At 41.5% G+C, this 71,658-nt stretch overlaps 2 protein-coding genes across 4 annotated transcripts in view; both read left to right on the top strand.

Moving 5' to 3' along the window:
* The first annotated feature begins 14,696 nt into the window (after positions 1-14,696).
* Positions 14,697-56,326, top strand: LOC115375118 (cAMP-specific 3',5'-cyclic phosphodiesterase 4B-like). Of its 2 annotated transcripts, XM_030074445.1 has the most exons (16): positions 14,697-14,738; positions 21,816-22,063; positions 28,223-28,414; positions 28,518-28,554; positions 29,330-29,400; positions 30,236-30,285; positions 40,316-40,428; positions 48,176-48,269; positions 50,889-51,127; positions 51,325-51,423; positions 51,889-52,053; positions 52,957-53,056; positions 53,273-53,427; positions 53,575-53,697; positions 53,784-53,966; positions 54,548-56,326. In XM_030074445.1, the coding sequence occupies exons 1-16, from the start codon at positions 14,697-14,699 to the stop codon at positions 54,923-54,925; spliced, it is 2,289 nt and encodes a 762-aa protein (XP_029930305.1). In that variant the 3' UTR covers positions 54,926-56,326. The 2 variants fall into 2 exon arrangements, with proteins under 2 accessions (XP_029930305.1, XP_029930306.1); XM_030074446.1 differs by lacking the exons at positions 14,697-14,738; positions 21,816-22,063; positions 28,223-28,414; ... (2 more) ...; positions 30,236-30,285; positions 40,316-40,428 and adding an exon at positions 47,107-47,567.
* A 7,381-nt stretch (positions 56,327-63,707) lies between these two features.
* The window catches only part of fzr1b (fizzy/cell division cycle 20 related 1b), an 8,509-nt gene continuing 558 nt past the window's right edge, over positions 63,708-71,658 (top strand). The window contains exons 1-14 of one of the 2 annotated variants that reach the window (XM_030074971.1): positions 63,708-63,872; positions 64,250-64,435; positions 65,349-65,450; positions 65,589-65,652; positions 65,758-65,885; positions 66,937-67,019; positions 67,133-67,316; positions 67,596-67,661; positions 68,167-68,269; positions 68,627-68,808; positions 69,084-69,317; positions 70,559-70,663; positions 71,109-71,201; positions 71,621-71,658. The exon at positions 71,621-71,658 is cut by the window's right edge and continues 558 nt beyond it. In XM_030074971.1, coding sequence (XP_029930831.1) covers positions 64,358-64,435; positions 65,349-65,450; positions 65,589-65,652; positions 65,758-65,885; positions 66,937-67,019; positions 67,133-67,316; positions 67,596-67,661; positions 68,167-68,269; positions 68,627-68,808; positions 69,084-69,317; positions 70,559-70,663; positions 71,109-71,201; positions 71,621-71,658 — 1,460 coding nt within the window. In that variant the 5' untranslated portion in view covers positions 63,708-63,872; positions 64,250-64,357. Of the gene's footprint in view, positions 63,877-64,249; positions 64,436-65,348; positions 65,451-65,588; positions 65,653-65,757; positions 65,886-66,936; positions 67,020-67,132; positions 67,317-67,595; positions 67,662-68,166; positions 68,270-68,626; positions 68,809-69,083; positions 69,318-70,558; positions 70,664-71,108; positions 71,202-71,620 lie in introns of both variants that reach the window. The other variant, XM_030074970.1, reaches the window with a different exon arrangement.

Genomic DNA, 71,658 nt, shown 5'->3' with positions numbered 1-71,658 from the left:
CATCTTCCCTTTTTGGACTCTAGGTTTTAAAGCAGACTGTTTCTAGAAACATACTGAAGCCATCAGAGGCACTTCTCTCTCCTGAAGTAGACTGATGAAGTGAATCGAGATAAAATCATTATCCTTGATTACTTATTAAATCTATACTAATTACAAATGAGGGGATGTAGATATCCTGTAGAAAAGCAGACTGGTTCCAGATGGATCACTGAGCTTTGAGACAACTGAGATGTGGCTTTTGCAAAGGGGGTCTGCAACTCAATATCAGGAGGATGCCAATAACAATTTGCATATGCTTATTATGAAATATATGGTATCTGACCTTTCAGCACACAGTGAATGTGAGAAAGAGGATAGGTAATCCCACATGAACAAGGTGATGGAGGAGGGTCTGCCAGTAGGCTCCATAAACCGAGTGAGGTGTGTCATCGCCTCAATCAATCAGTGTCCATTTGGAAATGAGGTCTAAGTCAAATGAGGCTGGACAAGACTGGTGGAAAGCAGCCATCATGTTGTCAGAGTGATGGTGTGATTGATGCTCTCCAGACAGATGGATGGAGTTACAGCTATTATTCTACACTGCATGAAAAATCACCATAATATTCCTATAAGGACTCTGTGGTCCTCAATAGTGACACTGCTGTGACATTTTTGCACTGTGTTTCTTATGATGCTTGGGGAGACTAGGGATGGTGGTAACACTATTGGTTTTAGCAACTATAATTCATTAGTTGTTTATGCTGGATATCTCACCTCTATTTGCTGTATTTGTCTACCCTTGATGGTCCATTAAACATACCATTCAGTGACCCATTATGCAAAGTAATGTCAAATGCAAATACACTGGAACAGTACAATCTATTCTGCTACCGGGGCGAGTCATAACACTAATGAGGGATGGATATAAAATGAGAAGATTCGCTCAAAAAAGGCTCATACTGTGGGAAATTAGACAATAATGTTAACAGAAAATGCTTGAATAATCTCTGTTTTCTCTGTTTAAATAAATGACTGCTAAATTAAAATCTGTCCTCTAAAAACATATTTATTTTGTTCAGTGTCACATGTTTAAACTTAAGATCTATTGTTTCATTTTCATTTTATTTGCTGATTTAAAGGAAAGGGTTTAGTTTGCTGTAAAATCCCCAGTGTTGCACAAAGTAAACTTCTCCAGTAAGCAAGAGGGAAGTTGGTGTGTACCGTATATGATCACATCCCCATAGTGCATTTCTCAGAGTGTTAGAACTGTGGAAGAAACCGATTCTTTGCTTTGTTTGGATTTGCTATGAGAATAGCACTTTATCTTAAGTCTCAAGGGATGTATATTACAGTATTTTAACAGCAGATAATGAACAGTATGAAGCTCAGGACAGTGTCACAACTTGTGTACCATTTACATGCATATTCTTTAGCCAGGCCTAAACAACATATTTCATCGGTTTGCGCATATTCCTCGGTCTGAATTCCTGATACAAGTGAATATAGCATACAAGTTGCACACAAGCACAGAGGTCATAGCATTTGTAATCGAGGACAAATTGTACCCTCAGGCTACCACTTGGTCAGTACTTTTTCCATTCTGCTACACAGCTAACCCATGTGACAGCCATCCCTGTTCCCCCCTACTCCCATAGTATTCCTGCGTGTCTGTGGAGTTCTGTAGTGACTCTGCCGTGACCTTTATGGGGGTGGAATTTGAACCTCTCAATATACTGCTATGCCTTTTATATAATTTTTCAGCCTGTTGTATCTGTATTTTGTTGTAAAGTTTCTTATTCTATATATGTATGTCCTTAATGGAGGATTGCAGTAGCTATTTATTATAAGCAGGCTAATAACACGTTTTCCAAATTAATGATTATGGATAATATCCAAGTAACTCGCTTCATACAAGATATACAGTCGTGAGAACTGTTTATTCGGCCTGAAATCTCTCCAAATGTTGACTGAAATCATGCTGCACTGTGAATCATTCTTTTCTTCTTTTCTCCTTTGTAGTATATAACTCCCAGTGTTTTTCAAGGGAGTTGCATTCAGTTTCTTGATTGATTTGTCATTCTCACTGCACTTCATATGACTGTACAAACAGTCTGGAGTTGCTCTGGTGACAGTGAATATGTGACTGTGTTGGTTGACTCAAGATTTGTTAGAACTTCTAGTCCCAGGGAGATTTATTTTACAGTAATACATCAATTCCAAATCATTGATTTACCCCCCTTCCCCAGAATCACCATCTTTCACTACTTTTATAAGTTATTATCCTGGGAGCTATACATGATTGTTTTAGCGGATCAGAGCTTATACAGTGGGGCAGACTCTCCTCTCTTGTCAGCTGTAGCACAGTAATAAAATTTCACAAACCCATAGGAATGTCATTTTACACATCTGAAATTCATTCCCCCCCGAGCCCAGGCCAGATAGAGAGAAGTGTGAACAGCATTCCTGCAGTGTGTCTGGTCATGTGGTCTGACCTCAGCCAGCCATGGTCATTTCATTCTCATTCAATACAACCCGCCCTTACTGTGAAACAACAGGGGGCATACATCCAAGTTTTCTCTCTTGGCTGATGTTTGACTCTGATAAAATTTCTCACTGGCTGGCTGACTGAATTAATTCCTAACTGACCGGTTAGTGTCTATACTGTTGATCTGGCTGCTGTTTTCTAGTTGTTTGTTACTATAGATCATGTGGATATTTTATGATCAGTGTTTAGCTTCCAACTGTGAGAATGCATGCTGTGTCTGGATGAGGCATTTGTTTTTTTCACTGAATATTTATGAGACTAATGAAAAGTCAAATGGTGGTGAATGCAGGCAATATTGTGTGCACGCATGCGAGTATATGCGTGAGAACCACAGCAATCGTGCCGGTTTCCTACTGTGAAAAAAGGCCATACAGTAGCCATAACAAAGGACTACAAGAGCATGCATCTGCTGTACAATTCAGGCTGTACAAATCGTGAAACTTTTTCTCTGGGCCTCCAAAGGTACAACACAACTGCAAGCGACCAACAGTCGCCTGCTTTTAAATGCATGATCTTAAGAAAACTGGCAGCAGTACATAATCAAGCCAAGGTCTTTATGTTCTTGTTTTATTCTTGCCAGAAAGAAAGTAGGCTATCTACATCTACTTTTGTCGCTAAGAAACTGTTAAATTTTCATGGCTCTTTGTTGCTGACTGTGTCATGTAGTCAGAATTCTTCCTTTCAAAGTTGTCACTGAGTATTGTGTGGTGTTAACTGATGTATCAGAGGTACATTGTTTGTCTGTCAGTTCTTTTAGTGCAAACCTAATTGTATATTCATATGTCAGCTTTGTTTTCTGGTTACAAAATCTGTTTTGAGCTTAAAAGTTAATGCAAGTTATCTGAGAAAATGTGTGAATATGACCAGTGTCTGGCTATTTTAAAGTTGTGCTTTAAAGTTTAGCGTTCTTCTCTGTCCTTCACCCGGTGCATGCTGGGATATAGGCTTCAGTAGAACAGAATTAAGCCTTGAGCAGAAACAAGTGAGTAAGGACAATACATGACAATAGAAAAATGGGATTTAGATAACTGATTTTTACATTAAAAATTCATTTAATGTCAAAGTTTGTGCTTTATTGGGTTGTACTTTTTTTTTTTGAAAGTGATGTGTGTGGGATCCCCTCAAAAACGAGTTGCAACAGCTCAACGGGTTTATCCTGTGAATAAACTTTCTCAAATATATTACTGATCATTGAATGAAATAATATGTAATTTATGTATGTAATATGAAATTTGATTTGTTCACTATACATTCATGGACAATAAAAATAATTGTTAGTTGCAGCCTTAATGGGGAAGTGTTGGCAAGTGTTGCACCCTACAGATATTTTGTTGGGGTTCTTTGTCATAAGGTGCTTTCCAGCAGCTCTCACAGGATGACCAGCCAGCCTTAACACAACAGGCGAGACACCCTGTGGGAAAAGCTGGTGGTGGAAGTTATTGATTGAGTGAGTTCTGCCTTCGGAGTCCAAGCACCCTGAATCTCCCCAGGGTGCACATATAGGTCAAGGCTGCACTTTGATTCAGTTTTGCTTCAGTAAGCATTTGAAGGTTTTACAAGCATGTTGACATACTGGTTGTCAACTGGTGAGGCTCACCAAGGCGCCCCCCCCATGCCCTCGATCCCCAGGCCAGCCCAAGCTGTCTGTTATCTCCTTACTCTCCAAGTAATTTGTCATAATTCACCCTACAGGTGGATTTAATCATTGTGGCTGGCAACACAGTGTTTCATCTGCTGAATGGCTAAGTGATGAAGTGCTGGCATAGGCAGTGCTTCAATCACAATACCACAATGGACTTTAAATGGGCTGACCTGAATATGATTGGTTAATTAATGTCTGTGTGTGTGTGCGTGTGTGTGTGTGTGTGTGTGTGTGTGTGTATGTGTGTGTGAGAGAGAGAGAGAGAGAGGGAGAGAGAGAGAGAGAGAGAGAGAGAGAGAGAGAGAGAGAGAGAGAGAGAGAGAGAGAGAGAGAGAGAGAGAGAGAGAGAGAGAGAGAGAGTGAGTGAGTGTAGGGGATTTGAATTTGCCGGGATGGCATTCCCTGTTAGTTATTCTGCTTATTCAGCAGCAGTCAGATCTTCAATCAAACAGTGACTCACTCAGATGATAAATGTATCCTGTCCACCCAATTATTGGGCCTTTCTTTTGCTCTGAATGATGTGAAAGGTCTTTGTGTTGGTAGCAGCAGCACAGCACTAAAAGCTCTTGATGAATTAGCCTCTACCCACCTCCTTCTTCTAATTAGTGGAGAGGGATGGTGTGCAGCATTCGAGATGAATGCTTTGCTCATTAATATGACGAGCACACAGTGGTCAGCGGGATGAAAGAGGATGCTTCACATGTCATTGTTACACACATGGCGACACATGATTATAATGTCCTATTCATGTCCCTTTAAAGAGGGAAGTGCAAATAGACCATATTCATCCAGGTCATTATTATTCTTATTATTCTTATTATCCTTATTATTCTTACTACTGCTACTACTACTACTACTACTACTACTACTGCTGCTGCTGCTACTACTATTTTTATAATTGTTAGTGTGCTTAATTAGGCAGTTAAAAAGTGCATATAGGGAAGGAAGGTTGGGATATAAACCCAGTTTGTCACAGCTTTGAACACCAAGGCAGTTGCTCATCCCAGGTTAAAGTATTTTTAACAATCAGGAAAGAGAGAAATATGATAGGGCTGCTTGATATGGTAAAAAAAAACAAAACAAAACAAAACAAAAAAAACATAATGTGATTATTTTGACAGATGTTGCGATTGTGATAATATTTGCGATTCTAGTGTGAGTGATCATTTTTGCATTATAATTTTCAATTTAACTGGAAAAAAAACTTGAAGATAATGTGATTTTTTTTCCTGGGGCCTACAGCAAACCATCCCGTTTTTTAACATCTGGAGAATATGATTTGTATACTTGTAATGGTATACTGTCTCATGTAGCCTTTATCAAAAAATTGCACCTGCTGGGATTTGGATATTGCACTTATCTAGACAGTGATTTCGGTGTGATTTTGATTAAAATACCTATCTTACAGTAACACCCATTTGAGATTGCATGCAACCTACACACTACATGGCTATTTTCCCACGCCACACACGCAAGGTCAAACTGGGACCTCCAACCCCGAACCTCATGATCACCAAATTCATCAATTTTTAAATTTTCTTCGCAATCTTAAGAGAAGGTCTACTTTTCAGAGCTGTAATCTTTCTGTTAATTGTTCTTGCTAAATGCTGGGGTGCGTTTGACCGTATGACAGACCCCTCAATTAACCAAGAATAAAGCAAAGGAAATGGATACTTTAATTTCCCATGCATAAAATCAAATTTTCCAAAGACTTAATGCACCTCTAAGACTTGGTATCTGCATAAAATCAACTCTTAGCTATTAATTGTTTTATAATGAAATACTTTAATATCATATTCAAAGAGCAAATCAGCCCTAGATTCATGTTTTTGAGGTGTAAACATGGAAACAGTATATACAATATATATACATATATATATATATATATATATACATATATATATATATATATATATATATATATATACATTAACAGTGTTTAATGAGCCCTATATCTGCCTCTAGCTACATCTTAGTCAGAGATGCAAATGCTGGTATTCTGCCTTAGGTAATCTATGAAATCAGAAAATTGTTAATGCCCTCTAGTACATGTGGGTTAAATGTTCTCACAGAAATAGACTGTTATTTGCTCTCGCTCCTCTGCCCACTTTTTTTTTTTTTTGGCATCTTTCAGAATTTTTCAACTAAATAGAGACAGGCTTAAAGCAGTGTGTTTATGCACTCTTTAAATATTCACTACTACAGTAGTTTAAAAATTATGGACAAAAATAGTCAAAGGGTGGGAGATGCTGTTGAAATTTGTCTTTTGGCAAAAGTAGTGATTTCTTAGTTAAAATTTTGATCTTTTATCAGTAGACCAGTTACTACAATTTTTAAGCCAGGTTTTATATTAAGTGAACCTCCATTTTTTTTTTTATTTCACCTGTGATATCGGAGATACTTTGGTTGTGTTTAAAATTTTGACCTTCATCATAGCCCCATTAGACTATTCAGTTTAATTTCATAAGTGTTTGAACACAGTGTGAAAATGTGTCATCCCTCCATATATCAGCCAATTCAGACCAGTGTTGTTGCATTTTATTGTGTGTGTGTGTGTGTGTGTGTGTGTGTGGGAGTATTTTGATTGTGTTGTGTGTTTATAAGCACAAACTGTTTGTCTGTTCCTCTCTGCAGCATGGCCAACACGAGTAATTGTAGATGTAATTATTTCCAGTCCACAGACAGGATATGCACAAATAGTTTAGCGCATTTACATATCCTTTAATTGATTTTACATATGTGGCAGAGTCAGGAAATACAAGAATACCTGCGTGAGTGCGTGAAGTTCAGCAACTGATTTGTGCGCAGGACTTGCCCACACAAACACTGTGGGCAGGAGGAATAAGATTTGAGGCGATAACGGAGTACATGCCTCAAAACACTCTGACCTTTCCACCAAGTACGCAGTGAGTCATGTTTTGTTTTGTTGTTTGTCTTAGACAGATTAATTATTTTCATTTTTTCACAATTCCAACAATCCTCCATCTGGTCGTGTCTTGATTGCTGTCATTTACCCTGATATATGAATAAAATCAAGCTTGGATGGCTGCGGTTGGGATAAGAATTATAAGCCTCCAGCACAAAATCCTCTGTCGGTGAAAATCAGATGGCTAAAATCGACGAGCTGATGAAGTGAGCTGCACCGGGGAAGACGATAGAGCGTGCTGCTCAGAGCGTACAGCAGTCATTCAGTGGAAGCCAACCTATAACTCTTTAAAGTGCCGTGGAAACCTGCAGCTAGTCTGCCTCAGTCAGTATCACTGGCTGATAAGCAGTGTTTGTTTATTGATCCAGTAATAACACTACAGGGGCAGTTTCAAAGACATTTATTAAGTGCAGGGGTAGATTAAGAAGAATTTCTCATGCAGGAATATTGCTGTCCAAAGATAAGCCTACTCTACATGAATAAAAAACAGCTCTGCCTGCACGGCTTCATAGTTTTCATTTAAATCAAATTTCTCTGACTCTTTAATATCTATCCACCAATCTATCCATCTATCTGTAGAGATAAAGAGAGAGAGAAAAAATATATATGTATATGTATGTATTTGTAGTAGCTGTAGTAATATTGTAGTGGTATATGGTAGTAGGTAGGAAGTAATGGGTGACTACAAAGCTCAATATTTTTATAGCGTCCTTTGTGCAGGTGTGGTTTTCATCATGAGCATTAATAAATTGCTGTGTATTCTGAACATTCAGCTTACTTTTATTTTCAAACCTTGTTCCCATCCCCCTAGCAAACATGTCGTCTCTTAGAAATGCAGCTGAAGGTCAGCCAAACCACTGAGGACATTTCCTTGATCTAGGGTGAAAAAAAGCAAGGAAAAAAAAGTAAAGATGAGGCCTTTGTGTGATTGCCCCCCCAGGCTACAGAAGACGTGCCTGAGGCCCTGTGGCTTCAAACTTAGTTTTCTTTTAATCTTTTAAATCTTATTGTTACCACACCAATTTACTGTGCAGTACTCCTGCCATGTGCACTGGTTTGTAACCTAAGCTTTAGAAAATGATCTATCAAAATGAAGTTATTTTAGGAGAAGTAGCAGCATAGAAAACTTCTTTAAAATGAAACTTCATGAAATGCATGAACCTATTTTGCGTTATGCTAATGCCGAAGGGAGTGTAGTGCTAAATGGTGAAATTCCAGAGCAATAAATGCATTGATAACTTTTTTTTGTCTCTTTTCACAACTTTCAGTGCTTTTAATGTTGTAAATCTTGCTGTTTAAACATGATTTGCCATTTTGAATTATTTTCAAGTGGGACCTTGAGATTTGATTGATTCAACACAAAATTCCTTTTCAATTGTCTTATCTAGAGGAACAAAAGCGTGGCTATACTAACAGGTGAAAAGACTGCAGGCTACAATATCGTAGCGATATTTTTGAAACTGATAAAATGTGACTGCACAATCTTTATTTGTTCAAAGAAGAAAAAAAATACTCCCAAGGTTCTTGCTGATGATTTGACTTTGGAGCAAAGAAAGCCAATGCTTTATCAGGCATTCTGTAGACATGTCTCTGAAGCAATTTACAACAAAGGAAAGACTAGTTATTAGGTTTTTACCAGCATCCACAGTCGTGTATCATCATGGGAAAACTATGGACATGTGTTCAAATTGCTGTGCTCCCCAATTTAAGTGTGAGTGCAGAAGTGTGAGTAAAGCGAGACTCTTATTTTGTCAACCAGAATGTGCTACATTTCTGTATTTAGCTTTCATGCCCTCTGAACACCAGCACCTAATTTTCTATTTAATGCTCTTAATTTGATCTCAGAGACTGAGCATCTGAGGCGTACAGGGGATAAGTGTTTCACTGAGAGGATCACAGATGCTTAAGTTTAGGGGATTGGCTTAATGGACACAGTGTCTTCCTGTGATTTTTGTGTCTCAGCAATTTGTTCATTTTACCTAAGTAAAAAAAAATGCGGAGCAGTCACTCTGAATTTCACATCTCTGCTACATGTATGTGACCGGCGCGAAGCTGATTCACCACGGTTGTAGTGCGCAGATGGCCTTGAAAGCTTTCATTGTCAGGCCGGGAGTAATTGAACGTAATATTAACGCAGTTCAACACATGATGTCTTGGACTTCCTTTGTTGTGACACCACAAAGGCTGGTCTTGTGTGGGTGTCCAGTGACTTTAAATGGATGACAGCAACTGACTCACCCTCCACAGCTCTCCATTGTCCATGCAAGCCATGTGACATAGATTGACTTGTCAGACAGCCGTTTTTTTTCTGTCTTCCCCTGTTGGTCTAGTGATGTCACATCCAAGCAAGCGCTGTGTCTGGAAATGTAGCCTTGCTGACCTCGGGTACAAAATATATGCTGGTAGTGCAAACTGTCGTCGTCATGACAGTGTTGCAAGCCACTGTGCATTTCAGCTCAGCCCATTTGCATGTGGTACGCTGTAAGCAAGGGTATTAAGACTGTGTTGTAGAGCAAATGGATGAGGGCAGTTCAGTGCAATACATCACTGAGATATCCTCAACACACTGTATATCTGTTTTTCTTGGGGGAGAAAACAGTTTGGTTGAGGTGACCCAGTTAAACTACATCTGTAAAATTTTTGTTTCAACACTTTTCTCCCCCCAGTGCTCTAGAGACAGCATAAAGCACACACACACATGCACACACACCTTGGATAAACATACTGCTTCGTCCAGCCACTCAATCCCACGCTGCAGAGAAAGCAGATTCACAAAAGGAGTAAACCTTTTCAGTCTTGAGGGTTTTTTGATTGCACCCACATTTATTTAGGTGCAGCTAGGAAATGGGTGACTCAAGGCCAAGTGTGTGTCCATGCCCTTTGCATTGTGCTAGAATTGTAAATTAGACAAAAGAAGTGCCTTTTGGTGAGCTTTGTTCTCTAGCCGGGCATAAGGGTCCTTTCTGCTCAGCTGAATATCCCAGTCAAATCCTTGCAAACTGCATCTTAAGTGCTACCTTGTGGCCGTGCATACTACCCTGGTATTTCAGATTGTCCTGTTACTGTGGTTACCCGCTTCACGTCAACAGCCAATTACTGGTAGAGGTGGAAGTGGCCACCACGGGGACGACCTATTGCTGGGGTTGCAAAGATGAGAGGTCACTCGAGGCTTACTTCTCTACAATTTACCAAAGTGGTCTGCAATTTTAATTCAATGTCTTTTGCCCAGTGGTCTGTGTAGATTTTAGTTTTAAAGCCTGCTCAGATTCTCTCAAAGGCATATTCCTTCCCTTCATGTCATGAGTGCAACTGTTTTCAAAACAGTGATAATTAGAGAGAGCAAGACTAATTAGATTTGGAGATGAACAAGAGACCTCCTTGTTTAAATAAAGCCTAGATAAATAAATAAAATTAGAATATAGTTGTTTTGCCTCTTGCCCTATTTGGATGGGATTAGTTTTACATGGGGATGTCAAGTAATTTCATTTATCACACACATCCTCAGTGATTTTAGCCCCGTTCTAATAGGACTTATTTCATCCTGTTAACTGAATTGGAAGATTCTGTTCATCTGGATTTAGTTAAATAATCCCATGTGATACTGAGGGCATCTTGTTAAGAAAGAATCTCACCTTCAAAAGTGATGTTTGTCACTGATGCATCCCTTCACAACAGAAATGCTCGAGAATTGCTCAAAGTGTGGTAAAATATTGTCAAAAGGTGACCAAAACACTCCAAAAAAAATCTCATTTTAACAGTCATTTAGCCTCATTTTCAGTGTTAAAATGTTGTTTTTAAAACAAGTGAAAAAAGAGATTATGATTACAATGAGATAATTTTTTTTTTTCCTGTGCAGTTTCACTCAAGGTAGCCTACATGTATCAAGAGAATGACACTTACAAGTTAATTAGCGTAGAAAACAATTAGGATTATGTCATCCCACTGGCAGATTTTTTTAAATGTTAAGAAAAACAAGATTTTAAGACTGAATATGAGACTAAATAACATGTTAATATGGATAGTGTGTATAGCAAGTCTGTACTTGGGATATGGGCAAGATGCTTACATGCAGTATTACTAGCATCACTTTTAGACATTATATTATAAGGTAAGGGAAAATCATTTGTTTTTCAAAGTGTCATACACCAAACGGTGCCCAGCATGCATAGGCTTACAAGACACTACAGACATTACAGATATTTAACATAACTGTGGCATATCTGAGGCCCAGACTGTGTTTAACACTTAAAACATAAAACGCCCTCTCACACAGTATGCTGTTGTTTTGCATTTAAGACAAACTGAGCTCAATGCAACACTTTGTCTGTAAACAGGTACTGAAGTATGCATTCATCAGTCACAGAAAACAAGACATTCTGCATGCCTAAATAAATAATGCATGTTCTTTCACTGAACTTAACGACAAAACATAACATTCAGTTTTAGTGTACATTCCTTACATTGCCATGAGTGCATACTTTTTTTAGCAGCAGGGGTCCTAGTGAAGATCAAACCCCTTTCCCTGGCAGTGTTGAGCCATGCTATTTCCACTCAGCTAGACAGAACCACACCTGTACTGTTTTTCTACACACACACACATCAAGTGTATAATGTATAATATCAAGTGGAGTAACGCTATTAAAGAGTGACACAGTATTGATTCAGTGTCATAAGTGACCAACTTCATAAAGGAATAGGTTGAGTAGACTTTGAACTTAATATCTGAATATTTACTCAACAGTTAAATTGAATCGGGCGTGCACCCAGACTTTGAATTAGAGTTGAACAGACTTTCCTATTCAGATCAACATAGCAGGATGGTTGGAGCGGTGACTATTTTTTATGTGAATGGTTGCCATTGCCATGAACTGTGGCCATTGCACCAGGTTAACTTCCCTATCCCAGTTGGTGGTAACCATTAATTAATTACTACTTTCAGCAAGCAGCTACAGCGCAACATATATTCTCAGTTTTTGAGCGAGTGTGACACATTTTTCTGCCATATACATGCAGTGTCACTGTACCACTAACACACAAATGCTATTTTATTCTGAACTAACCAAGTGACCATGGCAAACAGTTCAATGTCTATTCTACTACATTCAGATTCTGTGGGTGTGTGTATCCTCGGTATTAACAGGGAGTCACAATGATGATTCATGGGTTGAGCTTCCAGCAGGGCATTCAGTCCACTTAATGATCCAGCGTTTGGAACTGTGATGTTGTTGTATTTCCTCATTGAATCAGTCAGCCCCTTGGAGATATCACAACTGTCACGAACTAACTTTTGAAGTACAGGAGTAAACAATTAGGGAGTGTGTGTCACCTGAATTCACAATAAGTGATGTTATTTTTGTCAGAATCTGGCAACTCCCTTGGCTGCTTGTTACAGAATATAACTGAGCAACACAGTTAGAGTTCATTGAATGTTTTGGCCAGAGTGGACACAGTGCTCAGTGTCTCAGATCATGGTGTCTGTGAGGGAACACTGACCTTTTTTGACCTTTCCTTTTCATGATTATCGATTGGAGTCCCAACTTCTAAACGTTTGAAACCATTGTAGAATCCCACCTATCACTGATGTTCTGACATGAGGTGACCTAACCTTTTTACACCTGGCTTCTAAACTTGTTTCGTAATGTAGTTTTTGGCTCACTGGTCCATTCATTCAGTGATTCATCCAGTGATAAATCTGAGTGGCTTGACCTTCATGGAAGTACAAGGAGCTTTCCCTTTTAGGGAAATTATTTGACAGAAATTTTCTCAATGGATCTTTTTTGTATGGGTATGCGTTTTGTTTTGCGTTGCTGTAATGGTATCTGCAGTATTCAATACTCTTAAGAAGAGGTGGGAATCACTGGGTAACTGGCAATATGATACCATACGATACTGCAATATATATTTTGCCCTGATAACATTGGTACCACAATACAGGTGACTCAGCAATATGTGATAATGTATCACAAAAGGAAGAATCACAATATATGGCATTATCCATTTATTGTTCCACTCCTAGTCTCAACCAGCAAATGATGCTATCTAGACATCAATACCGTGCATAAATGGCACACAATGCAGTAAAACCTCTCTGATGAGAAAAATGTCTTCAAACCTGTGAAACTCCTGAAATACTGCCATTTGTGAAGTTCACAGGCTCTGTGCCTTTGTTTTTTTAGGAGAGGAGCCTTTGCAGGATAAACGCCATTATACTCGCCATTCCTATGTGTTCTGGAAACAGCACACCTTTATTTTTAATTAAAGGAAGTGATCGGTTTGGTCCCATTTTGTTTGAAGTTGGCTACTATTTTTGAAAATATTAAAAGCATTTCTGACATTAAAAGATTGTCCTGTTTTCTTTTGTTGAATTCTATCATGGATGCATTCATGCAGCTTCATACATTATGGAGTAATTCCTGGTACAGACAGCTGGAGAGGCTTACGTTACAGATGCTTATAATACATTCTGGACGGAGAGATGGGGGTGCTGTGAGTGAAGAGGGGGCAGGCAAGAAGGGAAATCAATAGTGACATGGCATGCATTGATTGATCTCTGTCACACCGATTAGCCACCCATGCCTGCCTCTTGGTTGTTTTCCGTTAACTAAGGTCAATCTGTCACTAATGAGCGTACAGTTGTCGCATTCATAGCAGGCTGCTGGACAAGACCGGTCTATTTGAAAAGACCTTTAGGCACATGCATCATGGGTTTAATTGAAGAGATATCCACAGTGACCTCATCTTTTAACCCTGCCTTTAGTAACTTACAGGTCAGCGAGTGCATTCATAGCTTGGACCTTTTCAGCCGTGCCGGTCACATTGGTGGGTTTGTCATTACAAAGGAATGGAGCCTGGCCAAAATTTGTTCAGATCCACACATTATTTGAAATTCTAGTGCAGAATCCAATGTTTAAAGCATGTCCTGCTGAATTACAGAGAAACATGTATAAAATGATCACAAGACATCTAGGTATTTTCTATTTGATGTAACATGCGTCCATAAAAAAGTAGGATCTTGGGTTTGAATACGTCACACAATATAAGTGTGCTGTAGCTTCTATGAAGCCTTGCAAGCAGCAGATACAGAAATTTGTGAATTTGTCTTACAATTTGAAGATTTTTTTTTTCTTTTTCTAACTTTGAAGCTTCTTGACGGGGATGTTTAAGGGAAAATCAAGGGGTTAAGCTAAAATTTGACATAGAAGTTTTCTTTATAGGTAGTAAGTAGGTAATTTTCGGCATAAATTAACAAAATTTTGCAAATACCGTGTCATGTCAGCAGAACCTGCACAACCCCCTTAAAAACACCATCAAAAATGATAAAAAGAAGTGTGCTTACATGCCTCAAAATCCATTCTAACAAAAAATGACCTTATACCTTATGCCTTGCAGGAATATTTGAGAAAATTTGTAGGCAACACTATTCAGTAAAACAAATTTTGTATATTATAATCTTAACACTCTGCTCCTGTTCCAAACCCCCCCTCCCCTACCCGTCCCTTTTGTGCAGGCAGGCTGGTGAGGAGAAGCAGAAGAAGAGAGCTGCGTGTATGAAGAGAGGCGCCGCGAAAGAGAAGGAGACTGACTCTGGCTGAACATCACTCAGGATGAAGAAAAGCAGGAGTGCGCTGGGGGTTTCACCAGACGATGTAAGTATTGATTTTTCCCTCCATCCATCCATCCATCCATCCATGCATCCATCCATCGTTACACTGCCACTCATGGGGATTTGAGTGATTTCCAAGCTCCCTTTTTTACCCCCCACTATTCTTTGTCTGTCCTCTAAAGTTTATTCTCTAATTATCAGAATTATATTTTTCTCTGTAATATTCCGCTTCCCTCTGTTTCCTCCACCTCAACAGAAATACAGTGAGGTGTAGTGGGAATACATTGAGGCAGCGAGGTGTTGTGTGTGCGTTGTTCGGTGACTCATAAACAGATGACTGTACTGTACACAACAGACGGCTATCCGGCAGGACAGACTGCAGAGAGGGAGGTCTGTGTGTGCGCGTGTGTGTGTGTGTGTGTGTGTGTGTGTGTGTGTGTGTGTGTGTGTGTGTGTGTGTGTGTTTGTGCATGTGTGAGTGACGAGGGAGGCGGAGAGGGGGTGAATGAGAGTGTGTTACAGAGAGAATGTGAGAGTAGGTGTTGGAGTGGGGTCATTTGAGGGGAGAGGGAGAGAGAAAGATGGGGACTTCAGCGAGGGAAGAGGATGAGAGGTGTTAAAAGGCAGTTAGCAGGGTGAGATGATTAGAGAGTAGAGAGAAGAAAAACATGAATAAGAGGAGGAAGGAAGAGATCTGACAGAGAGGCCCATCTGTTTCTCCCGCAAGCCACCGGTGTTTATGACTGGACAGGCAGGCCAGATCATTTATACCGTGACATTATCCAGCAGGACCTCATCGGCCGAGCTCCATCCTGGCCGACTAAGCTGTCCTGCTGCTACTGGCCTCTACTTGCACTTGTTTTCCCCTCTGTTGATCTCTACATCATCAGACTTCTTAACTGTCTAGCTACCCCAGTGCACATATAAGAACATTTGTGGTAATGCCAACCATAAGTATGCTCATAAAACACAAACATACACATACACGGACACCAAAAATTCCAAATTGTGTCCTCTGAAGAAACACTGTTTTGTGAGCAATGGGCCACAGATTGCTAATTATGTTAGTAATAGTCAGAAGTGATTTTTACTTTCATGCCAGCAGTGCTTCTGTTGAGAGGGAACACATTTTTCAAAAGGTGGGCATGTCGTTTTGGTATGAAAACCCTCAATTGCATTGCACTTGCATGGCTAATTCCACCCAAATGGCATTACAAAAGATTTTGCCCAACAACTCCCATTGATGTGCTGTACTGTATATATCCCAAAGCTGCAGTGGACCACAAGGCACTGAGTAGCACCACATCTTAATAGTGCATATTTGTAATTTCTGCTATTTGTTGATTCGTGTATCTTGGTTCTAGTAGTTCATTTCCAAACAAATCTCCTTTTTCTCCATTTCACATAAATGATGACTCTGTATCCATGTTTCTTGTGGTGCTGTAAAGTCAGATGCCTTGCAACACCACTGTCCAATTATACCATTGAGTTTTTATGGCCCCTTAAAGGAGCAATAAACGATTTTCCTAAAAAATGGCGTTTTCCTTCCAAGTATTTCTAGTTTTTGTTTGAAAATAACCAAGATGATACTGTTCCCAGAATTTATTGGCATAGGCACTTGATCTGGAAGATGGGAAGGCAATGTGGATTATGGAATTGAATATTGAAGATATGGAAGACCCCCTACAACAAAACATTCCTTGCTGTGTCATAGGGGTGGATATGGATGGTTTCCCCCTTCTCATAACTATAACACACTTAAATGAGATTTTGTCAAAAGATGTATTGTTGCGTACACTTGATTGAGTAGGACAGCCACTTAACAATATGCATAAGGTAGCAAGATGTCAACGTAGTACATTTCAACAAAATGTTCCCGCTTAACATATAACAACTGGCCAGTTTATACAGGCTCGCTGAGGTCTGCAGCTTATCATTGAAATGCAGTGCCACCATAATAGTGGTGAAAGTAAGAACACTATCTAGGCTAAGATACCTTATTCTAAACCTACAAAACAATTTGAATCATCATCTGATGCTGGCGTACATCATTTAAAACATATTTGAGAATACAAATACTCATTTTTTATGAATTGTGATGTGTTTTTGGGCTCTAAAATTCCCAGAATAACTTTAATCATTTTGAAAAAAACACAGCTGTCCTCTTTCTGTTTACAGTCGGATTCAATAATGCGGGTGCTAAATCATACAATGTTCCTCAGGCTTCACTCCCAATGCTGTCTCATTTGTTTCAAGCTGTTTAAAAGAGGCTTTTTGGAAGCCTCAGAGAACATTGGACTTGTTTAGGTCTTGCTGCCAAAAGATCCCTTTCATCTTCATCTTGAAAACACCCACTCCACCTCTGTTTGACATTGGAGGTACAGTACAGCGCCTCCGTTTTAGGCTGATTGCGCCGTACCTTTCATCACAGTTCCTGTCCTTTTAAGTGCATGTGGTGTTCGGGCAAAGCTCAGTATGAATAATCAAGGTGTCTAAATTTACTGTTGTTTTGGATCCCCCAGTTATCAGTGTCCTTGCTCTGCTCTTGGCCTATGCACATGCATACTGGGCATATATAAGCAGTGTTTCCGTTTCCAAATGATACTGACGCCATAGAGAAGCAATCAATAAAGAACTCGAATTACATGTCCAGGTCTTTGGGACACAATCAATACACAGTTAATAGATAACATGGCAATGAAAAAGCCGTGACATGTAGACGGAATGCAATTTAGATCTCTGTTTATGGCCCAGCGTGTTTGACTTGAGTGGTTGTATAAAAGGAAACAGCCCGGATGGATCAAAGTAGGGAGAGTTGTGTTTTGCCAGATTCAATTGCCACCCTTTTCCCAGGACAGGGGGAATATGTCTCTGAGACAGGCAGAATAAATCAGATAAATTACATTTCCTAGAAGGAAAATAGGAGTCAGCAGAACTCTGTTTACTGACAATCAGGGGGAAAGGCAGACTCGGGTTTCTGTCTCTGATTTCTGTCTCCTCTTGTCATCCTGTCATCCTCTTATTCAAAAACAATTTCTTTTCCAGTCCCATCTTGTTGGACTTGGTGTTTACTCCCTCATTGTCATTCCTCTTTACTGTATCTCTTCACTTTCTGTTTTATTCCATCCTCAATTGCCCTGTTTCGTGCCATTACTGTCAGTCACTTTCACTTCAGAGAGGAGCTGGGAAACCTCTTGAACCCCTCCGGTCCCATCAGTGGGTTCGTCATTACAAATGCACACTGCACGGTTGAGCTCTGTTCAAACCCACAGAACTGCATTTTAATTTCTAGGGGAGATCCCATGGTTTCCAAAGACACCAAATATGTCCTGCTGAATTACGGAAATGCGGAAATGTGGATAAAGTGATGCACAGGACATCTAGATATTTTCTGTTTGATCTAATGCTGCAGCCATAAAACACAGCGGTCTTGGGTTGGAATATTTTACTCAGTAGAAGCATGATGTAGCTTCAGTGAAGCACTGTAATGAGAATGTGCTGTTGTCATACAATATTAAAGCTTTTTTTTCTTACTTTGAAACTACTTAAGGGTAGATTTAAGCGTAAATCAGAGTTCAAGAAAGCTCTCTAACTCACCCAATTGCTATCCTTTCTCCTCATTCACTTTTAGAGGGCATTTTGTTTTTGTGGAATTTTATACCAATTTTTTTTTCTAGTTCTTGAAGCCCTTAATTTGTTTTGGTTGCAACTTGTTCCAGGTTATGCACGAGTCCAGGCAGCACCAAGGGCTGTATTCACAAAGCAAAGTTGCTTCTAGTTGTGAAATTCTAAGAAAATTTTTTACATTTTTTAAAGAATTTCCCCTAAAAAATAAGAGTAAATCACAGGAAAGATAGAGTTATTCACAAAGACTTTTAGCCCTTAAGAGAGCTCCTAAGGTGAAGGAGTAGGGAGGAGGACTTTTAGGAGGCTTGGGAGTTTCTTAAGCTGAGGAGAAAATTGCGGAAAGACACAGAAACAGGAGAAATGTTTTCTGCTACACTTTCTTTAATTTTGCTAGGCTTACATGTGAAAGCACATTGTTACAAAGACACGAATAGATCATTTGTATTTGTCATTTAGTTTATTTTTTACAAGTACAAGTTTTTAGGTTCTTCTATTTGCTTCCATTCCTCCTGGGTTATGGGAGATTTACATGCCAAATGACATCATCACTTATTTACATTTACATTTACATACAGCGATCATAGAAACCATTCACAACTGAACCGTTTTCTTTTACCTGTTAACTGATACATTGGTATGGCTGATATTGTCAGCCTGACATTAGCTTATCACACATACAGTAAATGGAAAATTTTTGGACTACCTACACATTACACCTACAGGAGCTTTTCTGACATCCCACTCTAAATCCCTAGGCTGTAATATGGAGTGGGTCCCCCTTTGCAGCTAGAGCAGCTTCCATTCTTCGGGGAAGGCTTTCTATAAGATTTTGGAGTGTGTCTGTGAGAATTTTTGCCCATCTATCTAGAAGAGCATTTGCGAGGTCAGACTCTGATGTTGGACGAGAGGGCCCGGCCCACAATCTCCATTGTAGTTCACCCCAAAGGTGTTAGATAGGGTTGAGGTTGAGGCTCTGTGCGGGCCAGTCAAGTTCTTCCACACCAAACTCATCCAGCCATGCCTTTGTGGAGCTTGCTTTGTGCACTGTGGCTCAGTCATGCTGGAACAGAAAAGGGCCTTCCACAAACTGTTCCCACAAAGTTGGAAGCAGAGAAATGAGGCCGAGGCCAACTCCAGAAAAACAAGCCCATAGCATGATCTCTCCTCCACCAAACTTTACAGTTGGCGTAGTGCAGTCAGATGCAGTTGGTGATTTTTACGCACTATGAGCCCCAGCGCTTGGCGACCCCGCTCTGTAACTTTACGTGGTCTGCCGCTTGGGGGCTGAGTTGCTGTGGATCCTAAACACTTCAACTTTGCAATAATACCACTGCAGTTGATTGAGGAATGTCTAGGAGGGAAGAAATTTCACAAACTGAGTTCTTGCAATGGTGGCATCCTATTACATTACTATTGCAGCACCATGCTGGAATTCAGTGAGCTCTTTAGAACGACTTATTCTTACACAAATGTTTGTAAAGGCAGACTGCATGGCTGGCTGCTTGATTTTATGTGGCAATAGGACTGAATGAAACACCTGAATTCAGTGATTAAGAGGTGTGTCCCGATACTTTTGTCCATATAGGGTATATGGGGATTGCCATATGTGTTGAGTGTGTATGTATCCAATATGCACAGATATGAAAGCTTTTTTTTTTTTTTTTTTTTGAGTAATTTAGAAATGAATATTTAATCCTTTCTCTTAACTCATTTTTTTTAAAGATAGATTCCCAGTGAAGTTTATTTGCCAGTGCATTTGGACAATAATTTGTATTGTTAAACTGTTCAATATCCTGTCTCCATTAGATATCTTTGTCACAAGTGTTTGCTGGCCATACTTGAGAGATCATTGCAAAAAAAAAAAAAAAAATGTGTGTTTATGTGTGTTTTCTTATGTGTGAATTGGAATTTTTTGTACTCCCTAATATCAGCATGAGCATTGGCTCCACAAATCCAATATTGGATGGGCTCTAGTCTGCATAAAATCGATCAAGTCCGAAAACCACTGGCATGGATGCAGTTAATCATAGTATGAGTAAGTGACTGTGCAAGTAGGCCTGTGTGCCACTGACTGTTTATATTATAGCAACTGAATTCTTTGATTGTCGTTCCTGGGGCTAATCACGCCCCCTTGTTAGGACAAAACTTTCCAGTCCTTGCATAGAGTTGTTCTGAGAACTTCTCATAAATCACTCTGGAGTTAGGGATCCTTGTTGGAAATGCTCAGGCTAAGAGAGGAGCTCTAAGGATATTCTCTAAGAGTTTTTGTGAATTCGGTTCCAGGGCCTCTTGCTTTTTCCCAGCAACGACCCTTAATGAGGTGACAGTAGCGTCAGATTGCAGGCGTGCTCTTTCTCTATCACTTTCTCCTCATCTCCCACTTACCATCAACTGCTCTCTCTATCAGTCATTCTCACTCATCCTGCTGTACGTCTCTTTGTCCACACCAACCCTGGCTGCGCTCTAGGAATTCCTCGATCCTCCTCACCCTCGCCGTTATGGTCATTCTGTATCTCCCTGGTGCGTTTTGTGTGTTTTATGTACATTTGCATGCAATGAGCATAAAATGGAAGTTGATATATGCTGCAAACTGGCACCTGCTTTTCTTCCTTCAGTGGCACGGTCGTTTACAACCAGTCATTACTGGTGAAGCGCACAGGTTTCATAGCACTCAACCAGACACATCAAACACACATTTTATATGTGGTGCCATATAAATGTCAGCAGGCTTTGATAAATTTTTTAATGCATAATATAAAAAGAAAATGTTGCCAATATGTGCTACTTATTTAGGTGCAGGGCAGAGAGGTTGTTTTATTAGTTTTTATACATTCATGTGTAAAGTTCACATGTTTTCAGTCAGGGATTCAGAAGTGTCTTTGCTGTCTGTGACTTAAAAGAGGAAAATACCATTTTTCCTTTGATGATAAGGTTGTCATGGTCAAAGCTTTGGTGATTTCCTTTAAAGTCTTTTTTACATTCATACTGTTTATACTGGTCTTACATCATGTTAATTTCTTCTCTGGAGTCAGTAAAGACAGAATTTTGTTTGTTCTGTCATCTCATTTTGACTTTACCCCAAACCGAACAATACAGTGAAAGGTGGATTGCTGTTGGACAGGTCCTACAGTGCCCCCTAGAGCTGTTTTTTGGGAAATGAAGAATTCAAAGAGATGGCAGTTGATGCCCAAAACAGTTCACACCTCCTAAATTTGTACAAGAAGCTCACAAAAAAGCACAGTATAATGTTCTATCAAGCTATAATTACCTTTATTATTTTATTTATTTATTTATTATTTTTTTATTCAAAAGCAATTTTCCAACACAGTAGAATCTCAGTAAGAGTTCACGGTCACTGGACGTCAACATTTCACCCACGCTTTCTTCACAGCTACAAAACATAATCTCAGAGGAGTCACATCCACAGGAAAACTCTATAATGTTTATCTATCTATCTATCTGTCTCTTAGCATTTTATTTGCCCTGCCCTTAGGAGAGTGAGGAGCCTGCTTCGGGGCAGTTTCCCACTGGCAGCACCCTGGGAGTGGAGCTGTGCAAAGTCCACAGGCGTTTCTCAGGCAACCTGCAGCTGCCTCCATTGTCATGGCGACAGGCAGAGAGGGAACGGGACAGGGGCAGGTCCCCGACACCTGACGAGGATCCTGTGACCCGGACCAGACCCACGAGCCTGCCCATCGTCTCTCTGCCGCGCATTGACATCACCCAGGCCGACCCAGACAGGTGAGCATCTGCACTCCTCAGGGAATTAGTAAATGATTTTATGATTTTATGATAGTATGATTATTGTTTGATTTTGGCTCAGTAGTAACGCCTCTACACTACATTGATGCCAACACTACTGCTCTGCATGTGGCATTTATTGTGCTATTTAATTACCGCTATACTGTACTCTCTGCTGGATTATTATAGTAGTGTACATCTATATCATATTTTTCCTTTTTTCCATTTTTATTTTCCCACTCTAGGTTGTTTTGTATTTTTGTTAAGCTGGTATTTTTAAAGTTATACAAGTGTTGAATTCTGTTTTTATAGTTTGCAACAGATTTTGTTCAATTTTAGGTTTTTCATTAAGTCTTACTTGTGTTTTTCCAGTTTATTTTTTTGAATACCAAGGTTTAATTTCTTAGTTTAAGCTTTATTATAATACCTTTGGAGGAATTCAGCCACTTTGTCAGAGATTAGAAGGTACAAGGAGTAACTTGACAGCTGTTCAACTTAGTACAGTGTTAGTGTCATTGTCTACATCTGAGGCAGAATACGCTGCTGCAACCACCCTGCAAAATATGCATTTTTTTAATAGAGATTTTCTATTATGGCTGCCTCTTTCTCATTAAATCGTTGTATTGCAATCCCCAACATATATTGATGTATGAATGCTATTTATTTGCTGTTTGCATTTTCCTTTCAAACACCATAACTCATCTCATAGTTTGTTAGCTGACCATTAATCCCACCTGCTCTCTATTCACTGTCTCATCTGCTGCTTTTTGCCTCATGAACACTTGTACTCTGCTCCACTGCTTTTTAAAAGCATGGAGTGCACTCATCTGGAATAAGGGTCAGGAGCAGTTTTGCTCTGTTTATTGCATGCCAATGTGGATGCTCCACAGCTGTGGCTATTGATTTTCCGGCTGTCATTGATTAGCCAATCAGCTTGCATGATGTTATTTTGGAATCTCAGTGCAGAATGACATTACATTATGGCCTTATGAATATTGCAGAGGGGCTTGTCTGAAAGGAGATATCCACCAATCACATCAATCCCAAACTGAAGGGAATCGCCTTCTGAATATAGCTTAACAACATTTGTTTTTGCTGTATGATGAAGGTGATTATCAAGAAGGAAAAGCTGTCAACTTAAAAAAAAACAGTCAAGAGGAAATTTTATGGCTTGATTGCTAAACAAGTCTCTACATGTTAGCAAGACATCGGTGAGAAGAGCCTTTGAATTCCACACTTAACTGCTGCATGGGAAGCCCCAGGCACTTGGGTATCGTGGCTCTTTCACACCAGACTCGGGTGTAAAGCAGGAGCAGCGTATGGAGACCAGTGGAGAAAACAGGGAGCTCAGGCTGGACCAGGACGACTCGTGTAGTGTTGTCCCTGCTGGCTCTGGCCAGAGGTCTTCGCCTCACAGCTCGCCAAGACACTTTCGCAAGCAGGTGGTGAACAAGCGTCTCCGCCGACACAGGCGCTTCACTGTAGCTAACACCTGGTAAGAATTTGGTCAGGGTGAGAGAGTGTATGTGTGTGTGTGAGAGAGAGAGACAGAGAGAGAGGAAGTTATATGCAACCACTGTGGATGAGATGGCAAACTGTAACTCACATAGTCGTTTCTTTATTCTGTTTATTTAATTAAATACAACTATTCATTTCGAACAGGTGCATGATGATTCAAGGCTGATTTTTTCACTCACTCAGACCTTTTTTTATTTAAAGTAGATCTGCAGACCGTGTTCCTGCGTGCTGGCCAAGGATAAGTTAAAACCCATTGGAGTCCCAGCTGAACTGCAAAAAGTTGCAATGGATTGCAAACTTGCTAGAAGGAGCGTGACAATATTACATTAAGAGTCTGGTGATGCTAATGAGCTGCAGATTTCTAGAGGCCCTCACACAGTTGGAACTTTGACTAATTAGGACCAGTGTATTGAATTAATCTTTGTACGTCCACATGCCGCATTGCCATCCAAGTACATGGAGCTCATTGTTACATTTTTTAGGTGTTGAAAACTGAGTTGTGAAATATTTGAGTGATGAAATGTTGAAAAACATTGATCAGTTTGTGCTGGGTTGAGCTCACTGCCAAATGCTTTTTACTGTTGGATGTAGAATAGTGTACGATGCCTGATAGAAAAGTTATATCTGGCACTGGCAAGTTATCTCTGGCATCATCATCTATAACCACTATTGCATTGTTCACTGAATCCTGTGTGTGCAGCGACAGTTGATGTTTTTCAGCTGGTTTTGCTTTTTGCTCTGTCTCCTGTGATCTGTTTCCACTCAGACAATAATGGCAGACTCTGGCTCTCCTCGGTCTAACCCTGTCACGTTAATCAGTTTGCTCTTAGCTTATTTTAGCCTTGGCCTTTAAAACCGCTCTCTATGGATGGTAACATTGCTTTGTGTTGTAATGATAGCTGTCTGATGAAAGAATTGGTGTTGCTGATAAAATTAGTCATTGACAAAATTATAAAGATCCTCACTATCATTTTACTTTCTCCTTTGAAATGCATGATCATTCCATCTCTGTGCTTGTGTTTGGCTCAGAGTTTGTGGTACCTTGCCCCATTCCCCTCTACCCTACTGACAACTCCTCCTCCAGCCATCTCACCCCTTCTGTCTCTCCCTCTCTTTCCATTTCATATTTTCAGTGCAGAACTGAACTGCACCCTTCACTGTGCTGCCCCAGTTACATCTTATTCACACCACACAGCCCTCGCCAGTGACCTGAATGGTTAACAAGGCCAGGCCAGCAGAGTTCACTTAGAGTGTGGTTTAATTTTCTTATAATGTGGAAAAAACTCACTCCAGTTACTGTAACAGAGTTTTTCATGAACTTTTATTTTTGCGATTTTTTTTTTCAAGACAATAAGTTTATATTTGCTTAAGTCTGTTTTTGTTGAAGTATCGTTCTTCCCAACATTCACATCCATTCCAGAGAATAAATTTGTCATCCAAAAGTGTGAACTGACCCACTGTGTTTCCTGTCACGGTGAACAGTCTGTCTGCAAAGAGAAGAGGAATCTACCTTTACTTTGTTTTTCTTTTTTGTTTTGTCATTTTGAGTTTCCAGTTAAAAGAATCCAGTTTGAACCATGCCCTTTAAGAATTACATGGAAAAGATGTTATGTAACACTGCTCTCCAGCCTTTACTTTGACTACATTTTAAATCAGCTTTAGTTTTTCTTTTACTTTAATAGCGCACACACACACAGACACACACACACACACACACACACACACACACACACACACACACACTATATTAAGTGTGTGCGTGTATATATAGACAGACAGACAGACAGACAGATAGATATAAATACAGATATATATTCACATTGAAAACTGTTGAAACCAGTTTGAAGTAAGATGTGTAGCTACATGGGAACCACAGTTGAGGTGAAAGGGCAAAGACATTACAATGTTATTTGCTGGCACTGATTAGTTTTTTTAACCTTTTGGAACAGTTCTCCTGGGAAAACATCTCTCAGTGTGCACATCAGCGAGATGTTTTCTGACTTAACAAGCAACAAAAACACATTTAGCTGCTTTGGCATGGATTTTCCCGTTAATACCCCACATTCCACAGGGGGTTTTGGTATGTTTGCATTTATGGGGCATCGCTGGCAGCCGAGTCAAGGGAGGGTGGGATGATGAACGCCCTGACTAATCTGCAGTGCTTTAACAGAATGGAGAAAAAGACAGAGGCTCAGATGGACAGAGCGAGTGAGAATCCGTTCCCGGTGCTCCAGCCCGGATCTGCCCTTTAGCGTCTGCCAAGCCTACGTTATTCCAGCACGTGGCCTGCTTCTGGACAGAAACAGAGGGCTGTCAATCCGTGTGTGTATGTGTGTGAGTGACTGAACGTTCATAGTGTCAGTGTGTTTTGGTGCCTGGTGAGGAGGGAGGAGGCGGAAAAGGAGAGAAGAATGTTTCGGAGATGCAGGGCGGGGCACTTTGACTTCAGCGAGGAGGCAGTCAGTACAGTACACCTCTCAGCACCCAGGTGACTCTGCAGCATTCTGCTTTCTCACTTTCCTGCCTTTTTTATCATTGTGTACCAGGTGTTTGGTGACTAACATTTTAAACTAGTGTCTGTGAGGTATTTTTCTCCCTCTTTTTCATCCTCTTCTTGTTGCTCTTAAAAACAGACTTTGTTTCCTCCCTACGCATGCGTATACTTTAGAATAACTGTTTTTGGTGGGTTGCTGTCTGAAAATGGTGCTTTACATCTATAATTTATATATTGCTAAAAGAACTTGCACTTATGCTTGATTTCACATCACTGATTTGGAAAAAATATATTGAGGTGTTTTCCCTCTACTTTACCAAATTGCTGCGGTGAACCTTACATCACATCAGGATTTGCAGAAAATGTGTTAATATATTGCCGTTTAGTGCGTATGTCAGATTAAGAGATTAGTTTACTGTACGTAAGCGTGTAGTTAATGTTGTGTATTGAAGTTGGATTTTTGATGACGCACAACGTGGTATGGACATGTATCATTCTGCGTGAGTGCATGAGTGTATTAAACACCACAGTTTGCACATTTTACATAAACATGAGCCTCTTTGGCAGAGGTGTTGGTCTGAAAGCATCTCAGGGGATATGTGCCTGGATTATCTCACATGCTGCTCAGATTGCAGAGGCAGGGGGTGAATAAGGGGCACATGCTGACCTGGCCTTTGGGTTAATCCATTAAAAGATATACTGTAGACTGGCTGATTGCACGATAGGGGGGCAGAGTGATGTATTTGAGAGCGAGATAAGCTGTCTTCTGACATTATTTGTTTTAGGCAACACTGGATTACAATTGCGGGATTTACTGTGTGCAGCGTGTCACTGCATTTGGAATATAATACTATAAACATACAACACATTTGAGGCATAATATTGTTAATATAGAACAGGTTCACCCTCATTCAGTCCGACACACATTCACACATCTGGCAGCCTTCCTCTGCATATTACCTAACCCTAAATCAGCACTTAGAGAGAGTTTTATTTTTTAATCCTTGGTCTCTGGCATATGTTGATCCTGCTGGCTATTGATACTTTGATCTTTCACCTCTAAGCCGTGGTCCGTCTGACCCCAGATTTCTGATCATCTGGTTACACAATAGCCTCTCCTCGCTCCAAACTAACAGATTATATCCGTTTGTACGTCAGTGATGGCTTCATTGTGTCATTATGATTGATGGAATGAGCCCTGTGTATCATACACAATGCATGTGTCATTTCCTTTGGCCTGAGCGATTTTCTTTGCACGTGAAGTTTGCGTAGTTTGATACTTAGTGGGAGTCAAACACGTAGACAAACACAGGAGCTCACAGTACCCCATGCCTCATTGCACAGCAAAGCATTAAGAATACTCATCTAGTGAGCAGAATTGTTTTGTTTTTAGGACAGGACAGGGTGAGTAATCATTTCAGGATTTATGTAACCATCTCTTTCCCTGGAACTGCAGGCATGTTTTGCAAACCTGTACTTAGTGGAAGTGTATTCAAAATATTCAATAGTTGACGGTGACCAAGAAAACATCCAAACCCATTCATTGATTCAATTTAATAATGCTGCATATGCTTTCTGAATACCATGGGAAGAGTGCTGGCCGCATACAGTAATACGCAACACCAAGATTTATTCCAAGTCAACAAACATTTGACCTGAGTTGATTTTCACAGCTGTCACTGATTTATTGCCCACAATTTCATTTACATAATTTTCCAGGACATGAATATCCAAGAAAAATACGCATGAGTATCTCTCTTAATGCATGTTCACGGTGCACTGACCTCATTTTGGCTCCAACTCATTGTGTCATGACTCACCTATTGAAAGGTATTCAGCGACACCTGACATAGACCAGTTCAGGTCAAAGCATTATGTATTTTTAGATTGGAATAAGGCTCTGCAGCAGCGCCTCCTGTGGGCAGACTTCTGTTATTTTTGTCCTGTACCAGATTGCATTTGACTATCTGAATGAAAACTATTCTTCACAGCTTTTCAGTGTCAGAATGAATTATTTCCCCATCCTGTTGAGTTTTTCAGACGATAAGTAGACCTGTCTCATCTCATCTCCTGGCCTGCCCTGTGACTGATTACTCTCTCTCTCTCTCTCTCTCTCTCTCTCTCTCTCTCTCTCTCTCTTCTTTTAGCTTTGAAGTTGAGAATGGCCCATCATTGTGCTGCAGCCCCTCAGACCAGGTGTCCCCAGGTTCAGGACTGGTTTTACATCCCAACCTGGCAGGCCATGGTCAGCGCCGGGAGTCCTTCCTCTACCGCTCTGACAGCGACTACGAGCTCTCGCCCAAGTCCATGTCTCGAAACTCCTCCATAGTTGGGGAACTGTGAGTGGATTGTGCCATAATGCTCTGCATCAATCACAAAGATGGACCTTTGTGGCATATTCAAAATGGCTAAATGCTAAATAGTTGTCTTGTCTCATTTCAGGCATGGAGAGGACTTGATTGTAACTCCCTTTGCCCAGGTACGAGTTCCCCCAGGGACCAAACGTCCATATACATTGGGGGGGACTTGTCCCCCCCAATGTTCAAGCACTCCAAAAATGTCCCCCCTAATATTGCTGGAATATATTAGCAATTCAATACCCCCATGATATCTGTCCCCCCCCCAATGTTGAAATGGTGGTTTTGGCCCTGAGTTCCCCATATCATTTTCACCCCTCAATAGCACTTCTCCTGGCTGGGTGATTCAGCAACACTTAGAGTGGATCAGTCTATATTATATTTACAATACCTGTCCAATTAGTGCAAGCAATTGATTTATTTTAATAATAAAAGTAAGGTATACTTACACAGTATATATAAGGTGTATATTTATGAGGTATACATATACTTATAAGGTATCCCCATTATCTTTTGCATTATGTTAGTCATTCTTGTGGCTTCATATCACATAACCCACAAAGCTAATGACCTCACTTGGCAGTAAACATTTTGGTATGTGTGTTTCCAGTAAAGCTGTTGAAGACAATAGAAAATAGACAAATTAATGCAGTAGTACTTTTCTTCTTCCTTTCCTTCATCAAATTAAAATGCATTTACAGTACATGCTATACATTATAATGCATATAATAATACATTTAATGCATAATCTAGCTTTATGTCCTGTGCCTTAATGTATATAAATAATAAGTACTGTTTACATGTGCCAGCCTTTGTCTTACAAATATTTTACATGGACTTGAGCTTTGGTATCGCCACCTGTAGCTGTATTCTGAATTCTCATTCTTATTCTTTTAGGTTTTGGCAAGTCTTCGTACTGTCAGAAACAACTTTGTCATCTTGACAAATGTACAGTGTACATCTAATAAGTAAGTCATTTTCACTATTTTCTCTCAAAGCAGTTACGCTATTTTCTAGCCATAGTTTTGTGAATGCATGCTTCAGAAAGTATCTTTATTTTATGGATCAAAGTGACTATGCTGGGGACATGCTGATGCTGATAGAAAGGCTTGCTGAAAAATACATGACACGACATTGCTACACTAGTCTTTTACCCCCTGCAGTATTTGAATGGCACCTCCGTTAGTGTGGGATGCCTTAGATTTAATGTGGATTAAATCCTAAATAAAACGTGAATCCTGATTTTATAGGACAATCACACATCCCTAATTCTCGTTAAGGTACTCCTGTTTAAAATGTCATGATTCCTCACTTGGGGGCGCCAGTGCTTCATAGATGTTTCCTCCAGAGCAGCCTCTAGTTGGTACAGTCACATTATAGAGGTTACAGATTTCATCCTTAGCTCTCTGTGCTTGTTTTGCTGTCACTGGGTATGTCCAAAATATTGAAATCCTAAAAGGGAGAAATTGCAATAGCTGTTGGACATGATATGTGTTTGATGACATGACTTGCAGAATCACACTGAACTGGGACAGTGACTTTAGTTGGTGAAGCCTGCCGGCATTAATGAGGTCAGTATGACCTCAAAAAGAGGGGCCAGTGTGAGATGAAACTATCAGATATGACGGTTCAAACTCTCAAAATCTGACCATGTATGACCTTCAAAGAGTTCCGAGAACTGCAGACGCATCTGTTTGTGCTTTGACAACACTCGCTGCAGCTGAAGCCAAATCACACAGAGAAGAATGCGGCCATTTGGGATTCAAATTTCACAGATTCTGACTTGTTTCTCTCTGGTTTTAGGAGGTCTCCTGCTGCAAATCAGCCTCCTGCCACCAAAGTGTGTCTGTCAGGTGAGTCCTGTTATGTATTGGCAAATCACTACATAAAAAGTGATTTTTTACTCACACCCTCATCAGAAATAAGGCCAGTCATGAGAAATCTGGCGTTTGAAATTCAGAATTTTTTCATTAACACAGTTTTGGAAGTATGTTCATTTTTGTCTGCGGTCACATATCCCGCATGGCCACTAGTAGATGGAAGTATTATGCTAAATATAGGAAAGACAGGAAAAAGGTTTAAAAAAAAAAAAAAAAAAAAAAAAAAACAATTTTGAGTTGCACTTTTTGCAATCAGAAAGAAATGTTCAAATTTAGATGATAATTTTTGAACATGCCATAAGTGATGACACTATATGGCCCTATATGGACCACCTACGGATGACACCCACAGGAGCTTTTATGACATCCCATTCTAAACCCATAGGCATTAATATGGAGTTGGTCCCCCTTTGCAGCTATAACAGCTTCCACTCTTCTGGGAAGGCTTTCCACAAGATTTTGGAGTGTGTCTGTGGGAAGTTTTGCCCGTTTATCCAAAAGAGCATCTGTGAGGTCAGACGCTGATGTTGGACAAGAGGGCCTGGCTCCCAATCTCCGTTCTAGTTCATCCCAAAGGTGTTGGATGGGGTTGAGGTCAGGGCTCTGTGCGGGCCAGTCAAGTTCTTCCACACCCAACTCAGCTAACCATGCCTTTATGGAGCTTTGTGCACTGGGGCTCAGTCATGAAAAACAAGCCCATAGCATTATCCCTCCTCCACCAAACTTTACAGGTGGCATAGTGCAATCAGGCAGGGAGCGTTCTCCTGGCATTCTCCAAACCCAGACTCATCCATCAGACTGCCAGATAGAGAAATGTGATTGGTTACTCTACAGAATATATTTCCGTCACTCCAGAGTCCAGTGGTGGCGTGCTTTACACCGCTCCATCTAAAGCTTGGCATTGTGCTTGGTGATGTAAGGCTTGCATGGGGCTGCTCGGCCATGAAAACCCATGCCATGAAGCTCTTGGCACACAGTTTTTTGCTGATGTTTATGCCAGAGGAGGTTTGGAGCTCCGCAGGTATTAAGTCAGCAGAGTGTTGGCCACTTTTACGCACTATGCACCTCAGCACTCGGTGACCCCACTCTGTAACTTTACATGGTCTGCCACTTGGTGGCTGAGTTGCTGTGGTGCCTAAACACTTCCACTTTGCAGTAATCCCACTTACAGCTGGAATATTTAGGAGGGAAGAAATTTCACAATCTGAATTGTTGCAGCCTTGACATCCTATTACATTACTATTACAGTACCATGCTGGAATTCAGTGAGCTCTTCAGAACACGCCACTCTTTCATAAATGTTTGTAAAGGCAGACTGCATGGCTAGGTGCTTGATTTTAAACACCTGTGGCAATGGGACTGAATGAAACACCTGAATTCAATGACAACAGTCATTGAATTCATATGTGTCCCAATACATTTGTGTCCCAATACATTTGTCCATATAGTGTACATATACATACAGTGTACATGTACAGTGTACATGTACATACAAATAATGAATCTTAAACCCCAAATTGGTGATGCCATAACTTAAAGTCAGCTAGCTTGTGACAGGTATTCCTCAGGTTTTGAAAACTTGTCACCACTATTCTTAATTTGAATGAGGTTCTGTGGAAATTGCATTAAAATGGCAAACAATAAGTTGCAATTCTTGCCCCTGTAAAGTGGATCCTGGGAGTATGATTTAGCCAATAGATTATTTGCGAAGTAAGCATTTGGCATATTTCATTACATGCAAACGCTCATCCAAATAGACTTTGCCTGGACCTGTAATTCTTTCTCAAAATTTCCATGTGAACCCTGTAATACATTTACCCCGTGAGCATAAACTGCTTCATCCTTGAACGTTTCAAGCCTGCAAAAAATTTAAAACTGTACTCTGATTCAAGGCTATCAATTCAGGAAACTATGAACTGACAACAACAGCAGAAAGTCCCCTTGTGCTGACGTTATTGCCTGAGAAGAGGAGGGAGAGAGTGTGAGAAAAAAGGGAGAGAGAAAGAGCAGAGATCTTTGATAGTCCAGATGCAGATCAGGTAGATGAGAAGGAGGGAAAGATGGGGGAAAGAAAGGAGAGGAGGGAGGGGGGTGGAAGGGGGTATTGGTTCCTGCTGCACTGGTTCCTCCAGGCCAATTGACGTCAATATGGCCCACATACGGGTGCTCTCCACTTCCTATCAGCACAGATGGTCTGTGAGCGTCCCCCGGCAGGAAAAAATACTAGACGACTGAGAGTCTCTTATTGTCCTCCTCCTCCACACTTCTCTAAAACCTTGACCCTCTTTAAGTAATTGCTGACAAGTGAAGCTCGTCCAGTGCTTAGCTTCTGGCTTCTATCATGACTCCTTGGAAAAATTTTGTGTAAAAAACCAATATGATTGAGTCCGGTATGGGTTTTAAATTTCTTCTGAGTATTGGAAAACCTGAGACAGAATAAACCTGTTTTGATGCAGGCAAGAATAATGTGTATTTTTCTTCAAAACAGTATCTCACCTCAGTATTTTTCTGATGCCTTGCCTCCATATGTCACCAGTCTTGATCATATAAGAAACATACACCTGCCGCTAAATAATAGTGATTGTTCACACATTGCATTGAGAAGGCTATAACAATGGACAATGTCCCAGGGAAAGATGCCCTCATATCCTCTTCTATGCTGCTCTCTATCTTGCGTTCGTCAACTCAATAGAATTTCATCGACCGGAAAAGGAGAACAGATTTTTCCTGTTTTGCGTCTGTGTTTTTGGATGAGGCAATATTCCCACTGTTAACGAGCAGCGCTGTAGTGGAAAGGATACCTGCGTCTTTCTGGGCAAGAGCTCAGCTTAGATGGCTATCAAAAAGCTCAATGAAAATATGAATATGTCTAGGAAAAAATATTTCGGATGGATGATAAGAAATGGAGTGTGAATCACACACACACACACACACACACACACACACACATAAAAACACTCGCACAGCAGTGCATGACTCAAGAGAGAGCAGAGTGACTTCTCAGAGAGGGGGGATGAGGTTTGAGGGAGAGAAAGAGGTTAAAGTTGGAGACAAAGATGCAGCGGGTTCACGAGAAAGAGAGATTGTTGTCAGAGAGCACTGGGAGTGAGGTATGAGAGAAAGAAAACACAGTAAAGGTCAGAGAGAGACGTCACAGATTTTGAACTTTTTAATCAAGAGCGATATGGGAGAAGCAGAAAAAAAAAGGTCAGACTTGGATGAAATTAACAAAGCATGCGGGAACGTGACCAGAGTCACTGGGTGAAAGGGGATAAAGAAGGAGTCGACCAAAATCAGATCAGTTTCAGTTGCGTCACTGCGGGCTGTTTGCGTTATTAGCCATTTTACTCTAATAACGTGATGGGATTATTTATTTTCTGCATGTGAGTGTACAGTTTGCGCTTCACGCCCCATCTTGGCCCAGTCACACCAAGTCTTGTGAGCCGGGCAACAAAAGGCTTACTCTCCTGACTGATTTAGATTATAGGCTTTTCAGTGAATTACGCCTTATAAGAGGTGTTTTTTATGAAAGTGCTGGAGTTATGACGTCTTTGACTGCCAGGGGCTGCTGAATTATCTGTAACAGTTATCACTGACATCAGCTGAATTTTGTCACAGATGCCATGTGGGTTATGTGGTTGGTTGTTAATCAAGCAGATGTACAACCGCTTAATGAGGGGATGGCAAGGTTTAACTGTTTATTTCTCATTGGCCTCCAGATATTAATGTTTACAGCAGGCACCCCTGATGGATGTATTTCTCTCCGCGCCCAAGGCAGGGATGAAATCACCATATGAAATGATGTTATCAGTTTTTAGCCTGCGCATACGTTCAAAGTATGTCTGTCTTTTCTCATACTTGTTTATCTCCATCAATGAGATCTTACTGTCTCCGCATGTTTGTCTTTTGTTGCACATTGTGAAAACATGTGCACGTCTCGCTCTTTACATTCAGGGCTTTGTTTTTTTGCAGCTCAGCAAGTCTGTTCCCACAAAGCTGGTGCAGTTTACAACATGTGACTTCGCAAAATGAATTAACTGCAGCAGACAACTACTTGTAACACATACATTCCTTCCCCTGAAACTATACAGTCACGTGACTTTGTGCGTAAAGAGCCCAGGGTGTGGGCCCCACTCAGTAAGCATTGCTCATCCATCTTTTGTCTCATGTTATAAACATGCCAAGAAAGCCAAATAATGGAAGACTGTAATCTGACACAGGCTATTCTAACATCATAATGAGGTAGAAAAACATGAGGTTACTAATCTGGAGTTTGGTGGTGAATGTACTGTAGATGAGTCGTCACTTTTAAGTAAGGGCAGCTGTGTGTTTGTGCATGTTTCTTGTCTTTCTTGTGTGTCTGTGTGTGCGTGTGTGTGTGCATCCATGCGTGTGCACCACATAATATAGCACCCTCTTGGAAGGCTTCCATAGCCTAATAGCAGAAGACGAGCAATCATCATCAGCAGTAACATCAGTGAAGTTCTTTATGAGGTTATGGGTTTATGAAAATATTACAGAGTTTATATTTTGTTCAAATGTAACTACATTTTATTGAACTCCTTACAGCCTACTTTGTGCAACGCTCCAGGTTAAACTGGTTCACTGTAACTTGAATAAAATCTAAGTAGAGTGACAGCACCTCTGCTGTTTCCAAGTATTCATCCACGTATTTATCCTGTAATATTTTAATCAGAGTAAAGTATTACAGTTCTCTATCCACCTCTGCCTAACACTCTGACAGCTGTGATAATTGTTCATGTCATTATGATCATGGTGCATAAACTCTAAAGTATTTCAGGATTTTTTTTCCCTTAAACAGACTGTAAATCTCTGCAGTGAAAAAGTGCAATGAGGTATTGTTGCCCTAGTCTTTTAATTAAGTGGGGGGCAGCTTAATAAATATCTTAAATATATTCTCAACCATTTTCTCAGCCAGGTTTTTCCACATAAGATATAATTTAGCACAACCTCGATATTTAAAATAAATGAGTGGATGGATGGATATGCATGGCAATATATCTATTCCACTGTCTGTGTCCTGCATTGACACAGACAGTGGAATAGATATAGATATACTGGAAAACAAATTTGACATGTCTTCTTCAGTTACTGCTGCTTGGCAGTCCGCTCCGGTCCTGTCCAGTGTAGTTACTCTGTTCCACTGTCTAGAGTCCATATCAGGTTTTCCAGGCTCCCTCCCAGAGGAGAGGATCCTGAGGGCTGGAAGCGTGCAGCCTGGTTAAGTATTTGAATTATGTCATTGACGTCAGCACAGCCATAAAGCTCGCTGTGGCCCATCCCTCAAGCTGGCCCATGCCAGCACAGCTCCATGGTGCATTGTGAAGGGGCTGTCAAACAGGCCTTAACGGGGTGTGTGTGTGTGTGTGTGTGTGTGTGTGTGTGTATTACAGTGGAAGCCTGTTGTTTTGATAGGTGAAGAGATTAAGCTGCACTTGTAAACTATGAAGAAACACAATCCACAGTGAGGGTTGTTTGCCGAGAGAATACAAAGGGCGATAGTGTGGTTTCAGGGTTGGGTCTGAATGCCCACCACACCACGGGCTCCCCAGGGACTGCTTTCTTAAACATACAACACCTGCAGCATCATATTAAAAATGCATTATACATAATAATTATCATTTATTCTAATAACATATAAGGTTAGCACAGCTTATAGGTTCAATTCAAGTCTATGACAACAGGTGTGTTAGAAAAATCCCATTGTCTCTGAAAGAAAGCAAAATGTCTCTTTGTAATCTGGTTATTTATTTCTTTATTTCTTTTCTTCTTTCTTTCTTTCTTTATTTGAAATAGAATAAAATTTATTTATTTACTATTCAATACTGCTAGTCAGTATATAACTATATATAAATATTTGTATGTAAAAGCTATATCTATCTATCTATCTATCTATCTATCTATCTATATCTATAACTATATCTATCATTTATATATATTTATAGAAAATAAGATCTTATGAGTAGTGTTTAAAAGTTTAAAATATAAATATGTATTCATTATGATGCAGTGTAGTGAGACTGTGGAATCAGATCTATGAATTGACAGCAGTAGATGAGATACATACAAAGCTTGGTTTGCTTTATTTGAGTAAACAGCATAACCTGGCTGTCAGCCAGTCACTGATGAAATTTGAGTTATGCACTGTTTCAGTGTATTTTCCCGTCAGATATGTGGTTAACTCTGGGTTGACTTTGTTTACTTGTAGAGATCTCCCCTTCTGTCCCAGTCTGACCTGACAAACTGGCATTTGATGCTTCTGTTTACGTGTCTCTCTCTCTCTCTCTCTTTCACCTCCATATATGTCTGTCTCTCTTGACAGACAGAGGTAGTTGACGCACATGGAGAGGTGATACAGTGTTGATTCATTGCCCCCTCCCCCTCCAGCTTCATGTGTAGTATAAAGACAAATACAAACACCACCAAGTGTGTGTGTATGCATGCAAGTCTGTACTTTACCTCAATTTCTCTCTCCTTCATCATGTGGTAAAGTCAAAACGAGAGAGAGAAAGGTGTGTTTGTGTGTGTGTGTGTGTGTGTGGAGGGGGGGGTTGTACATGCAGATACTCCAAACCTGTTTACGCTGCGACTGGCATTGATGAGTCAAACTTTTTTCATTCACCTTTTATGATGATTAGCCCCTTTATTTCCTGTAAGACAAAATAATGTGGATAAACATGACATAAGCCACATTAGTAATTGCGTAACAGTCACGCACTCACACAAAAAAATCAAACATCACCTGACAGTGATATTAAGGCAAGACTTTGTATACACATCAGCTGCACTTCAGGGCTGCAGAAGGGACTGAAAACGGCTTATAGGCTGCACTGAATCTCATGCTATATCTTTTCAGTGTAATAGATGGACAGCCAAGTTCTGCAAGCCAGACAGTGAAGGAAACAGGTTTGGGGGTGGATCAAGAGCACAGAGAGGGGCAGTGTGAGGTGGATGTGAGCGGGAGGTTCTCTTGGGGAGGGGGAGTTGGGGTTTACTGAGCCCAGTCCTGGTCGTTAGTGCAGTTGATGGCTCTCACAGAGGCTGGTTTGTGGCCCTGTAGGAAGGAGAGAGATGGAGGGAAAAGGAAGAGAGAGGGAGTGAATGAGAGCGAGGGGACGCAGACTGGGTCTGTCTGCACACTGAGGTCTGTTGTCCTCTCAGCAGCCTCCAGCATATGGCCAAAGCATTAGGACTCACTGAAGGAACTGAAAGAAAAAAAAAAAAGACCTCTGCTGAAAAAAACAGGCCCGCAGTCTGGAAAAGTACGTCGCACTCTGTCTTGGAGCAGGTTTTTCAGACTGTGAAAGTGCGTCACAGCACCTTTGACTGGTGACATTGTAATGTCTCTCGACTCATTTAGCACTGCGTTTATCATCAACCAGAGGTGATGATGGATTAAACAGTCTCATCTACTCCTTCTAGTGTGTATACGTGTCTGTGCACACCTTTTCGGTTTACACGCCTGACTAACATGAGTTACCGTTTTCACAAAACACAACAGATGAGTGTTTAGTTCAGCCTCAGCAGTATCACCCCATATTTAACTGTTTTTTGGGTCTTTCTGTGTTACAAGACCAAAACTAATGAAGCCCTGTATTGCAGTCTACTTGTTAGGCTTAACCTCAGAGAGTTCATCTCAGTCCGTCCCTGCCATCAAATCCTGGACTGTACCCTGGCATCCATCTGTATATGAATCAGCCGACCTCTTCAAAATGAACTGAATCCCAGTCATACAGGCGGTGCACATTGGTTGGCCCTTTGATGTTTTCGGACTGCCCTGTGAAAACGTCTAATGTCTCCATATATCCTCATCGGTGGGAACAGGGGCAGGATGTGGTCGCACCTTCTTGGCACCGTCTCCTACCCCTATGGCTCAAGGCAGCCGCACGCTGGTGTGTGCCTGGTTTCAACAGCCCACCGCCTTGTGAACGCACCGCTTTGATGTTGAACGTTCTGCTCCGTGTCACTGACTTTAACATGGCTTGAATGCCAGTGGTTCCTGTGAACAGTTTGGGTTATGAGGATCAGGGTCCAATTATATCTTGTAATCAAGTTTGTTTAAACTCTCCAACCTGGGACTCGAGTTGAGGGAGCACCGTGGGGCTAGTACAAGTAATTCTGCTTTTGTGACATGAGGACCCACCAGATTCTATGTTAATATTGTAGACGTAATGGCATGACGTCCAATAATACAGATGCAGCTTACCTCTCCTTTGTGATTTAGATGGGGCACTGTCATGTGCTTATACCTTTTATTAGTGGGGAGCACACTCAACTGTGGTACGTTGCATGTGTTTTCATTTGATTTCTTTGTTAAACGCCAGTGGTTCAGAGCCTGTGTGCCGTCACTGCACTTTGAAGTGCTTTGATCCACTATATTGACGTAAATTGGGGAGCAGCACGCTGGCTGTCCTGTTGTGCTAGGCATATGGGGTAAATCTCTTCCATGTGTGAAGTCCTATGAAGTCGAGATCAGTCTTTTCCACAGAAAAAAGGGAAGGTGGGGAGGTCCAGATGCGTTCAACGTCAGCTCCCTCCTGGCATAAATTAGTTAAACCAACATATAGTCCACATGTGTGCCCTGTCCACATTCTGTAGTCTGAAAGCTGAATGTGTAACTGCAATTTGTTTCGTCTTGTTTTATCATCCCATTGCGTCCCTTATAAATCACTATATTACTTCGAGACCTTCTATGCGTACCACATGTGGGTCATAACTCCCAGCAGCAGAGTCGTTTCACTGAATGACAACTCTGACTGTCCCTAGCAGTCACTCCACCATTCACCAATTCCGCTCCATGTTTTGTGTGAGTTCAGGGCCAAAGAGGAAGTTCTTTAGTTTCTTTGGCAGGCAGTCAGACCCTGGTCTGGACTCCCCCCAACTCAGGGAGTCAAAGTTTGCCTCTCGTGTTGCTTGTGCAAACACAGAGCTTGGTGTTTGATATAATTTTTTTCTCTCTCTCTCTTCTCCCTCAGAGAGGTTCAGAGAGGAGAGAGCCAGTTGGCCTAGCATGGCGGTGAAGTGTGAGCTGCTATTGCAGCTCCGCAAAGTATAGCCTTGAAGTGGTCTGCATGTTTCAAAAAGGAAGCCATTACTTGGGAACATCCGAGCATTATAAATTTGAGGAGTTGCAGTAGTTGTCTTTTTGACACATTGGAAAAATGTGTCAAACAAGTTGTCCTGCTGAAACACAGGCTTTCATTCATCTTTTTTCTTTTTCTACATGCCATTCTCTGTCCTTCATGCTCCTCATGTCCCTATAGTCCTATAATATCACTGTGATGCAGAGCGTTATTACCTGTTGTCCTGCTATTTGTTTTGCTGTTTTAGGGTGCAAACCTCTTGTGAGCTGAGAGCACAAGTGTGAAAAGCTGTACCTGTTGGGTCTCCTCCTCCAAAAGTCCCCTTCAAGGCAACAGGCAGTGTGTGCAGTATGTGTATATGGTCATGCATTGTGTGTATGTGTGTGTGCATGTGTGTTTGGAGTGGGAGTGGGGTCACGGGCACATCAACAGCAGGAGGCAGCACACTGTCTAGTTTGCACGACAGAGTTGGGGCAAGAAAGCCGGAGTGAAAGGGGGAAGAGGGAGCTTTAGAGAGAGAGGGAGGGAGAGGGAGGGAATGAGACAGAATGGGAGGGGGTATGTGGAGAGCACGAGAGTGAAGGGAAGAAGGGCTATTGACATCGAAGAGAAGGAGCCACAGAGAGGGAGAGACGGCAAACAGTAATTCTAGCCTCAGTTTGTCCGAGTGGACGACGTCTTTGAATTTTCTTAAGTGGTGGAACATAATAGGATGAAGGAGCTCTTTGTGCACACCTCCTCCTCTTCCTCGTCATCCCCCATCTCCTGTCCTGCGGGGCAGCCCTCTGTACGAGCAAGCCACTCTGGGACCCTGGGACCCCCTCACATGGTGCCTGGAGGCTCTGCTGTAGACATGGATCCTATGGGGCCTGACTACATGTCCATGTGTCTGTTGGCAGATGAGTCCTACCAGAAGCTTGCAATGGAGACCATGGAGGAGTTGGACTGGTGTCTGGACCAGTTGGAGACCATCCAGACCTACCGCTCCGTCAGCGACATGGCCTCCAATAAGGTAGGAGCATTTACTCTGCACATATGGGCAAACAAAATGGTCATCTATGAAGCTGTTACTATGTAAATGAGCGGAAGCATTTGCATCTTTATGACTGATAAGGCAAGGACATGACCCGAGCCTGAGAAACATCTGTCCTCTGTTTACATGAGCAGCTATCAGCAAATAATCAGTGAGTAATTGATTTGATGTGAATTCTTCTTTTGCAAGTAAATATCACATTGTTCTCAAATTGAACAACATTTTAACTTAAAATTTTAGACATTTATCTGATACCAATTCTTAAGATTTCAAGTGCAAACAGTAAAATAAACATGAATCACAATTTGCAAAACAATGGATAATTAAGAATAAACCTTGTGTCTTCATAATATTCCTGTATGACCTTTTGATAAAAGAGTGCTTAGTCTGCATGCAATACAAGCACTAACAAGTGCAAGTAGAGAAGGAAAGTATGGGAAGAAGGATCTCTCATTATTATTCATAATGTTGTATTTGCACATTCAAAATACCAGCTTTTCAGGAACTAAGGCAAAAGGCTTGTCTTCAGCTGGAAAATCATGCTTTTTGAGTTTAACCACAGGCTTTTGGAAAGATGTTGCGAGACCAGAAGGTCATAGAATTTTAGTGCAATCAGAATATTGTGTGATCCTTCAAAACTGAAATGAAACAATAGAAATCACCAAATTTGGAGTGTTTTCACACGTCTGCAGTAATAATGCTATGCTTTTGAGTGATTGATTCCTGTGTGCATAGTACGATACGGTGCCAGTGAAACTCTTGCTGCTGGCTGTGTCAGTGCCCACTGACTTACAGATGACTGTAAGACCACCCAGGAACCTCCATGCAACCACGCCACCACCACCACCACTATGCAATATGAACCAACAACTTACATCAGTCTTACATCAAAGATTCTTCACTTAATTAATAGGAATTGCATGCTGAACCCCAAGAGTTGATTTGTGATAATACAATAGCAGAAATCATAAGCCTTTTTGTTGGGTCTATGTTATTCTCACAGTAGGTGTTGCCCTGTAAATGTGGGGCAGAACACAACAACAAGCTATTGAAACCAGCTTGATCTGATGATGACTTTTTAGGCCTGTGCACAACTATACAACTGGTCTTTGTTGCAGTAGTTGCCATGCTGCACAGTGTATGCAAAATGTAAATTGCTTTTTGCCACATTGACGCACTTGCAAAGTAACAGCAATTCTGTGGTAGCATGCATGAGCCGGAACCAGCAGTTTATGAATCTCCTGTAAAATCTATGAGCTTGCTTTACATAGATGACCACCAAGATTGGACTGCTGCCTGTATTCCATGGAAGGCAATGTTTTGTTTAGGTTTTATTAGCATATTCATGCTATCTCATCAGACCCAGAGCATGTGAGAGACATCAAGGCTGAGCTGGCAGAACAACAGGATGGGTCACACTGCATATATTTCAAATACATTTACCATTTCTCTTTGTGTGGTGTGGACGGTGGCACTGCTACGGTGTTGAGGTCAGTGGGACATGGATCCCACTCTCTCCAGTGACATCATTACAAAAGGTCATGCTTAACTGACTGGCACCAGTTTCGCCTGGCTGTGGTTTAAAATTAACAGTGAAGAAGAGTCGTCATTAGAGGAAAGTTCAGGTTGGCTTAAAGGTTACCATTTACACTCTAAAACCTCTAGTACAGTATTTGTTGTCTTAGCATCAAGACAAGTCATGTCAGCTTTATATAGCATATTTAAGACAACAAATGTTGACCAAAGTGCTTTAAAAAAATAAAATAAGTATCAGACAAAATAAAATGAGACTTTACACACAATTACTTGTAATAAGACATATACAAGACATAACAAAACTCATAGAAAAAGATATCTATCTTTTTTTCTACTAATTTGCAATGACCTAAATGTTAAATATATCCATTCTCAGGTGCAAAAGTGTATTTTGGATAAATGAAACATCTTAATATTTTGAATTATTACGAAAATCGCTGTCAGGTCAACTGTGGTTTAATTTAAAGTGAATCAGCACACCACAGTACAGCTGAACTAGAATAAGAGGAAGAAAAAAAAAACAATTACTTTATTTGGAGCAGACTGCTTAATATTGCCATGATGCACATAAACGTTCTGAACACCTTGTCATTTTTCGCGGACCTCACTCCCTGTCACCGTACTCTGTGCAACATTGCTCAGCCCTAACACTGTCAGAGGAGACAGTATGGCGGCATCAGAGTATAATCACCCAGGGTGGCGCTGTCCACTTCCTCCGGTAGTCTATACACAGTAGCAGTACAGTGGGTGCTGTGGTTTGAGGGAGGGATGGAGGAGAGCAAGAGGAGGTGGAGGGGAGGTAGACTGTGACGGGTGACTGTGACCGTGACACCGGTTTCCTGTCTCTGTGTTTCCTCTGCCCCCCACCACCCGCTCTCCTCCTTCTCTGCTCCCTGGTCACCAGACGACAATAGCAACATCAGAACTAGGTGGCCAGGTTGAGGCTTTACAGTCATCCACGTCACTGGGACCCTTAAGACAATGAACTGCACACAGCAACACAGTCAGTTGTTCAGGCAGGCTGCAGAGCACATTGTCAACTGTGAGTCATAGTCCTCCTATGTAGAAAACCTGACTTTTGTTATTGACCAATTCTGTGTTTTCAGGAACAAACGTTGATAGAGTGGAGGTCAAGAGTTTAAGTTTGGTATGTGTCAATGTGGGCAATTGTGTGGTTGTACAGAGAACAGGACGAAGAATTTATTGTTCCATGTGCTCAGTCATTGCAAAATCGGTGTTCAAATTGGTGTACATGGTTTCATTATTGCATGGGGACACCCCTAATGAACTAGGCTGTCTGCAGCATTTTGTGCAAGGCTTTTCGCTCTGTCCTAGCCTTAAGATGACGTGATGCTTGACAAAGAGCCTGCACAACCCATTTCTCTCCAGAACCAAAGTTAATGACCACCATTACCGCTCATGCATGGAGAGGATGTAATAGAGAATTTTATCCACCTATGATCAGACCGAGCGGTGTCTCCACTTTCATTTTCCAAGGGCACAGGTGTATCCGGGGGTCCGGGACCACACACCCTGTTGACCGCCAGCCTGGTCGCTGTGACCTCAGAGCGGGGAGCAGCTATGCTGCCCCTCACTATCATTAGCCTAGCCACACTTCCATTCTGACGTTGGTGACGGCCTTGGACAAACACCGCCATCTGAATCCAGTTAGCAGAGTGGTGCTTTTGCGGGTTAGCGTGCAAGTGAGGCCTTAGCAGAGCGCAAGCGAGTAGGAAACTTAAACTCACGTGTGGTCACTTCAACTTTGAAGCGCCGCCGTCTTTGGAGGGGAAAAAATGACAAAATTATTGAAACAGATGTAGTTGTGGGTCAGTAGCTTTAGCAAGGGTAATGGACATTAAATTATAGTGTGGTGATTCCATTTGACTGAAGGGGTGGCAAGGAGATGAGATGAGACAAGCTGCAGTAGTGATTATAGTGTCTAATTGTAAATAAGAAGTGTTTTAGAGCTACAAACTGCATTTTGTCTTGGAAAATAAGGCAATATAAATGTTGTATAAAATATTTCCTGTGTACTTTAATTGAACTCCTTTCTAGGAATTGTGCTAACTAAATGGTGAAAAGTCCTAAGGCATGTTGACACTGTAAACAGCTGCAAATGGGACAGAGGTGGCTGACATTGGGTCACTCTGGGCATTGCATGGCTTTCACAGCCATTGCAATATACTGGTCTAACTGTGCAATCAGGCTTACTTCATTTTTTCCACCTCCTTCTGTTTCATCCAAGGTCAAAGAGGCTGCACAAATTGGGACAATGCTTAAAAACTGCTCCTCAAGGGAATCCATCTTAGTAATTTTTAATTTCATCATAATGTCATACGTTAGCATGACTGTCTGCTCAAGTTACACTCTGAGACTTTACCAAGGAGTGCTCAGGTATGTTAGTTGATTGGTGCCTGAGGCCATGTCAGGAGGATAAATATCTACCGGTAAATGTCCTCAAAGAGTTAGTCTGCCAGCAAATAAGTAAAGGGAAGTAGGTGGGGACTCAAGCTTGGGCCTGTGGTGGAGGGAGGAGCCATCGCTCTCAGATAGACTGTGTAGGCCAGTTAGTCAACTCAGCTTTATCGCTATATGTTTCCTGTCTGACGCCACATCAGAAAAGAGAGTACACACGGGAAGCAGGCACAGTCTGAGACACACTGAACGGAGCTCAACAGAACTCTTGAAACTTTACAGGCTTTCTTGCGTACAGTGTTTGGTTTTTAGCTCGCGGGACAATGGGATTATGCTGTTCTGAAAAGAGTAAGAAAAACTTTGGGATGCTTACAAGTTGGAAACAGGTGAGTTGGTTTCAGAGCTTCTCTGCACACTGCCATATGGTTGACTGGAGTAGATACACTGATTTTATGCAAAACAAATACAATTTTTTTGTATTTAAGACGGACTCACTGATAAATATTGTGTTTAGTTTATATTTTTCATGAATTACACTGGGTTTTTTTGTCTTATATTGGCTTTGATGTTTTAACATCATAATCAGTAAGATTAAACCTTCATTGTCCAGGTATCTGACTAGAAAGAAAACTTTTGCACATTTGGTGTCAGTTTTAAGAAGAGTTCAACTTATCATAAAATGGTCACTCATAAGCTGTGTTATGGCTTTCACCCTAAGATATGACTGAAGCTTTGCACTGGACAAGACAGAGCAGTGTCTACAGCACACACCTACACAGTATCTTATCATAGTCTATTTTGAATATGCAAAGTTTCTTTTTGCGACCTCAGATGATATTCTTCCGAGAATTACCCACAAACATTTTCATTATTGCATGTGAAACTTCTCTTGATTACCTAAGAAAAGAGTTCACTCTGAATGTGAAAGCTCTTGGCTAACATAACAGGATGTATGGGTTGACGCCATGCGTTGAGTAATCTACCCTTCTGAGTACACTCACAGACCTGTCATCATGCTTGAGCATATGCCGTGCGTCTGAACTGAACTACATGACCCAGGGGGGGAAACACAGAGCGGCATGTGGCTCTGAGTCTGATTCATTTCCTAGAGGTCACACTGTTCCCCTGCTTGAAAGAGTGAATTGCAAGTCCGTTTGAAATGGAATAAAGCCGCTTGATTCCAAGCTCAACTTTTTTTTCCTCTTTACGAGCTTTCTTTGATTTTTATGGACTGTCTCTGGCAGTTAGATTTGTGGGGTTTCAAGTGCAGCCAACGCTTTGAGAGTGGTGTTCAAGTTTCACAGTCAAGTAGAAGTTAGCTGTCTACTTGACAGCTATTAGACAGCTGTTGAGGCCACAGAGTGCCTGGTTCAGTAAGAGGAGAAAGGCCCCATTGTGAGAATTAAAAAAAAAAAAACTTCCAAAAAGGCACAATTACTGTTGAAAAGTCTTTTTTCATATGTCATATTATGGTAATTGCGATCATTTGGGGTGTCAAGAAATGACAAAAAAGGGAAAGTAAAGCATGAATTCTTAGAAATAAAGTAATTGTAATTCTATGCAGCGTTATTCCACTGCATTGATTATTAGGAATAGGATAAGGTCAAGATGTTGTTGTGCATTGATGTTTCACTTTCTCGATAAGAAAAGCCATTTTGTTGATTGATATCAGCAACACTGGTCAGAATCTGCATTCTCTAAATCAGGAATTGTGTTCTAAACGGCTGTGTTTTACCGGTGTGTGTAGCCTGGCTGTGTCTACATCTGCAGCATCTGTGCTGCGTACATGTGTGGTGTATGAGCAAGCATGTATGTGGGAGCCTTTGGTGCCTGTTTGTGCGTGCATGTGTGAGTATGTGGCTTGATGTGATGTGATGTGTTCAGAGGCGGGGGGACCACCGTGAGAACGACTGAGTGGGCCATGTGACTCTGTTGCCATGGCGTTCAGGTTGTCGTGCAATTGGTGCTATACTGGTGGGCTGCAGACTGAGAACTCTCTGTCTCCTTCTCATTTTTTTGTCTGCCTCATCTCCATTTTTGCCTTTCCTACCACAGACTGCTGCAGCGAGGCAAGAAAATATAGTAGACACAGTATACTGGCACGACGACATAGAACATGTGTATATATATATATATATATATATATATGTTCTATGAGTAGCTCCTCAAAATATAGCATTACCATGAAATACTTACTGTTTCCTGTAGCATTGTGCCCTACCATGATAGCAAAAATAGCACTCAACAAAAGTAGTCAATACAAAGTGTCACCCATGTGATAAACACCCCAGTGCTTTGAAGCCTCATATTGCGCAGTATGTGTTGGATCTGTTCTGCATTACTGAGCAGGGGGAGAAAATCGAGGAGGGAGGGAGAGAGATGGAGGTGGAGGGGGGATTCTCCAAGCTCCTGTTTTCTGCAGTGGTGTGCATGTCTCAGTGTTTAGTGAGGGAGGGAGGCAGACAGAGAGACACACACAAAGACAGACAGAGAGAGGGAGAGAGAGAGAGAGAGAGAGAGAGAGAGAGAGAGAGAGAGAGAGAGAGAGAGAGAGAGAGAGAGAGAGAGAGAGAGCCTCCACCAGCCCTGTCTGCCACAGGGGACTCTACGACTGGAAGCCCCCCGCCTCCCTCCATCCCTCCTTTCCCTTCCTTCCTTTCCTCCCTCTCTTAGAGCCTGCCTTTCCTCTCCGCCTCACTCAGACTGGGGCTGGGGACGGCTGGATCTCCTCTGCATGTCACTGGATTTTGTTCGGATAGTGACAGGAGGAGAGAGGGGGGTTTAGAGTTGTGGAAACGGAATAGACAAAGGGAAATATTGACCACAGCCAGGGGGATTCCATCGTTCTCTAGCTGCTGGTTTGTATCCTGGAAGACGAGGGACGACGCCGGGGATATGAGGAGGCGCTTTTGGCTGGGGATGCGGGGGTCTGCCACAGCCCCTCTGTAGAGAGGTTTTTTGTTTTTTTGTACTCTAGTTGACCATTGGAAGCCAGCGGTTTGCTGGTGCTTTGTGCTTCAGGCTGTAGGGTTGAGCTCAGCCTTGGGGGTCCACTCAGAGAGGAGCATACAGGGCTTCTGCTGGGGAACGCCAGGGGCACAGCACAGCTCAGCACCATGCCTGAGGCCAACTACCTGCTCTCTGTCTCCTGGGGATACATCAAGGTGTGTCCCAAAGGAAAGTTGCAATGGAAGGGAGTCTGAGTGTGTGTGTGTGTGTGTGTGTGTGTGTGTGTGTGTGTGTGTGTGTGTGTGTATGCAAATGCATGTGTGTGTCTGTGCCTGCAATCATATGTGCAGTACATGTTGTAACTGCCTCAGATTGCCTACTGTGATTTTCAATTATATCTTCAAATGTCTTATTAGATTAGCCTAATTCTGTCATCATGCAAGTTCCAGCACTAGCTCAGTGGTTGCGTGTACCGAGCAAAAATTTGGCGCATTGGGTTTCACTGGAAAAATCGCACATAAACATTATAGTGTATCTTGTTTGTTTATGCTGAAACGCTAAATGGTCAAGCTTAACGGCTAACTCAAACCAGGACCCCGAAAACATAAACACTGACCTTATATGGTGTCTAAAATACAGAGGCTTCTCCCATGGGACATACTCCAATGGAAAATAACAGGAAATACTTTATTCCTGCTCTGCTTGGAAACAGACATCATGAATCTGATGACGATATAATGAATGTGTTTGTTATTGAGAAGAGTCTTTATAATGTGCCCATGTATCTTAAATATTTTGTTTGATTTTTTTTCTCTGACTCCAGTTCAAGAGGATGCTGAACCGGGAGCTGAGCCATCTGTCAGAGATGAGTCGCTCTGGCAACCAAGTGTCAGAGTACATCTCCAACACCTTCCTAGGTGAGCACAGTTTGCACATGCACACACACAGCAATATGTATGCATGCACATAGACACACATACAGCCACTTGCACCCAGTCTGAAGACAGCATTGCACCAAAAATGCTGTATTGTTATGCCTCCCTTAATTTTTTTCCCATAATTGATATACTCAAGTCACAATACTCTGTATGTATAAATACAATGTGAATACTGAACAAGGCAGCAGGGGAATGGGGAATGACATAGACAGCCAAGGTCATGAGGTTACTCTAAGCATGTGCTGAGTAGTGGAGAACCTCGTTGTTGGTCTGCACCACTGCTCTCAAACCAGTCTGATCTGGTCTGGAAGAGCAAGAGACACAGAGAGAGAGAGGTGGAGAGAGAGAGAGAGAGGTGGAGAGAGAGAGGGAGAGTCCCCTCGCTCTCTCTGCAGAGGAAGGTGGAAGGAGGAAGGGACTTATACTAAGGGAAGACTTGACTCTGGAGGGAAGACAGGCAATGTGAGGGGGAGAAAGAGGGTTTGTGTACGTGGTAATGCGGGTGCACATGAGTTTGTGTGTGTGTGTGTGTGTGTGTGTGTGTGTGTGTGTGTGTGTGTGTGTGTGTGTGTGTGTGCGTGTTTGTGCAGAGCCATGAGGGCCAGATAGACACTGCATTATTCATCAAGAGGACAGCAGTGTTTCCTTGTCTCTTAAAAGCCTAGCGGCATTTCATGACTCACAGCCAGCCAGCCAGCCTCCCTTGCAACTAGCCAGCCAGTTAGCCCATCAGCTATACAGGAAACAGCCTTCAAACCAGCCAACCAACTCAGTAGCCAGTTGCACAGTCAGCTAGTCAGTCTGCCAGTCTTTTAGCCATCATCCAGACTGCCAGCAATACAGGGCTGTTTACAGTCTTATACTGGGAGTCCACAGCTTGTCTGCCTTCAGCTCCGCTTAACTGCGCACTGCGCTGTTCTGCTCAGCCTGGTAGAGATGCCTCCATCTTCTCCTCTCAGAGGGGAAAAAAACAAAAGAGGAACAGGGAGACAAGGGGATAGAGGGAACACAGAGATTGAGGGATCAAGGAAAAACAGAGGGATGAGTGATGGTGGGGAAATGAGATGTTTCTCAACACTTGAAATAATGTGGTGAAAGCGAGAGCTGTGCTTGGGGAAAAGAGACAAGCACAATGAGAATTGGAAGCTCGGCTTTGCTTTGAAGCTTTGCAGTTTTGTTGTCATCTGCATTGCAGCTAGCACCTGTCAGGTGTAGTGAGATCATTTTCCTGTGCCTTGTAGAGAATGCAGCTGAGATATTTATTTTCACTGTGGCGTATGTGGCGCACATACACAGACAGCAGCCTCATGCACGCACACACAGATACACAGTCAGCTGCACACAGCATGTGAGGACCTCACTCAACCTAAAGATCAGTCGACTCACCTGCAGCTTGTCTACCCGCATAGCATGCAGTCCCTCCTCTAACTGTTTCTGCTTTATTTGAGCCAGCTTTCCACATTTCTACGGATTGTTGTGGTTTATTGCTCCAGACGTCATTCGTTTTCTCAGAATGCACAGGCCATTGAGGCATTATCAGATTTCATAATGCCTCATTAACACTTGGTGACCCATTTTTTCAATATGACATTCTTGTCACCAGCATATAAACTCAGTGGCCACTTCATTGGGCACACCTGCACATCTAATACAATCCAATAGAACTGCTCTGCCATAAAGTTTACTTTTATGAAGCCTATAATGCTCAGGCTTTCTTTTTGTCAAAGTAATAGAGGTGTTCATTCAATTCTATGTTTGGCATTGTAGTTAGTAGTGCTGTTGTACTGGACTGCATTTTATTGAGAACTGTTTCTGTCGTCCTCATGTATGTACAAAGAGCGGGCAAAAAAATTTGAAATGCCTCAATGTATAATGTGGTGCAGTACAAGACCTCTGCAAACTACAACCTCCATAATAAACATATAATTACATGAACACATTCACCACAATGTCAACAAAAACTGAACATGATGAACTTTCTTAAAAGGTAGAATTTATGGCAGAGGTGTTTTTTTTGAACTGCATTAGATTGTATAGTTGGACCTAATAAAGCGGCCACTGAGTGCATACATGTATTAGTATAACTGATTCAAGTTTTAAATTTTATGTCCATACTTCTGTTGGTGGAAGGGAACTGTGTGGAGGAGACTAACTGAAGCATTGCCTTGCTAATTGAATCACTGTCAAAAGATGCAATGATTTAATGTGATGTCGCCCTAGTGTTAGAAGTCAACTATCTCTCCCAGTTAACCTTGTTTACTCAGTACAGTGGCAACACAGGCCAGGGTACTAATCTAGCATCATTTGATCCAGTCTGGTTTTTGGCTTTGGGCGAATTTTGACCTCTACAATTTTTTAGATATTTGCTGCCAAATGTGATCATTTCTACAAGATTGAAGAACCTTGATAATAATAGATTTTGTCATAATGTAATCCATGATATATATCAAATATAATTTTAAAAAATCACAATAATATTGCAATATTTCAATGAGACAATATTGTGATCTTACATTTTGGACACCGCGCAATCCTGCCACCTTTTAAATGCTTTCCTTTTGACCTTTACTTTATGTTTCCCTCTTGCATTTCCCTCAGACAAGCAGAATGAGTTGGAGCTGCCATGCCCAGTTCCCAAGTCCAGGGAGAGGAAGAGGAGGCAGGGCCACCAGGGGCATCATGCCAGCCAGCAGGTCCAGCAGCAGCAGCAGCAGCAACAGGGTGGGATGATGACTCAGATCAGCGGGGTGAGGAAGGTCAGCCATACGCCCAGTCTCTCTGGCTGCACCGTCAATCGCTTCGGGGTGAAGACCGACCAGGAGGAGCTGCTGTCTAAGGTACACAGATAACCCATTTTTGTGGGGAAATCACCCAGGAAAGGAATAGTTCAGGTGGAAACTTCGCCACTCCATAGGGAGAACAGCTAAGGAGGGTGGAATATGGGAACAGAAAAATATGGGAAAATGAAAAAACGGCATGAAAATTAAGTGGAAATCTTTCTGTGTCTATCCCCTCCATCTCACCCGCCCAACAGGACCTGGAAAACATCAATAAATGGGGCCTGAATATCTTCAGGGTGGCAGAGCACTCCCACAACCGACCGCTCACATGCATCATGTACGCCATCTTTCAGGTCAGTTCCCTCTGTTTTCATTCCCCTCACCTTCCACCTCTTTGCCAGTCAAAAAGTGTACACTCTCGCTAAAGTATGCACACATGCACAGCTATACTAGGCAAGAGGGTGGTGAGTCACCACCACCGCATAGCCTGCTTCACTGTACAGTATGTTCTCTGTTATGTTCAGCTGTCGGTATCACTACAGACATAAGAACATCTGCTAGATGGAAAAGAGCACTAAAAATTGATTTCTAACAGTGAATCATCCTGGCAGCACTGTGGATTGTTTTTCATTTTCTGCCCTTTTTCTAGTATATGAAGCACAATTTGCCAAGTATAGTGTTACGAACAAATTTAAGGTCAGATCTGCTGTGCGTTCTGTTAAAAACAACGGCCAACATGCCACGACACTTGCAGTAAAGAATCGTTTCTCACTAATTAGGTTTTGTTTTTGTCTTTTCTCTCTGTGTATCGCATGCAGGAGCGAGACCTGATGAGAACATTCAAGATTCCAGCAGACACCTTTGTGACGTTCATGCTGACCCTGGAGGACCACTATCACTCGGATGTGGCCTATCACAACAGCCTGCACGCTGCCGACGTAGCCCAGTCCACACACATCCTGCTGTCCACCCCCGCTCTGGACGTAAGTATTTACAGATTTCACTTTCCAGCCACCGCTTTGATTTAAATGGGCATTCACAGATCCTTAAGAGGTGTTAAAATGCTGTAAAATCAATGATATAAAGCCTTTGTATAAATTACATATAGCCATATCTTTAAGAGGTGTGAAAATGCTGTAAAATAAATTCTATAAATCCTGAAAAGGGTATTAAAATGTCCTTAATAAAATTATTAGATGACTTTTTTCACCTTGCATTAACTATTTTTTTGTTTATTAAACACAATGAAACTTCTTGTCCATTGACAGTTCATTTTCTGTTGCTTTTTTCTGACATTGCCCATTTAGTTTCAGTTATATCTGTGTAAAACCCCCAAATAATACCTTCAAATTTCATCAGCAGCCAAAAACTTCCCAAGTGTTTTATTACATTAGCTGAGAATAATCAGCAAAACTTTTTTTTTTTTTTTTAACTATTTAAGTGACTATTAGTTGGTTATCAGAATTCTAATTATTTTAATTTCTAGTTGATTGACTAATTGATGAATCGCTCTGTTGATTCAGTGGTAATTGTGTCGCAGTTAATAACACAAATGTGTTATTAACTGCTATGTGATCTATGAACGTTTTTAACTCAAACAGAGATTTCTGTTTGATAGAATTAGCCGGCATCATCTTACCTGATAACTTACTTGATAAGTATTTGAAGTTGAAACTGTGACATCATCTCTCACACATTTATTGGTGTCATTGTGACGACTGGCCTTCAAGCCACAAATAACAGAACAATGCATGCCAGAGAGGATGACAAAGGGAAGGATCGGCATCACACCACCGTCAGAGAGATTCCCTTGTTAAGCCGGTTTCTTTCCTGGAACGCTCATCGCTTTATTTATATCCTTTTCTTCCTCCTCTTTCTCTTCACAGGCGGTCTTCACTGATCTGGAGATCTTGGCGGCCATTTTTGCTGCAGCCATTCACGATGTGGACCACCCAGGAGTGTCCAACCAGTTCCTCATCAACACAAGTAAGACCTGTTTGGCGCTTTTCATCCCTCACAAAAGTGAATACTGATTTATTTAGTCTACATTTAAGAAAAACAGGCAGAAATATTGCATGGTTTAATGAGATTTGTTTTAGGGATACTGAATGGTTACCATAGATACCTGGCTCCATTTAATGTCTTTCCTCCTGTCATTTCTCTTCCCTATCTCCCTCTCTCTCTCCCCCCCTCTGCCTGTAGACTCGGAGCTGGCTCTGATGTACAACGATGAGTCAGTGCTGGAGAACCACCACCTGGCTGTGGGCTTCAAGCTGCTGCAGGAGGAGAACTGCGACATCTTCCAAAACCTCACCAAGAAACAGAGGCAGACCCTCAGGAGGATGGTCATAGACATGGTGAGAGAACGTCTGCATATCTGTCTGATGCTGCAGCCCAGTTTTGTCTTTCATGGCGCTGTCTTTATTTTACGAGCGTCTTGCTTTCTTGCTTGCTTCCTTTTTCTGTCATTACATCATTGTTCTCTCCCTCTTGCACTCTTCCAGGTATTGGCCACTGACATGTCGAAACACATGAGCTTGCTGGCTGACCTGAAGACCATGGTGGAAACCAAGAAGGTGACCAGCTCTGGGGTTCTGCTGCTGGATAACTACACAGACAGGATGCAGGTATGAAGCCCACATACACCCACATACACACACTAAATCACAACAAGAACATGATATCAGATGCTAAAACATTTGCTGTTCTGCAGGTTCTGCGTAACATGGTTCACTGTGCGGACCTGAGCAACCCAACCAAGTCCCTGGATTTGTATCGGCAGTGGACGGACAGGATCATGGACGAGTTCTTCCACCAGGGAGACAGAGAGAGGGAGAGGGGGATGGAGATCAGCCCGATGTGTGACAAACACACCGCCTCAGTGGAGAGAACACAGGTAGAGAGCACATAAGTACCAATACAGTGAAGATGTAATTTCCAACTTGTAAATTCCTGATCAGTGTTGTGTTCAAGGTCTCAACTCAGGAAAAATAGATGCTTACAAAAAGAGGAAATAGCATTTTCCTCCAGGAGGGAATACTAAAAGTGTTCGCTGCAGTATTTGCTTAAATAATAAATAAACACTCATACTGATTCAGTTCTTACTGTAAACAACAGAATGCAATTTGTTTTTGCCATTTTGTGTTCTCTGAAGTAGAACTGAAGTAGGAGAAATTGCACCTCCACCTTTTCCCACTTGAAATTCCAAGTCATATGACCATTGAATTGATTTTTTTCATAAGTCAGAGCTTGTTTTTAACAGATTTCGAGTTGAAATTATCAAACGTTTTTTGAAAAGTCTTGTGTGATTGCTGCAATGTGTTGAAACATTGGTTGGCATTGTGCAATACACACATAGTTACACAAATGTTCAGAAGATATAATATTTTTGATGCAATATACAGTTCGTATGTAATCATGCATTAAATGCAAAAATGACTTTATTCTTACTGACATCACCCTCCTTAACTTTTCCAGGTGGGCTTCATTGATTACATCGTCCACCCTCTGTGGGAAACGTGGGCTGACCTGGTGCACCCTGATGCCCAGGACATCCTGGACACGCTGGAGGACAACAGGAACTGGTACCAGAGCATGATTCCTCAGAGCCCCTCGCCTCCCTTCTACACCAGTGATGGAGAGGGTGGCCGACACGGGGAGGTGGATGGAGCGCCGGTGGGCAACAAGTTCCACTTTGAACTGACGCTGGATGAGCAGGACAGGCAGAGTGCAGAGAGCCAGAGTGGGATGATGGAGACGGCTGGCGGGTGTGATGATGTCACACTACAGGATCACTCCTCTGACCAGGAGGGGGTGGAAACGGCCACGCGTGACGTATCCCCAGCTGAAACATAGCTGAAAACTGTCAGTCGCTGTCAGTCTGGGTGCAGCAAGTTTTTTGCTGCTTTTGGCTGAAATCGTTTAGTTGCAGTGGAGCAATCCTGCAATCTGGCTCTTTGGAGCTGCCTGGCTAAGAGGGCCTGACTGACTGTGCACACCCCTGTAAAAGAGGGTTGGAAACCCTGTGGCAGTTTGTTTTTGAGCCTCCCCAGAGAGAGAGGATGAAGAGGAGTGCCGCCGCAGTTCTTTAAAAAGGGGACTATTGTAGAACTGCAGAAGCAGGGCCGTGGGTCAGTTCCCAAAGATACTGAAGGCAAAGTGGACGATATATAAATCAATGTACTGGGACAAGTGAAGAACTCTGAGCTTGCACTTCAGGACATTTTTTTATGTTCATTTAGATTCTTTGTATTGTGTTGGGATTGGACGCCACCTGGTAAAGTGTCCAATCAAACTACTGGTCAACATGTCTTTGTAGTAGTTTACTTTTTTCTAACACTTGTCTAAGGTTGTGTGCCTTTTTTACAACCATGTCTTTTGTAAGTGTTTTTATAATTTATTGAACACGTTCATGTAGCTGTAAAATATGTTTTCTACAAACAAAAGGACATATTTGTGTCTCACATGGTCTTCCTGATGTTCTGGCAATAGTATAAGCTTCTCCTCACAAAAATGTTCAGTGGATGTAAATCAAAAATCATTGGACTTCCTAGCACAGTTTGCACTTTGTGTAATAGGATGAAGAAGTGTATAACTTAAGCATCAGTTATTTTCTTAGCCACAAGACATTATGTAAAACATGTAAAACCAAATATTATTACATTAGATGTATGAGTATATAGATACAACCCTCATTCAAATATTTTACTAATTTATGCTAATTAATCATATAATCAATTTACTGACTTTGATATAATTCAGTCTCCCTTAAAGTAAAAAAAAAAAAAAGTTTGTGTTTGGTGAAATGTCCAAAGTCAAAAGCTGTAAACAACTCCAAAGATCTTGTGATGGAAGCACTTTGATGTATTCACTGCCACCTTGGAAAAGTGTGACACCATGCTAGACCAGTTGCTAATCTTAACATATTGGTCCTCCCTCCAGACATTGACTGATCCCTCACATCATCCAACATGGAAATTCACTGGTCATTTCATTTAACCAACTCCAAATTTGAACCGGAAGAGTTCTAGCTAATCAAAGGCAACAATTAAATACACTTTCATTAAAACATTTTTGAGAAAAGAATAAAAAAAAAGCCTAATTCAAAGGGAGCTTAACTTTAACTTTTTCATCCCCATTCCTGACAGACACAGCATTCCAGTTAATGAAAACATTTCAACTCAAAGTGACATGTTTTGAGCTCTGAATGACAGTAGACTGCGTGCACACATAACATACATAAAAGATAGCGATTAGTGATGATAAAAAAAGAAAAAGAGTTTTATCTTACTGTTGTTATTCCAGCACTTTGAATATTTAGACAGTTCTGCAGCTGGTTGCTGATCTGTCCAACACTACCTTAAAGGTACCACGTTATAAGGTGCAGCCCTCAGAGTAGGGGAGCCGATATAGCGTCACAACACGACGACACTTGTTTTCCTGTATGCGTGTGTGTGTGTGTGTGTGTGTGTGTGTGTGAGGGAGAGAGAGAGAGAGAGAGAGAGCGTGCATTTGTTTGTAAATGATCACAGAATCGCACAAACTTTTCTTGCACCCAGCCGTGTTGTGCTGACCCTTCAGCTGTTTGTAACAGTGTATTTATTACCTTTTTCCTTGTACATGATAATATTGATGATATTGATTGATAATATTCACTGTACATTTAGAATTATTTATATGCACTACCACATGTCAAATTCACATTTTGACTGAACATGTCCGGTGGCTCTGATTTGTTCCTTTTAGCGAGGAGTTTTTGCTAAGACCGTAACATGAAGTTTGGTTTTGACCTTTCTTGATGATCTGATGAAACAGAGAGTTAGCAATTTGAAATGTATGTTTAATTTGAAATTCCTAAAAAAAAAAAAAAAATGGTTTGTACATAAGTCTTAACGCTCAACATCTCACTGGAGATGCTTGGCAGAGAAAGTCTGACTTTTTTAAAAAATTGCTTTTGGAGCCTTATGAAGGCTGGATTGTTACTGCAGTGTATTGTGTACGGTGACGGGTCATTGTACAGCTATAGGCATATTTGCTGAATTATATAACATTGTTTCAGATGTATTTTTTCAGTGTTTTCCTCACACAATGTATGGTAAGATGGTATATGTTGTGCTCAACAAATGTTTTCTATCAGATTATTAAAATGGGCATGAATTACTGAATTTTCAGTTTAATGTGTGTTATATGAGTGTGTGTGTGTGTGTGTGTGTGTGTGTGTGTGTTTCTGTCAGGTTTAATCCAATACATGCATCAGTGCAAGAATTGTAAGCAGTAGTGAATATTAAGAGATGATTTTTGAGACCACCAAAATGTTTTAGAGAGGGATTTGTTATGGATGGTAGATTATGGCCTCTGGTTGCCATGCTCAGTTGTTTGTTGGAAGATCAGTTTTTTATCAACCACCAACACTAGTTCAGTAGTTTTCCATCCATTCTTACGGCTGGTCTTCTTGAAAAGCTTTGTTTGAACTTTTACTGCTCTATTCAAATGAATGGCTTCGCCCTGAGCAAAACAACTTACACACTGCCCAATTCAACATCATCTTCCGGGCCAGATAGGAAGGAGTGTGTTTATAATTGTGCGGCTACTGTGTTTGGTTCAGGTCATGTTTCCAGCTTTGCAAGTCAAAGAAAGAATGAGGAAAGCAAGTGTATCACTGAAAACGTGAGACTTCAGTTACTCTGTCACAGTGACAGCTGTGACTTCCCTGTCTCCTTATTCAGTGCAGTGGCTATAGGGCTGTGGACACAGAGCCAGCAATGTAAACAGAATGGGTAGAGATAGTGATGCTATGTGCAAGGCCCTCAGGGCATTCACTCTCCCATGGCCAGGAGTGCCTCAACCCACAGAGATACGGATCGGAAATACGTGATCAACATAAGGTTGCATAGACTAAAATAAGCGTGAACACAAAGATGACTTTTACCGATTTCAGTTTTTGAATTATAAACATGAACCATGCATACATGCATGCACCAGAGGGAGGAATTAACAAAAGACACTTTCTGATCTAATCTCAACTACTCATGATCTAATCTGAACTACTCACTTTATGCACGTCAGCACCTCTCTTGAGTGTGTTGTAATTCTGCAGTGCATATGGTGAAGATTATGGAAATGTGGAGGCTTTTCCCCTGAAGGTTCAGGAAGAGTAAAAATGCAGAAGACCACCTTGACATAAAACCCTACACTGCTGTTAATCTAGAGCAGCAGTCCTCCATTCCAGTTCTCAAAATCCAGAGCATTGCTGATTTTTGGATCTGCTGGGTAGTTAATTGAGTTCATCTGGCCTTGCAGGTCCAAACAGTTCCTGATTATGCTATAAAAACGGTCTGGTTGGCTAGAATAATAACAGTATTCCAGGAGGGCCAAGAGGAGCAGGATTTAGATTGTATTGTTTGCATCTTTGTAATATAACATATTTCAATTAAAATTTAGATTTTACTGCTTACTTTAAAGTTTATGAAAAACTAGATTGAAACTTTAACCATTCTCATCTTCCTTTTGATTCAGCACAACTGAGGCCACTGTTTACTGTAAACACAGGTGCACACGAGGGCTAGCATTTTCCATGGTGGTCACCAAAGTCCATAGTACCATGGTAATGGGCAGAGAGCTTGTTTGAAAGTCTGTAACAGAAGTCCTGTGGTCTGCTGGTGACTTACGTCAACAGGGTGAAGGTGGAACCCCACCCCAACCCCAACAGCAATTCCTGTGAACTGGGCTCAGTGTGGGCTGGAGGCCCTGCAGTACGTGGATCCAGTCGTCAGTCAGTCAACCTCCTTTCTCCACTACACCAGCCAGGCCCTGAAAGGGCCCACAGCCTGGGGCCAAGGCAGAGGGGAAGAGAACCACTTCCAGCAAAACAAACCTGCTCTCTCCATATCCACTTTATGAAAACAAATGTCTTCCTGGAGTTTCTCCTTGCCAGCTGCTGTTTGTTTTTAGTTGGGTTGACAGTAAGGACTGAAGTCAACTGGCCAGTCAGTGGGAGGAATACATGGTAATATGGGGCATTCCAGGGTAATTCAATAGAAGTCTAGGACGGAAGATGGCTGAAGAGTTGAAGAGTAGCTGAGACAGATAGGTAGGAAGTGAGCTGAAAAACAGTCCTGCCCCTTTCTAATGAAAATTCTGAATCTGGAAAAGATCAGACATGGCAGGTACTTTCCTCTATATGTGTGTGTGTGTGTGTGCGTGCATGTGTGCATGCGTGCGTGCGTGCGTGTGTGTGTGTGTGTGCGTGTGTGTGTATGTGTGTGTGTTGTACTTCATGTAGTCAGAAATTCAGCATTTGAACAATAACAGGATGTGTCCTTCCTAAAAAAAGATGCCACAAATCATCTGGTTATCAAACATAGCGTCAGTCGCCCCAGATACACCAGTTTCTTGGACCATGGCTTTCCTTTTGCATGTAGCTTACTGTCACAAATTCCTAGAAATGCATGCATGGAAGGAATGTCTGTAGCAGCAGCTGTAAAATCCATAGAATGAGTGAAACACATGAACAATGTCAAAACACACCCAGCATATAGGACATATTCATTTGACATTTGGGAGAGGAACCTTGATATAAAAGATCTTTTGATATCAACTCTGAGCTACATGAGTCAACCTTCGCCTCTTTTGCAAAACTGAATAATATTAGCGACAACTTGATCTGTGTAGCCATGTATCATAATACCATGAATCCATATATTTAATATCCTTGATGTAATCTTGGAATAATCCTACTGAAAATTGCAGAAATACTGGGCATGTAGGATATAAAAACTACTGGATCCATGCGGATATTATACTATGTCTAAAGCAGTTGTCTGTGTCAAGTCACATTTACCATGATGCGTTTAAGGACATGGCACCAGCCTGACATTTGTGCTGATTCCTCGGGGTTCTTTAGCCGGCGTGCAGCCAGCCCAGGGATCATTAGGACATGGAAGGGAACATCCCTGTGGGGACGGAGCAGCGCACAAGAACACACTGTCATCCTCGCTCAGAGAAAACATGACAAAAACCTCAGCCCTAGGATCAAGCATGCATACTCACAAAGACACACACACAGCATCTCATGCCTGCACTCAAATTTGCACACACACACACACACACGCACACACACACTCAGACACACACTCAGACACAAGCACAGGCCCACAAACAGCTGGGATTACATGCTTGCAAACACACAGACACACACACTGAAATAGATGGCTGACATAGCAGGTGAATGGATGTGACACTTGGAGATGGAGGCGGCTGATTCATGTCCTGACAAAAGCATGGAACAATGAATATTATTAGAGAGTACAAAAATCTGAGTGTTCTCATCACTCAACACCAGACGTTACATAATTCAAACAGGAAAACAGTAGCAAACATGCATCTTGGATTCTTAGTAGCATTATTTTGGTGTTGTTATTTCCTTCTTGACAAACACTTTACCATCAGCTCTTTCTCTGTGCAGTTCAATTGTAATATCAGGATCTATGTTGGCTCTTCTGCAAAGATGCAGGGACCTACTGCAAACCAAACCACATGTAAAGATGTCTGCATTCTTTATTTGTCTGTGCCCAGATCAATGGTCATCCTTAATTCACTCCAGACTCCCAGCCAGAGGTGAGGGAGACAGAAAGCAGCTCTCTGGCTCTCTGGTTAGTCAATGTAGCGCGTGGGAGGACCTGCACAACTCTTACACTTAACATGCACTGCAGAGGAACAGCGAGAGAGAGAGAGAGAGAGAGAGAGAGAGAGAGAGAGAGAGAGAGAGAGAGAGAGAGAGGGACCTGTCTCTAGGTCTAGAGAATATAAAATAGTCTATTCTGAGAGATTAACATTCTTACTGTCAAAAAAGCCAGCTTAGTGTGAATGTCTGGGATGCCATTAAAAATCACACAGATCTGTGGGATAACCTGGTGGCTCAGTTGGCTAAGGTGTGTACCATGTGGCTCTGACAAGGTTTTAATCCAGCCTGGGACTTCTGTTGCATGTCACCCTAATCTTTCCTGCCTATCTCCACTGTCAAATATCAAATGAAAGCAAAACTACAAGCCTCCGTAACTACTAGAGGCGTGAATCTTGTACTTTTATTTTGAGATGCCATCAAACCATCTGGAACAGCTATGGGCTCTGACCTCACACCCGACCTTTCAAAAACCCCGCTTAAATGATTTGAAGATAAGATGATATACAGTAATCCCCTGCTGCTGTATTTCTCTGACCTTAATTTATCATACACCAGCTTGGCATTTCAATCATTAACAATATGCATGCATATTGACGGGGATATTGTGCCAAGAAAAATGTCTGCTATTATTGCGTCTTTGTGTAGTGCACTTTTGCTCATACTGAGGCTCTGGATTTTTTCTCCCCCCTGTCATCATGCAGTACATGAGATGAGATTAGTCGGGGCCCTATTGTTGTTTCGTTGTGAATTCCAGTAAGAATCTGAGGGCATCGCAGTCAGCAAGCATTGCTCCAGCTTCCTGTGTGCCCACTGAGCTGCACTGTCTTACAGGAATAAGAGTGCAGCATTTCCCATTGTGTAGCCTCCACCCTGAGTAGGGCAGACAGCTGCTCTGCCCCCAGACACTGCCCTACACGTAGGCACGAGGCCTCGAAACATGGCCCTGTGCTGCACGTTGCTCCCTGAAGATGATGGAGGATGCAGATAAGAAAAGCTGTTGTGACTAGCCCGCCTGAAACTGAAATGTGGTGATGGTCAGATAGCTCCTTGTAAGTAATCCTGCTGTTTGTCTCTGTGTATCTGCATATGTGTGTGTGTGTGTGTGTGTGTGTTTATATCTGTGTGCATCAAAGGAAAAGATAGAGGAGCACAGAAAAAAAAGATGAGAGTCTATAAACACTGAGTGTGTATGTGTGACTTTGTGTAGGTTAAACCAGTTTTGTGTGTGTATGTTAATGAGTTTTGAATTTCTTGCAGCGCCTCAGAGGTCAGGCTGGCAGACCTACGTGCAGATCACAGTGCCACCAAAGATGCCATGCCCTGTCTCCACTCTGCCGTGTCGGCCCCATTAAATTCCTGGCAGAGGCAGAGGCAGCTTTCCCAGGTCTCTCTCTCTCTCTCTCTCTCTCTCTCTCTCTCTCTCTCTCTCTCTCTCCCTCTCTCTCTCAGTATTTTAGGGGCTTTTAACTGTGAGCCATTTTTCTGCCATTGTGGGAGGATTGAACCTTTGTCTGTGTGCTTCTGTTGAAAACTGTGTTTACCACCACTGATAACAAGATGATAAACAGTTTAGCCTACTAATTTACTAAAAATTGTGAGCTGGGAAAAGCTGAGACAAAGTACAAATTTACACAAGAGCCAAATCTGGACATAGTATGCTGAAAGTTATCTAGTCGACTTGCCACACTGCAGTTCAAACCTAGAAACACTTACAATCAGACTTTTGTATTATTCAAAAGGCTCTCATGATCATTGATAAATCCAGATAAAACAAAATACATGTTGTTCTTCAGGAAACTGACTAGTGCGGATGGAATAAGTTGTACTATGAATGGTGTTTCACTTGAAAGAGTATCCTCGCACAAATACCTGAGTATCTGATTACAGGATATCCTGACAAATCACAGTGTAACAAGGAATTGACAAGGAAACTGAAAACTAGACATGCATTCTTTAATAGACCGAGAGCTTGTTTTACTCAGACATACAGGAAGCTCTTCAAGATTGTAACTGGTGATGAGCTCACCATTGCAGTCATTATCAAAAAGTAGGATGGCCTTCGTTGAATGCCCGTGAGAAGGAAAAGACAGTGTATTCTTTGAAATGACAAATGATTACATAATATATGATAAATTACCAGGTGGCCTTACCTGTCCTCTGATATCATTTTACGTTAAGTATCTTACGCAATCACAATAGTATTTTTTTGAACACTGAAATCAGGAAAAGTTGCTTTTAGATATTATGCCACTGACTTTGTAGAGTTTGCTATAATTTTTATTTATTTATTTATTTAATTTTTATCTTCTTATATATGACATTTTGCAGTCACATGTGCCCTGTGAGTCTTAAGTCATGTCTGAGTGTCATTAGTAATTTCTGTCATTGGAAACCTGTATTTTCTGTGAGCTTGCTTTTAACCTTTACACATCTTCAGTGTTATATTTCCTGTGATCAGAGAATCGTTGAAAAGGAGAGCTTGCTCTTAGACGGCCCTCCCTGAGTAAAAAAGATGGTTATGATGATGATGATGATGATGATGATGATGATGATGATGATGATGATGATGATGTTACCTAAGGACTGCTGGCCCTAGTGATAACCCAATAGTATGCCACTGCTAAGCAATTTAGTTTAACATATATCTTCATGTTTATAGGCTAAGAATAAAGTTGCATGTATAAACTATTAAATTTGTTTGATATTAGGAAAACTATGACCGTGGCTTGGAAAAACCTGTGGGCTGCAAAGGAAGACTGATTTGAAGCACATTGAACCCTGCACGGTGCACCAGCGACACCCTGTGCCCATTGAGGGGATTTTTTTTTTTTTTAACACGGGGGTTGACTGAACTGCAGTTAGCCTGAACTGCCAGAGGGCGTCGCTGTTGAGCCGCGCACTGCCTTGACTGCACAGACAGCAGAAGTCAACCAAAGAATTTCTGCTACAGCTGATTCGGTCGCCATCTTTGCCCTGAACATAAACAACACCGAGGAGTAGCGTTGGCATTTTGATGTACCGCTGACAAGAGAAGGAGAAAACACAATCAAACCGCCGCCGGAGCGCCGATCTTTACGGCCAAAGATGACACTTCGTCTGGCCACTTGAGCCACCGTGCCGGTCGGTAAGAAAATCTCGCCATCGAGCAGGGTTAACGTACATTTAACTGAATATATTCTGCTCTGGGTTTGTTGTTTGCAGTAGAATGATGCCATGACAACGGTGTTATCGCGATTAGCACAGTGTGAAGCCAATTAGCACACATGTATTCTGTTATTTTTCGGTGTTTATTTGAATACCAGACGATAACAGCCCAGCGCTTGGTTCTCAGGCAGCTAACGTAACGGCAGCTGAGACAGACGCAGGGCTAACCAGGCCATTTAAACCCTGTGATGTGCCGAGGCAGACAAGACGAGACGGTAGCCTCGCTGGTCACTTCACATTTGTTTCCACTCTGAACTTAACCTGTTTTTTTTTTTGTTTTTTTTTCCTCACAGAGATGGGGATCCGATGTGGGTCTCCTCACAGGGAGGCAGTGGAGGTTTAAAGTGGGCGGGGAGGGCAGCTGAGGGGCCTTGCTACATGACAGCGGTGGCCCTGTAGAGATGGACCAAGAGTACGAGAGACGGCTGCTGAGGCAAATCAACCACCAGAACCTGCCGGCCGAGGCCCACCTGACCAAGGTGAGCCACACTGCCCTGTGGATGTCACAACTTACTGTGATATTCTACAGAAAAGGGAAAGCATCTGCCCTTAAATAGTCTTAAATGTCTTTAACTCAGGTTATAAAAAAGATCCCATCAGAAGTCATTGCATAGTCTTAAATTCAATTTATAAGGTCTTAAGTATAACATGAACATTTTACCTAATTCTGTCCATTGATTTCTCATTGTGAGAATTACTCAAGTTCTTCAGTGACATTTCTGATGTTAGAAAATTGTAGGCTAAACCTGCAAGTGAATCTAATACTATATTTATACCTGCTGCACTTACATGTACAGAAGAATAGTAATAATAATAATAATAAATAAAAATAGTAATAATAATATCAACATGGATGGATTAGATTAACAAAATAAAACAAAAGGGTAGGCAGAATGAAAATCCAGAGCATGACAAGACATGGGAATTTAAAATGAAATAAAAACTTTGTAATAAATAAATGCATGAAGTCCCTGTACTTAACTGTCCCAAGTTCTGTTGGGAAAAAAAACTTTAGGTTAGATTAATCACAGCATCACCTTACTGTCTACCCTAATGGAAATTGTTGTTATAACAGTTTATGAAATCTTTTTAGACATTCTAGCCTAAAACTTACCTGTGCATTGGACCATTTATATATAATACTTGCCTATAGACTGCAGTGCTTATTTGAGTAAGAGGATTTTTTTTTTTCTTTCCTGAAACTCATTACCTTGAGAGACAATTCCTGTTTTGTGACACTGGCATGGTAGTTTCTATCCCATTTGAGACTGGTTTGCATGTTTTGTCTCACTGTTGCTTGTGCTGTGTGTATCCTTTCCTAAGCAATATCATTGGTACCACAGTGACTTCCTTGTCGCTTTCTCTTTGTCTCTCTCAATCTGGCAATTCCAGTGTGTAGGTGCTACATGCAGTCCTGTCAGTGTTAAGTCGGGGGACCGCTTCATTCCCACTCGAGCTGGAAGCAACTGGAGCATCAACTTCCACTATGCCAATGTGAGTGATTCATACCTCTCCCTCCTCCCTCTGCTGTTCATTTGACCTATCACACTGTGCCACAGAAACACTTGCAGCTACATTCTTTGAGTAATTAAGGCCAACACTAAAGCTGATGTATCCTTTTTCTTTTTACAGGAGAACTGTCGCTCTCCCAATCAGAATCACAAGGCAAAGGATGCCAGTTCAGACTCGGGCAAAGGTCAGAAATCCTCAGTTCTAGTCTTTTCTATGCAGTTTTACTTTTGGAGAATTATGTCATTGTCATTTCTTTCCATCATCTGTGTTTCCACTGTCACACCTCCAGATGCTGTTGCGTATGCTGCTCTTTTGAGAAACGAATTACTCGGGGCGGGGATAGAGACCGTGCCAGACCCTCACACAGATGACCGGCGACATGCAGTCCTCTCTCAAGACTCTCACAGCCTTTTTAGGGTACAAGCCACAAAAAAGCTTCTTCATTGCAGAGCGATATGTTCATCAGAGAGCTCCTACTAGTCAGTTGCTTTGGTGCTTTTATTAAATAGTTGTTAACTCGCGCGACATAGTTAGTACTGTCACCTCACAGCAAGAAGGTCCTGGGTTCAATTCCCGGCTGGCCAGACAGGTCCTTTCTGTGTTTGCATTTTCTCCCCGTGTCTGTGTGGATTTCCACCAGGAACACATGCAAGATATTGCATGTGTTGAGTTGGAGATACTAAATTGCCCCTAGGTGTGAATATGCTTGTTGATCTGTCTGCTCCTCCTGTATTGGACTGCTGACCTGTCCACTGTTCCCCTGCCTTGCACCCAATGGAAGATTAGTTCCAGGGGCAACAAGTTTGCTCCTTTAGAATAATGTTTAACTAATTCTGTTGATTTTTTTTTTTTTTTTACATTACAGAAGAAAAAACATGCCATTTATGCATTACTGCATGTGTTTATTAATGACTACAATTTTTTTTTTTTTTTTAGCTAAAAGCACTAAACGATAACTCAAATGAATTCATTCCCAAAAAGAAAAATCGTTCTTAAATTGACTTGCCAGCTAGTGAATCATGAATCCAAAAATAATGCTACTCAAACAGTACAGTTTGAAGATCTGATGCATATTTTGATAGATGCTCAACAACACCACATGTAGGATTTTTTCATTAACAGAGTGATGTGGATTCCAGCAGCTGTTGCCATTACCAACAGCTGTCCATATCATCTGTGTAGTGCTGTTACTTGATGTTGTGATTGGACTCCATTCACTGCATTCTGGTAAATAAACATCACAGCAGTGAGGAGAGGGATTAAGAGAACCAACAGAATCCAACTCCAGGAATAATAATAATGATTAATGAATAATTCAGTATTTATTAATTATGAGTAAATTTTGTACAGGTTACCTTAATTTGGTGGATTGCAAGGGAGGAAGAGGACAAGTGAAACAAGAATGAAAAACTCTGACCTCAGTTCTGCTTCTAACTGTGATTTTGATTTATGTGCCCACTCTCCACAGTACACTGTCCACACAAAGAGAGTGCCTTTCGATAGCGATAATGAAGTGTCACCGTACTCCCTTTCTCCGCTTAGTAACAAGAGGTATGACATCTCACTCGCTGCACGCTGAACACAAACAGTGCTCTAACTACTCCTGTAGGAAAGTTTTCATATCCAGTTAACCGTTCCCTGACTCTCCTTCCTCGTCTCTGCAGTCACAAGCTGCTTCGGTCCCCTCGCAAACCAGCCCGCAAGATCTCCAAGATCCCCTTCAAGGTGCTGGACGCCCCGGAGCTGCAGGACGACTTCTACCTCAATCTGGTAGACTGGTCAGCAGGCAACCTGCTCAGCGTGGGCCTGGGAGCCTGCGTCTACCTGTGGAGTGCCTGCACTAGCCAGGTCAGGGCAGGACATAAAGACATTGCTTGACATTTTTTATTTTATTTTGTATTTCCTCATTGTACACATATTGACAAAGAGAAAACTGCCAAATGAAAAATAACTAAACAAACAAACAAACAAACAGCATGTTGCAGAGCTATTTAAATTTGAGAAGTGGAAAGACACTATATATAAGTGACTTGATTAAATTGTTTTTTTTTCCTTTTCTAAATTTATTAGCAGGGACTGGGTTAAAAATGGGAATTTTGTCTTCACCTTCTGTGTCTGTCTGAACAGGTGACAAGATTATGTGACCTATCAGTGGATGGAGACTCTGTTACGTCAGTTTGCTGGAATGAGAGGGTGAGGTGGCAACCCTGAATCTGTCTTGAATGTATGACAATCAGTATGAGAGTATAGGGATGTCACAATACTGTAATTCCAATTATCGAAACCAATACCAGTGAAATTAGACATTTCTTGAAACCTTATTTGATATCACCACGAAAACAGATATTCATTCTGCACACACTCCTATATTTAAAACTTTGCATAAACATTAAGTGAAAGTAGAGAACAAAGGAACTCAACAAAATACTTATTTGCTGTATGAAATGTCGTACTGTAACAACAAATATGGTGGTATGATGATGTTCTCTCATTTTGTTTTACAGTCCTGTAATGCAACTTTAGTGTTTTAAGTATTTAAACATAAAGGTTAAGACTATATTTGAAAAAGAACACTTTGTTACAGAGCAAGGGACTCTTTTGTTGAGTATTGATTCTTGTGACATCCCCATGAGAGAAAGTGTAAGTGTTGATGCCATTGCTTCAGTTGTTTGATTGACTTTGGGTGTGGTGCTTTCAGGGAAGCCTGGTTGCCGTGGGAACCCACAAGGGTTACGTCCAGATCTGGGATGCAGCGGGAGGGAGGAAGCTGACCAGTCTGGAGGGCCACTCAGCTCGTGTAGGTCAGTCCTGTTTGAGTCAGCTTTTCAGGAATAAAAATGGAATACGCAAAAGGGACCCAGGGAGAATATTGTAATAGGTTCACAAGAAGAGCTCTCTGTTTGGCATGTTTTTGTTGTTGCACTTTTTTAATCAATTTGCATGTGAATTTTTTGTTGTTAGGCTCTTTTTGGACACCCTCCTTTTTTTTTTATAATGTGCACATTCAGTTGTAGTTGCTCATTACCTGAAAAGACTTCGGTTTTTAAGGATCACAGGCGACAAGGACATGCTGTGATTATCACATAAGAAACACCAGATGAATTCTCAATAGTCATGCTGAAACATGAGACCCTCCTCTCCTGCCCTTTCTGTCCAAGGTGCCCTGGCCTGGAATGGGGAGCAGCTGTCGTCGGGGAGCCGGGACAGGGTGATCCTGCAACGGGACGTCAGAACCCCTCCCGCTGCTGAGAGGAGGCTGCAAGGTCACAGGCAAGAGGTGTGCGGTCTCAAATGGTCCCCTGACCACCAGCACCTCGCCTCTGGAGGTAACGACAACAAGGTGAGAGATGACGAGTTCACAGTGATGTGTTGGTAAGGTGTATGCAACTGCTGACTTTTTGTGCTGATGTTGCCACACCCTAATAGTGAATATCATTTTTGTGACTTAGTTTGAATTAAATAACTCAAAAAGATCAAAGAAGTATTGTAAGGTGGGATCTCAAGACTAGTTTACAGGACCCGTGGCAATAAAAGTGAACTAAGCAGAATCATTCTTGCAAAGCTTCCCTTTTACACCAAACATACCCTTCCTCTCCTCTTCTTCCCCCTGTCCAGTTGCTGGTGTGGAACAGCTCCAGTCTGCTCCCAATGCAGCAGTACAGCGACCACCTGGCAGCAGTGAAGGCCATCGCCTGGTCGCCTCACCAGCACGGGCTGCTTGCATCAGGCGGGGGTACCGCCGACCGCTGCCTGCGCTTCTGGAACACACTGACGGGCCAGGCCCTGCAGAGCACAGACACCGGCTCCCAGGTCTGCAACCTGGCCTGGTCCAAACATGCCAACGAGCTGGTGAGGAAGCACGCATACAAACACACACACACACACACACACACACACACACACACACACACACACACACACACACACACACACAAACACACAAATATAAATACACATGCCAACCTGGGGATTGGACTGGCGACCTGTCCAGGGTGTTTCACTGCCTTCGCCCTATGTGCGCTGGGATTGGCTCCAGCCCCCCCCCCCCCCGCAACCCTAGTGAGGATAAGCGGTTTAGAAGATGAATGAATGAATGAATGAACCTGGGGATTCTCTCCTTGTACTTAGTTACTGGCCAAGGCCAATACATTGGTCAACTTAGGTTGTTTTTAAATGTGCTTTATAAATAAATTTGATTGATTGATTGATTGATAGTTGTTTTTAGATTTGAGTTAGCAGTGAAGCTTTAGCAAAAAATGCTATAATTACTGATGTTTGAAGTAGTAATAAAATAACATACCTCTCTAAATGGGTAACTCATTCATGTTATTAACCGATGCAATAACATTTTTGGACAGTAAAAGCTAAATCGCTTATAGCTATATTACATTATCAGAAGAGAAAATGATTTTATCTGTCAAAAAATGTAATAACATGTTATGATGTTATTCTCTCATTATAAGGGACATTTTGTCACATTTTACATATTTCAAAACTAGGTACATGCTTATTGTATTTGTATTTTCTGTTGCTGCAGCTTAACAACACAAGCTACAGAAATACAGTTTGCAGTCAGAACTTGAAAAAGGGTCTGTAGTTTATGCAGATGGATGCAAACAACAGACAGCTCTTTTACTTTATTTGACATTTTTTTCAAAATCCCCAGCAATATTGGCAAGGGCATAAGATTTTAGCCACTTTGACCTTATTATTTCCAAAATAGTATTCAAATAAATATTGAACTTAAGGCAAAATCATTGCGTTTTTACATAGTAGATGACTGTTATTGCTTTCACTCATTAACAAGCAGGTCATTGCACTTCTGCTACCATTATTATTGATGGCTGTCATTTCAAAGACTGAGACTTAGCTCCAAACACTGATGTAGACTGAGATACACTCATCCCTCAGGCCTTACAACAGAGGAACGAAGGGAGACAGAGCTCTACTCTCAGTTGTATTCTCACTGTGGTGTGACTCATCCTGTTCAACTTTCTTTTGAGCCACTTTTTCCCTTAGTGTCTCCTGGTAAGCAGAAAGCCATTTGCGTTTTTGCATTCTCAGCTGACTGTTCTCGCTTCTCCTCTCAGGTGAGCACTCACGGCTACTCTCAGAACCAGATCCTGGTGTGGAAGTACCCATCACTAACACAGGTGGCCAAGCTGACAGGACACTCCTACAGAGTGCTGTACCTGGTAAGACTACAGTGGAGCTCATACGAATGGCCATGCATGTTCATTGTGAGCTCATTCCCTCGTTCAGCCCCTGTCATCAGTGTATCAGTGTGTATGTGAATGTGAGGCAAACATTGTAAAGCTCTTTGAGCTCTCATCAGTAGACTAGAAAAGTGCTATAGAAATGCTCTCTTTTTACAATTTAACACAGAACATTAAGGCCTTCAGAATATAGGAGAATAGAATAGGAAGCAAGGAAGAACTTAGTAGTGCTACTACTGATCATTGTGATTTATAAGACAATTACAAACAACAAGCACGCATCCAATAAATATGAAGCAAAAATTAATATTGAATAAAATCATACTGTAAATACTTAAGTGTCTTTAGCTATACCTTGGCCCTTACATGTACCATTTTCTATCTTCCCCTCCCCTCTCTCTGTTTCCTGGCTCTCTCTGCTCAGGCTGTGTCACCCGACGGGGAGGCCATTGTCACAGGTGCCGGGGATGAGACACTACGTTTCTGGAACGTCTTCAGTAAAACACGCTGCACCAAGGTACAGTGTAGTGTCCCACAGACTGCTGATTTGGCCATGTAATACAGGCCTGACACCTTTGTTTTTGTGAGTAAAATAAATGCAGGGCCTCTAGGGTTATTGAGAGTCTTTGTAAGTTTGTGGATTTGACAAAAAATAAGGCTTCCAAAGCTTTTAATGGATGCCTGCCCTTCAAATCACGTGAGTTCTTTTAAAAATCAAAATGATGACCCCAAATTTGTCAACATGCGTCAGCTACCCTGATTTCTCTCCATCATGAGATAACACTTAATATGAAGTGGAAAACTTGATTTTCACAGCAACAGCAGCAACCCTGCACATCACAAAATTAATATTCCTGGTGCATAATAATAATTATAAAGGCAATTCTGTGTTCAAGGGTAATTTATCCACAAATATTATGTGTTTGTACTCCTCAGGAATCAAAGTCGGTGTTGAACCTCTTCACAAGAATACG

This window comes from Myripristis murdjan, chromosome 17 (assembly GCF_902150065.1).
Source record: "Myripristis murdjan chromosome 17, fMyrMur1.1, whole genome shotgun sequence".
In the NCBI taxonomy this organism is placed as follows: Eukaryota; Metazoa; Chordata; class Actinopteri; order Holocentriformes; family Holocentridae; genus Myripristis; species Myripristis murdjan.
This window is presented reverse-complemented; position numbering and strand designations above follow the sequence as displayed.

Bases quoted from the DNA above. Each gene is read 5' to 3' on its own strand.
- LOC115375118 (XM_030074445.1), top strand. From the start codon at position 14,697: ATGAAGAAAAGCAGGAGTGCGCTGGGGGTTTCACCAGACGAT. The intron at 22,064-28,222 runs GTGAGCATCTGC...CTCTTCTTTTAG, and splicing joins ACCCAGGCCGACCCAGACAG to CTTTGAAGTTGAGAATGGCC. The intron at 29,401-30,235 runs GTAAGTCATTTT...CTCTGGTTTTAG, and splicing joins GTACAGTGTACATCTAATAA to GAGGTCTCCTGCTGCAAATC.